The sequence below is a fragment of the Hylobates moloch genome, unplaced genomic scaffold, assembly GCF_009828535.3.
Source record: "Hylobates moloch isolate HMO894 unplaced genomic scaffold, HMol_V3 SCAFFOLD_9, whole genome shotgun sequence".
NCBI lineage: Eukaryota > Metazoa > Chordata > Mammalia > Primates > Hylobatidae > Hylobates > Hylobates moloch.
Window position 1 is genome coordinate 24,120,356 of NW_026652284.1, and position 62,621 is coordinate 24,182,976.

General features: G+C 47.6%; 1 protein-coding gene and 2 non-coding genes across 6 annotated transcripts; 2 read left to right on the forward strand and 1 right to left on the reverse strand.

Moving 5' to 3' along the window:
• Nucleotides 1-2,394: 2,394 nt before the first annotated feature.
• PAFAH2 (platelet activating factor acetylhydrolase 2) lies at nucleotides 2,395-38,732 on the reverse strand. Of its 4 annotated transcripts, XR_009214987.1 has the most exons (12): nucleotides 38,574-38,732; nucleotides 30,941-31,077; nucleotides 29,637-29,790; nucleotides 28,421-28,517; nucleotides 25,043-25,111; nucleotides 24,530-24,671; nucleotides 22,961-23,074; nucleotides 18,616-18,707; nucleotides 16,403-16,573; nucleotides 14,276-14,430; nucleotides 4,489-4,731; nucleotides 2,400-3,158 (listed from the first exon to the last, which is right to left on the reverse strand). XR_009214987.1 is itself a non-coding variant. In XM_032759385.2 (11 exons), exons 2-11 carry the CDS (start codon nucleotides 31,028-31,030, stop codon nucleotides 4,637-4,639), a joined length of 1,179 nt encoding a protein of 392 aa, XP_032615276.1. In that variant the 5' UTR covers nucleotides 31,031-31,077; nucleotides 38,574-38,732; the 3' UTR covers nucleotides 2,395-4,636. The 4 variants fall into 4 exon arrangements, 3 of the variants coding, with proteins under 3 accessions (XP_032615276.1, XP_058300506.1, XP_032615277.1); XM_032759385.2 differs by having other exon boundaries at nucleotides 2,395-4,731; XM_058444523.1 differs by lacking the exon at nucleotides 38,574-38,732 and adding an exon at nucleotides 38,019-38,031 and having other exon boundaries at nucleotides 2,400-4,731.
• On the forward strand, nucleotides 6,831-6,934 carry LOC116813935 (U6 spliceosomal RNA). The gene has a single exon (XR_004371062.1). It is a non-coding gene; the product is annotated as a U6 spliceosomal RNA (small nuclear RNA).
• Nucleotides 38,733-47,444: 8,712 nt separating the features above from the next.
• On the forward strand, nucleotides 47,445-47,527 carry LOC116813990 (small Cajal body-specific RNA 18). The gene has a single exon (XR_004371097.1). It is a non-coding gene; the product is annotated as a small Cajal body-specific RNA 18 (non-coding RNA).
• The last annotated feature ends 15,094 nt before the right edge of the window (nucleotides 47,528-62,621 follow it).

A 62,621-nucleotide genomic window follows, 5' to 3' on the forward strand; every position in this document is an offset into this window, starting at 1 on the left:
GACAATCATCCTCAGCACCCTCATTGTCACTGTGCCCTGCAGCTATGGCCAGGGACAGCTGCCCTCTGCACCTGGCTATGATGGGATAGAAAGTGAGCTTCCTAATGAGGATGAGTCCCAAACATACAGTATGGCCTCTCCTGTTGCTCTGTCACTTTGTGAGCCTAGGGATAAGTGGTGCTCCAGAAAAAAGGGGGGTAGATGAAGGTCCCCACAAGGTCAAGACGGAGTTGGAATCCATCATTTGACATTTCAAGAGCCCAATAGAATTTCTAAGGAAGGACAAGAGGGGGAGCTGTGTCAGAATGCACAGTGGAAAGGGGCTCAGGGATTGCATTAGGGACACAGCAAGAATCCAACCAGCCTTAGTCTGACAAGTTCAGGAAGTGCAAGGGATATTTACTTACCTTCCTTCCTAACTGGCTTACCATCCTATGCACAGAAACGTCACATTATAGCACTAGGAGGCCTCCATAGGCACAGAGTCCTGCAGTGGGATGGGGAACGAGAAGATGCCAAAGAAATCCAAGACAGGCCGGGCGCAGTGGCTCATGCCTGTAATCCCAGCACTTTGGGAGGCCGAGGCGGGTGGATCACGAGGTCAGGAGATCGAGACCATCCTGGCTAACATGGTGAAACCCCGTCTCTACTAAAAAATACAAAAAAAAAAAAAAAAAAAGAAACCCAAGACATCCTCTTTCTGGAAAAGATTCACTAGGATGCGATTTATCAGCACATGTCAGTTACCATCAGGATTTCCTTGCTTATCTAAAGGCCATTTATGAAGTGTCCTTCAGTCCCCTGGAAGCTAACCAAAAACCAGAACGAGGGACCAAAGGCCTTGTGATACCCCTTCTGGAGCAGTCAGAGGATTACAAAGCCCATGCACTAAAGGTGACATACTTTAGCTGCAAGAGAGTCCCTAAAACCCTTGCTCACTGACTGCCTTGTTTTCCCTTAGACAGAGTTTTAAATAATGTGGCTGATTTATCAGTCCACTGCACATCGAAAATCATAAACTTGAAGTGGCCAGGGAGGGCTGCTAGGGGCTGGTGCATTGAAGAGTGATGATTGCAGCCTGACCACAAATGAGACAACACCAACTCTGAACAGCAATGCAGCACAGGGGGCAATCCCATGCAAGTCAAACAGCTTTCTGCACCTTCCTAGATCAGAGGGCACCACTTCTCTGACATGAGACTTGGTCACAAATATTTTGGCTCTCTTGGGATGGCATGGGATGTTAGGAATGGCCACAGGATGTGCTTTGGCTTATGACACATGAACAGAAATAACGAGAGTCACTCCCAGGCAGAAGCTCTCAGAGCTAGCAGGTGATTCATCAGGCTTTCTTCCTGCTCCACCATGTTGAACAGTAACACTTCCTGATAATGGCAGCTCTACCAGCCTGGATCCTAGAGTGAGGATAAAAATGATGCAGAGCGGAGCCTGCAGCTGATCAAAGAGCACAAGTGGCATGGGCAAGAAATAAACTTTTGTTGCTTTTGGGGTTGCCTGTTACCACCATACAACCTGGTCTATCCTGACTGGAACATCCTAAAAGGTTGAATGAGGTCAGCTCACTTTGATTAAAAAGTGCGTGTGTTATCTTTTTGGTAGATTACCATTCAAAATAATCAATATTATATTTTGCTGCCTCTAGGATAATTTTCAATTATATGGAAAATTCACCTACTCCAGTGTTTGCTGGATAAATGAGTGATTACCAGAACATGAATTGAATGAAGGAAAGGGATCTAGTTTCTGAAACACTCCCTTCACTAGGGAGGCTCCAGGTCTCTTGTTCATGGTTTTGTAAAATTTACCTGCGTTATTTATGGAGCTAAGGTAGAAGCTGGGTGTCACGTGCTACTACTGCCAGAACCGGCCTCTCAGCATTTGTGGAACCAGCACAAGGGTGGCGTATGCTCAGGATTGACCTACGGCTGGTTCTGCAAGTGCTGAGGGGCTCTGGTGCCCATGTGGTCGTTGGAAAGCCCCATTATATATCTGTCTGTGCTCTCATAGAAGGAAATCTATGGGCTCAGCACGGTGGCTCATGCCTGTAATCCCAGCCCTTTGGGAGGCCGAGGCAGGTGGGTCATCTGAGGTCAGGAGTTTGCGACCAGCCTGACCAATATGGTGAAACCCCATCTCTACTAAAAAAAAAACAAAAATTAGCTGGGCGTGGTGGCATGCACTTGTAGTCCCAGCTTCTCAGAAGGCTGAGAGAGAAGAATTGCTTGAACCCAGGAGGCGAAGGTTGCAGTAAGCCGAGATCATGCTACTGCACTCCAGCCTGGGTGACAGAGTGAGACTGCATCTCAAAAAAAAAAAAAAAAAAGACAGAAATCTATGATGTGTTCTTGAGTAAAAGAGCAAGCCAACAACTTCTTCGGAATATATAGTCTTTTTTTAAGCATACATGGCACATTACAACATTGATCTCACGCTAGGCCAACAACCAAGTTTCCACAAATTTTGAAGGATGGAAACCATATGGGTCATTTTCTCTGACCACAAAGCAATCAAGCTAGAAAAGAAAAACTATAACTAGAAAAATCTCATGTTTGGAAGGTAGGAAATATACTTTTAAGTAACCCATAGTTTATACATCCTCTCACTTAATCCTCCTAACTATTCATAATGCAGACCCTCATTTTAGAAACGCAGAAGCTGAGATAAGAAAGAGAATGCCATTTGCTCAAATTTACCCAGTTGGCAGTGGTGGAGCCAGGACTCAAAACCAGGCTCTGTAACTCTAGAGCCCAGGGCTTTAATGATACCCTTCTCAAGCTATGTCTCATGGGAATTCACAGATCCTCCTCCACAACCTCAAAGATCTGCTGTTTCACCTCTTAGAATGGCCAGCCGTTGACAGGTAGAGACCTAGGCCCAGCTTGCTCTGGTGGCCCTGACCATGGGCCATTGTGTAGAGATCCATTTCCCTTTTGCTCTTACCTACTTGGACTGAGGCATGAAGTCTTGAGTAGTGGAGAGGAGAGTTTCAGTTTGATGCCCCCAAATAGCTTTGAACTGGATCCCTAAGAAGACTTCCTTCCTTTTAAAGTTTTTTTCCCACATGGGCCCAAGTAGTAAGCGAACACAGAAGAAAGACAGAAGGAAGTCAATTCCAGATGGCTCTCCATCTTGCTCTACTGCAGATTAAACAGAAAATTCCAACATAACATTAAGCAAACAAGAGTATTAATATCATTCACATTATAAATGGAACAGAATGGAAATTCAGTCTGTATCTGACTTAAATTTGGGGCGAGGGCCTCAGAGCCAGAAAACAGACAATAAAAGCACCCTGATTCTGAGCAAGTTGGAGGTTTATAATATTTGGGGCAAGAAAAGTGACCAAGGTACTCCTAGGCCTCTCTGGGAGTGGCCTTCTGGGTTTTTAGATTTTATTTATTTTAAATTTTTCTTTTTCTTTCTTTCTTTTTTTTTTTTTTTTTTTGTGTGACAGAGTCTTGCTCTGTCATCCAGGCTGGAGTGCAGTGGCACAATCTTGACTCACTGCAACTTCCGCCTCCTGGGTTCAAGTGATTCTTCTGCTTCAGCCTCACGAGTAGCTGGGATTACAGGCGCCTGCCATCACGCCAGGCTAATTTTTTGTATTTTTAGTAGAGACGGGGTTTCACCATATTGGCCAGGTGGTCTCGAACTCCTGGCCTTAAGTGATCTGCCTGCCTTGGCCTCCCAAAGTGCTGGGATTATAGGCATAAGCCACCACGCCCAGCCTTCTTTATTTTTAAGATGGGGTCTCGCTCTACTGTCCAGGCTGCAGCTGAGTTTTAACTGACCAAACTACTTCTCTGTTGTGGCAAAGGCCTGTGCAAATGGCCATTTAACACTGTTGTTCTGTCATCTTTCCCATCTCAACCTGCTTGTGTTGTTTCCTATCAAGATACACTTAGCAGAACCCCCAAAGACAACCAGAGCTTCTGAGGTACCTCTTTGTACCTCAGTTTTTCTCCCTGTGCTGTGAGAGCCATGCTGTCTGCCACTCTGTGGGCTCACAAGTATAACTTACTACTGTAAGTATAAGTAGTACTATGTTCCATACAATGAGGAGACTTGGAAATAAATAGAAAATGTGATCATGGCTCATACCTAGAAATTTACATAAAGTGCTCAGACTTCAACAAGTGGCCCTGGGGAGGGAGAAGGCTGAGAAGTAGGAAGAGATGGTGTTGGGCTGGGCTAGAGTCTCTGAAGGTAGGGATTTTCACTCTATCCTTTGGCTTCATCTCTTCCACTGAAGCAGCAGCACTGGCCGGGGGTGAGGGAATGAGCTCGCTGGGCTGAGTCTTCACATCCAGGCCTCACAGTGCTCAGCCCGGGGCCTGGGTCTCCCCCAGTCCCACTCTACTGCTTGTTCCCCACTCCATGAAGGCCCCAGAAAGTCTGTTTGTCAATCAGCAAGGGATCCCAGTCCCAAAGTGATTTTAAGACCAAATCTAAGATAGATCAAAGTACCCAGTTATCCAAGCAGCAGTGTGATTACACCTTTCAATCTGTGACAAGGAGTCACGTTGATCACTTCCTGATAGGAACTCATGGGTGCCCTTGGGTAGCTCCCAAATGAAAACTTGGCTGAAGTGACTTTACAAATGGCCAGTTGTGCCTACAGGCTGGACAGATGGTGGGGGGCCCCTGGGGTGAGCGACGGTCCAATGCCTTCAATAAGGTTGTTCCATTGATTATAGTCTTCTTTCAGGTCTGAAAAGGAAAAAAAACAGGAGCGTTAGGCAAATCATTGTGAGGTTTGGTCAAAGAGTAGCTGACATGCATTGAGGGGGTCATCCTAGAGAGAGGAGCGCCTGGGATACCAAAAGGACTGGTTTTGGTGGGGTTGTGTGGTGGTGGCAGTAATGATAACTATGATTTATTCAGTGCCTTTATAAATGACTTACATAATCCATAACAATTCAATAACAATAATAATAACAGAGGGTAACATTTATTGATGGAGAATTCATTCTAAGGATTGTACTAAATGCTTTACATTCATGGTTTCATTTAATTTTCACCATATCCCTATGAACTAAGTATTACTACTAGTCTTATTATGTAATTCAGGAAACTGAGGATCAGGGAAGCTACCTGAGTTGCCCAAGGTCATTAGAGCTGTTAAGTGGTAGAGACAGAATTCAAACCCAGGTCAGAAAGGCAGAGACTGCTGGGCATGGTGGCTCATGCCTGTAACCCTAGTGCTTTGGGAGGCTGAGGCAGGAGGATCACTTGAGGCTAGGAGTTCCTAGACCAGCCTGGGCAACGTAGCAAGACCTCAACTCTACAAAAAAATAAAGAAATTAGCTAGGTGTGGTGGTGTGTGCCTGAAGTCCTACCTACTCAGGAGGCCAAGACTGGAGCATTGCTTGAGGCAAGGAGTTGGAGGCGGCAGTGACTCCAACCTGTGCAACAGCAAGACCATGTCTCAGAAAAAAAAAAAAAAAAGGCTGAGAAAACGAAAAGTCTAGTTCCAGGCTCAAGGAGGTTACTAGGTAAAAAGCAGTGTCTGACAGCTCAGCCTGTGGGTGCAAATCCAGGACCGCTTCAGTGAAGGGCAGGAGCAAGAGGACAGCAACCTCATGGAGCAGTGTAACTCCAGGAATGACTCAAGAGGGGGCCCTGAGCTCACAGCCAGGAGGGGTAACTACACGGCAAGAACAGGCACAAAGGGTCTAAGCCCTAAGGCTGAGGGAGCAGGGCAAGCTGAGCAGGTGAATGGTGTCCTTCCTCAAAACAAACAGACTCTGGGACAGAAGGCAGGGACCACTCCTATGCATTTCTGGATTCCCAGTGTCCTGCCAGGAACCTGGCATGGAATAGGTCCTCAATGTATAAGCACTACATAGTCATTAATTCAAAAAACAATAAGCACATCCACTATGTGCCACACTGTGTTCTTTGAGCTAAAAATATATCCACAAACAAAACAGATGGAAACTGCTGTCCTCACAGAGCTCATCAACTAGTGGGCAGAGATAAACAATAAACATAATAATTATATACGATGTGAAAAGGCGAGAGGTGCCATGGAAAAAAATAGAACCCGTTAAGGGAAGCGCTGGTGGTGGCCAGGGGTTGGGGTGAAGGCAGGAAGGAAAGGCCCAATGTTTTTTGTTTGTTTGTTTTTCTTTGAGATGGAGTCTTGCTCTGTCACCAGGCTGGAGTGCAGTGGCTCAATCTCGGCTCACCACAACCTCTGCCTCCCAGGTTCAAGTGATTCTCCTGCCTCAGCCTCCTGAGTAGCTGGGATTACAGGCACGTGCCACCACACCCAGCTAATTTTGTATTTTTAGTAGAGATGAGGTTTCACCATGTTGGCCAGGATGGTCTCGATCTCTTTGACCTTGTGATCCGCCCACCTCAGCCTCCCAAAGTGTTGGGATTACAGGCGTGAGCCACAGTGCCTGGCCAGCCCGATGTTTTAAAAAGAGTGGTCAGGGTGGGCCTCACTGAGGTGGTGAGATTTGAGGCAAGGCTTGAAGGAAGTGGGAGTGTGCCACGAGATTATCTGAGAGGAATGTTCTAGACAGAGTGAGCAGCAGTGCAAAGGCCCTGAGGCAGCAGGGTGCCTGGCATGTTCGAGGCTCATGTGGTGAGAGTGAAGTGAGCCAAGGGAAGAGCAGCAGGGGAGGAGGCCAGGAGGAAATGATGGGCCACATGACATATACCCGGCAGGATAATCAAGTCTGGCTTTGGCTCTTAGGGAGACTGGGAGCCACTGGAGAATTCGGAGCAGAAGAGTGAGAAGATCTCACTAAATTCCTAAAAGGATCACTCTGGCTGCTCTATGAAGAAAAGACTCTTCAGTGCTCGCTTTGGCAGCACATATACTAAAACTGGAACAATACAGAGATGAGCACGGCCCTTGCACAAGGATGACATGCAAATTCGTTAAGCATTCCATATTTATAAATAAATAATAATACCACGATTGAGGAAGCCAAAATAATAAATAAATAAATAAGATGACTCTTCAGTAAAGTTTCAGGACACAAAGTTGGTGTACGAAAATCAGTGGTGGTGATTTTTTCTGGGTGCACTGGCTCATGCCTATAATACCAGTACTTTGGGAGGTTGAGGCAGGAGGATCGCCTGAGCCCAGGAGTTTGAGACCAGCCCAGTCAATAAAGTGAGACACTGTCTCTATAAAAAACAAATGAAGAAACAAACAAAAATATTAGTAGCATTTCTATACACCAATAACAATCAAGCTGAGAACCCAATCATAAACTCAATCCCATTTGTAATGGCCACCAAAAAGAAAAAAAAAAAAAAACAAAACCTAGGAATACATTTAACCAAGGAGGTGAAAGATCTCTACAAAGAGAGCTACAAAATACTGATGAAAGAAATTGTAGATGACAAAAACAAATGGAAAAAACATCCCACACTCATGGAATGGAAGAATCAATGTTGTTAAAAATGACCATAATGCTCAAAGCAATTTACAGATTCAATGCAATTACTATTAAACTACCAACGTCATTTTTTACAGAATTAGAAAAAAAGTCCTCAAATTCATATGGAACCAAAAAAGAGCCTGTCAAAGCAATCCTAAGCAAAAAGAAGAAAACTGGAGGCATCACATGACCCAACTTCAAATTATACTACAAGGTTATAGTAACCAAAACAGCATGGTACTTGTATAAACACAGAAAAATAGATAAATGAAACAGAATAGAGAACCCAGAAATAAAGCCCCCATACCTACAACCAACTGATCTTTGTCAAAGTCAACAAAAATATATACATGGGGAAAAGACACCCTATTCAACAAATGGTGCTGGAAAAATTGGATAGCCATATGAAGAAGAATGAAACAGGACCCATATCTCCCAGCATATATAAAAATTAACTCAAGATGGATTAAAGACTTAAACATAAGACTTGAAACTATAAAAATCCTACAAGAAAAACTCTTCTGGACATTAGCTCAGGCAAATATTTTGTCCTTAAAAGCAAATGCAACAAAACCAAAAAGAGACAAATGAGACTTAATTAAACTAAAAAGCTTCTGTACCACGAAAGAAACAATCAACAGAGTAAACAGACAACCTACAGAGTGGAAGAAAATATTTGCGAACTATATATCCAACAAAGGGCTAATATCCAGAATCTGTAAGGAAAGGCTGGGCACGGTGGCTCACGCCTGTTAACCCCAGCACTTTGGGAGGCCAAGGCTGGTAGATCACTTGAGGTCAGGAGTTTGAGACCAGTCTGGCTAACATTGTGAAACCCTGTCTCTATTAAAAATACAAAAAAATCAGCCAGGAATGGTGGCGGGCACCTGTAATCCCAGCTACTCAGGAGGCTGAGGTAGGAGAATCACTTGAATCTGGGGGGCGGAGGTCACAGTAAGCCGAGATCACACCACTGCTCCAGCCTAGGTGACAGAGCAAGACTTTGTCTCAAAAAAAAAAAAAGACTGTGAGGGGGAGGGACTGGCAAGGGTGGTAGTGAGGAGACCATTTAGGAAACCACTGCATAATTTGGATGAGAGATGATTTGGACAGGATGGTAGCTGTGGGGTGGTGACAAGTGATTCGATTCCATGTGTATTATGAAGGTAGAGGCAATAGGATTGTTTGAGGGACTGGGTAGGAGGCATGAGAGAGGACATAAGGATGAAGACTTTGACCTGAGTAACTGGAAGGATGGAGCTACGATTAACAAAGAAGGGAAAGAGTGCAGTTGAAATTGGTTTTGTTTGTTACTTCTATGAGATGACTAAGTAGAGGTGGGGAGCAGTGGCAGAGGGAGTCCCCAGCATGGAGGTGGCACGGAAAGCCATGAGAAGAGGTCCAGGCACTGGGCCCTGCAAGCAGCACAGCAGATGGAAGAGGCCCAAACATGGAGATAGGGGGAAGTCCACAGTGTGGATCTCCAAAGTGAAGGTGGGGGTTTCCCAGAGGAGGGGGCCATCAACTTCATCAGAAGCTGCAGAGAGTTCCAGAAGATGGGGAATAAGAACTATTAGAGCTAGCATTGTGAAGGTCATTGGGGACCCTGACAATGGCGGTTTTGATGGAGTACTGTAATGCAAAAGCCTGGAGTGGGTTAAGAGGGAATGGGAAGAGAGGAGTTAGAAAAAGCGAAGGGAGACATTCTTTTGAGTTTTGCTGTGATGGGGAACAGGGAGATGGGTGGCAACTGCAGGGGATATTGAGGTCAAGAGAAAATTATTTTTTTCTATGAGAAACTTCAGCATGAAATGAACCAGTAGAGAGGGAAAAATTGATGATCTAAAGTAAAGAGGGGCTGGGCATGGTGGCTCACGCCTGTAATCCCAGCACTTTGGGTGGCCAAGGTGGGCGGATGACTTGAGGTCAGGAGTTTAAGTCCAGCCTGGCCAACATGGCAAAATTCCATCTCCACTAAAAATGCAAAAATTAGCTGGGCGTGGTGGCGGGTGCCTGTAATCCCAGCTACTCGGGAGGCTAAGGCAGGAAAATCGCTTGAACCTGGGAGCAGAGGTTGCGGTGAGGTGAAATGGTGACTACTGCCTTCCAGCCTGGGCGACAGAGTGAGACTCTGTCCTAAATAAATAAATAAATAAATAAAATAAAGCGGGAAAAATCACTGGCGCAATCATGTTGAGCAGACAGAAGAGGATGGAATCTCGTGTTGGGGGTTGGCCTTAATTAGGCGACTGAGGCAGGACTCTAGTAACCAAAAGGAAAGCTGATTATACACAGGAAGGTAGGGAGAGGTGGTGTTGGGAGTCTGAGGAAGTGCTGGTTGCTTCCATTTTCTTTGTGAAGTGGGAGGCAAAGTTAACTGAGAGACAGGATAAGGGAAGAGGTGTGAGAGGTTTGAGGAGAAAGAAGGTGTGAAATAGTCTTCCAGGAGAGTGGGAGAGGAGAGTAGGTGGAGACAGGAGCTGCATGGAGTTAGTATGAAGGAAGCACCAGTCTTCATAGAAGATCATATCCCCAGAGCAGCCAAACAAGTGCTCTCAGAAGGATTGTTTTTCAGAGTGAGAGGTTCAGCTGAGCCACTTACAGCCTATTTTAGTTTCCCATGTGACAACCTACTGTGTGCCTACTAAAAGCTTTTCTCTCTTTGTAAAGCTAATTAGCCCAAGCCAAGACCCTTGACCTTTTTTCTTTTCTTTTGAGACAGGGTCTCACTGTGTTACCCAGGGTGGAGTGCAGTGGCACAATCACAGCTCACTGCAACTTCAACCTTCTAGGCTCAAGCAATCCTCCTGCCTCAGCCTCCTAAAATGCTGGGATTATAGACGTGAGCCACTGTGCCCGACTTTTTCAGACTGTCTTATCTCTTACCACCCGGATTGCTGCAAGAGCCTCCTACCTAAGAGCTCCCTGCCTCTCACCTTGCTCCATCCTCCACAATGCACCAGACTGTCAGCACAAGTCTAATCACAACATTCACCTGCATAGAACCCACCAGGGGCTCCTGACAGCCTGTGAAATAACATTCAAACTCACTTCAGCAAATCCACAGGCTTCTTCGTCAGGCTTCTGCCCACTTCTATATCTTCGTCTTTCAACGATTCACTCTCCTGAGCTCCAGATACACTAAACACAGTTTCCCAATCCTGACCAGGCCCACTCAAGCATTTATGCCTTCTGTCCAGAAGACCCTTGCCCTTTCCTGCCTGTGAACCCTCCACTAAGATTAAAAGCAAGCATTGGGTTGTCAAGGAAGCCTCCTTTCCTAGCTGTTCTTCCTCTCCTGTCAAAGGTAGGAGACTGTCCTCTGTGTGGACAGTCTAAAGACTGAGTGCCTATTGTGGCCATGGAACTTATCACTCTGAATTGTCACCAGAGTCACCGCCAGCATAGTGAAGTGACTAAGGGCATGGGCCTTAGAACTGGCCAGTCTAGGTTACATATTGGCTTTGCCACTTGATAACCAGATAACCTTAAAGAAATTACTTAAATTTCCTATGCTTCGGTATCCTCCCCTGTAAAATGCAGTTAATAATAAAGGTATCTACTGGAAAGGGCTGTCTCTAGAATTACACACGACAAAGCAGGAGCAGAAGGCCTGGCATAAAGTAAGCCCTCAAAAATCTTCCTTCAGTCTAAGTGCCCCCTACCTCCCATTTCCATGTCTGCTGGTTTCCAACAGTGAGTATCTTAGCTCAATGGGTATTGCTTTTAAAGGGAGCCCAATCGTGCCATGGTGGGCTTCCTATCATCTTTCATCTTAAGCTTTTATAATGACATGGTGCCTATGAGGAGACAGGGAAAGGGGGCTGAGGACCAGGCAGTCAGGTGCCATTAAAGTCTTGAGACATGGGTCCATTCCCTGCTTGCCAGGTGATAAGAATGATGCCCTAAAATCTCTTATTGACCCTAAGGTCTCCAAACACAGGCTGGAATCAAGGCTCATGATGTGCAAGATGAAACGAACAGGCAGAAATAGAAAAATGAAAATTTACTTCCAAAAAGTCAATAAATGAGTAAGACAGATGTGTTTTTGTTTGTTTGTTTGTTTGTTTGTTTGTTTGTTTGTTTTGAGACAGAATCTCACTCTTTTGCCCAGGCTGGAGTGCAGTGGCGCTATCTTGGCTCACTGCAAGCTCCGCCTCCCGGGTTCACGCCATTTTCCTGCCTCAGCCTCCCGAGTAGCTGGGACTACAGGCGCCCGCCACCACGCCCGGCTAATTTTTTGTATTTTTTTAGTAGAGATGGGGTTTCACCGTGTTAGCCAGGATGGTCTCGATCTCCTGACCTCGTGATCCGCCTGCCTCGGCCTCCCAAAGTGCTGGGATTACAGGCGTGAGCCACCGCGCCCGGCCGACAGATGTGTTTTAAATGCAAACTTAATGCAGGCTGTTTGTTGTGCACTTGTGAGGAATGTGAATGCACTCAGGTCATCCAACTAAAAGACTAGTGTCCAGAGCACAGAGACAGCCAGGTGTGATGGCTCACACCTATAATCCCAGCACTTTGGGAGGCCAAGGCAGGTGGATCACTGGAGGTCAGGAGTTCAAGACCAGCCTGGCCAACATGGCGAAACCCTGTCTCTACTAAAAATACAAAAAGTAGCTGGGCGTGGTGGCACATGCCTGTAGCCCCAGCTACTTGGGAGGCTGTGGCAGGAGAACTCCTGGAGAATCGCTTGAACCCAGGAGGTTGAGGTTGCAGTGAGCTGAGATCACACCACTGCACTGCAGCCTGAGCAACAGACTGAGACTCCGTCTCAAACAAAACAAAAACACAGCACAGAAGTGACTGTCCAGGACGGCACCGGTCAGACCACATCTAACACATTATAGTCAAGTCAGGGCACCACAGTTTATCTATTTATTTTATTTTTTGGAGATGGTATCACTCTGTTGCCCAGGCTGGAGTGCAATGGCACGATCTTGGCTCACTGCAGTCTTGACCTCCCAGGCTCAAGTGATCTTTCCACCCCAGCCTCCCGAGTAGCTGGGACTATAGGCATATGCCACTATACCTGGCTAATTTTATTTATTTTTTTGTTGAGATGGGGTCTCACTATGTTGCACAGGCTGGTCTCAAACCCATGGCCTCAAGCTATCCTCCCATCTCAGCCTCCCAAAGTAGCTGGGATTACAGATATGAACTACCACGCCTGGCCAGGGCACCACACTTTAGAAGGGGCACCAAAAAACAGTGACTCCAAAGGAAGGGGATAACAAATAGCAACATGGGAAATTGAACAGGGACAGGTGGAGGTACCATGAACATTTAGCTTAATAAACAGAACACTCAGAGAAGACCAGCATAGGTGACTTCAAATATCTAAGGAACTGCCAGGTGCCGTCTGAGGCTTCTCTGGGTAGCTCTTGAGGGGTTAACCTGGGCAAGTAGAGGAGGGCTACAAAGTAGATCTTGCTCTTAGGTTAGAGTTAAGTCAAATCTTCGAAATTCAGGCAAGCCTGGCTCCTTTCTCACGGAAACTGCCCTGCACACAGCACCTGCTGAGGGATCAGAAAGGGACCTCTGATGCAGAGAGCTCGGAGCCTAGCTGGGACAGGGCTACAGTGTGTTCTGGCGGGCAAAGAGGAGCTGATACAATCAAATTGCCTCTCTTGGGAATCTGTTCAAAGAAATCCAAAAAAATACGGCAGTGAGCAGTGGGAGCTGAAGATGAAAGGATGCCACAAGCTAGAGGGAACACACTCTGAGTGGTTCAAGCCGAGCGAAGTTATGAGGAAGCAGAAACGGAATAAACAGCTGCTATCAGTGAGAGAAAAACCACAGAGCAGAAAAAAAAATGCATAATGGAACAAAGAAAAAGAGATGTCGTGGGAGGAAGACACAGAGAGACTGAACCCATGAGACAGACGGAAAGAAAAGTCAGTCCTGCCAGCCGCCCTGATTTCTATAACTGCACTCGCACCCAGTCCAGGTGCACTCTCATAAACAAACTCCCCTTTTTTTTCTCAAGCTAAGTTTGTGAACCTCTAGTCTTTGTAACCAATAAAGCTTAATAAGAGGATGCCTCCTCTGGGTGGAAGCTGGACCATGGACCTCTGCAGGCCTCGCCCTTTAGCTGCTCTGTGACTGATGACATTATTCATAGTCCTTCCATGCTTTGTTTCTTTAAAACACTTCCATAAGTTTAGCCTGTTATCGTCATAAGCTCCCCTACAATGCAGATAAGGTGGGCAATAATGAGTCTGGGTAAGGAGAGAGGTGGTGCAGTACAGAGAGGTGAATACTCCATTTACAGGGAGGAAACCAAGGTTCAGAGAGGTTAAATGCCTAGGCCAAGGTCATTCTGCAAGTAAGATAGTCAGGATCTCCAAACTGACAGTTAAGCGTTTTTTCTTATTTATTTGTTTAATTAATTATTTATTTAGAGACAGGGTCTTGCTCTGTTGCTCAGACTGGAGTTCAGTGGTGCGATCACGGCTCACTGCAGCCTAGACCTCCTAGGCTTAACTGATCCTCCCACCGTAGCCTCTCGGGTAGCTGGGACTATAGGTGTGTGCCACTACACCCAGCTATTTTTTTTTTTTTTTTTTTTGGTAAAGATAGAGTCTCACTATGTTGCTCAGACTGGTCTTGAACTCGTGGCCCCAGGTCATCCTCCGACCTCAACCCCCCAAAGTGCTAGGATTACAGGCATGAGCCACTGCACCTGGCCTTGTTTTTTCTGTAATTCTAAGTAAGTCTCTCCTTCACTCAGGTTTTCCATTTGCCATTAATCTCCTTCCCAGATCCCAGACATGTCAGAGATTTCACTCTGCTGCAAGGACATCTAAGGGACCCCACAGCTGCCTCAAGAGCCCCAGTTTTCTCCTTACCGAGGTGCTTCTGCAGGAAGGCCAACATGGCCCGTACCATGACCTCCTGCCCTTCATAGGGGTCCAGGCTCCCACGGGTTTCAGTGGAGAAGAATTTACCAATCAAGTTGCCAGTCACAAAAGCAAAGTCAGTTTGACTCCGATGAACAGAACCACTAGGGGAAAAGAGAAACAACTGGCAGGGGTCTGGCGGCTAGGGCATACAGGTGTGTGTTAGGTACCTACTATGTGCAAGGTGCTTTTCATGCATTATCACACTTTATTTTCACAGCAACCTTGTAAGGGAAGTATTTTCCCCCTTGACAGAATCCAAGGAGAGAAATGATCTGCTTAGGGTCAGGTCATACAAGTAGTTGGGGATGGAGTTAGGATTTGAAGCCAGATGTGCTTGGCTTCAAAGGTAGCTTGACCCCTAGACTACAATGCCTGGCAGTGCAGGGAAAAGGTTGAGTTAGCGGGAGCGGAGACAGGAGCAAGGAGGTGGGATCTGTGGCACATGGTATTTCTATGTTACTACAATCTATTAGCTGTGGCTTTTGCCTGGTGAATTTCAAACATTCACAAAACAAATTAAGTTATTCTTTTTTTTTTTTTTTTTTTTGAGACGGGCTGGAGCATTGGCAATCTCGGTCATGTCCGCCTCCGGTTCAGCCATTTTCTGCCGCCTCTCCGGTAGGGGACTACAGACCTGACCTCGTGATCTGCCCGTCTCGGCCTCCCAAAGTGCTGGGATTACAGGCGTGAGCCACAGCACCCGGCCAAGTTATTCTTCAGAACTGTACCACAGAGTGAAGAGGGAAAGGGAATTACTTGCCTTTATTTAAACAATCAGAAAAGTAAGAGTGAGTGCTTTGTAAAAGGGGGTTTCTGAGTTGGAACTTAAGTCCTTTGGCACGAAATATATTTAATTTGCAGGTGAAATCCTCACTAGGTTAATTTTGGGCTAAATTATTCATAACTGAATTTACTAGTCAATTCAGTGAGAGAAAGAGAATCTAAATGCTAAAGTATTTGTCTGATATCACAGAAAAACTGACTTTAAAAAATGCATTAGGTAAGGCACACAAAAAGGTGTATAGAATAATATATGGGATACTTGAGTATCCAGCACTCAGTTGAATAAATGATACATTGCCAGGCGTTAAGTCCCCTGAGTGTACCCCTTCCCAACTGGCCTCACCTCCTTTCCCTCCTGGTTACAATTATCTTGCATCTGACCTGGGGAAGCATTCAGGCAGTGTCTACTGCCATGAAACCTAACTGAAGGAGGAGGGGTGGCCCTAGGAAAGAAGGCCAGGACCAAGATGAGCTAGGGAAGAAGCCACTGGCCAGGCTGCCGGCCCCAGTGCTCAAGGGCTCTGGATTTGGCATTTCGACTACCCAGTGACTCCAAAGGTCCACGGTATGCAGTCACTTGTCATTCTGCTGAAAATAGGAACCAGATGGATCCTTGAATCCTGTGCGCCACTGGGCTCGACTGCAGGGCAGGAGCAGTCCATGAGATCTCAGCCCGACATCTGTGGCTCAATATCACCTCCCACATGTGGAACATTTCTTAAAGTCACTAAAAATGTTTTTTTCCCTGTGAAAAATGGCTCCCAAAAGAAAACCAACTGATAGTGCTGATGATGGAAGTGAAGAAAATGTGGCTTCTCTTGACCAGAAAATAGATGGTTTATGGAAGACAACATATGTTAACAGTGATCTGTGATTCTGGTATTCATGAAGGTCTCTAGAAATGTGTCTGGTGAATATCAAAGGTCTACCATATTCACACTCTTCCAAAGACCCAATAAAATTCCCAAATGAGGCTAGCAATCTCTGAAACTCACCCAAACCCACACCACTTCCTTTCCAACACACAATCCCATAATGCCCTTTTTCAGAAAGCACTAGGTAAATCCTGTCATAAAGTCAGATAAACTATGGAATAAATCACTGTAGATGGAGCTCAGTGGAGAAGAAGGACAGATAGAAAATTCTAAAAGAATTTAGACTTTGCAATTCAGGGAGTATTCAGGTATCCTACTAATGGGTAGAAAGTTCTGGGTAATCCAGAAGTTGAGGGCGCCACAGCAAGTGGCAAATGGAGAGGGCACTGGGATCACGACCTTGTGGTTTACTCACAGAACGGTTATGATCCTAGACTGTTCATGCTGGGCACATATCTTCTTCATCAAATTGACACTCTCCATTGTCTGGAATTTCTCAGTATTGATAAAGAACACAGGTCCTCGGGCCTTGGGGTAAAAGTCACGTTCCAGAGGAAACATCCAAGCATCCAGAGCCACCGCACACCTGGAATAGGACCAGACATTTGGAATTGCCATGCAGAATCCCAGGCAAGAATAGTTAGAGTGGTGGAGGGAAGGGCAGAGTTCCTCCCTCTGGTGGGGTAAAGGCTCAGAAAGCCAGGAAGGGGGTACCAGGGCCCACGGCCTTCAGTCAGGATCTTAGATAGGGATCACTTTTACTTTACACCAAAGATCCTTCTAGATATCAAACTCCCCGAGAACAAGGATCAGATCTCCCTCTTCTCCTGGATCTACTCTCTCAGGTGACTGACCTGAGTTCCACAGAATGGCGCTTCATTCATTTAATTATTCATTCATTCAGCATTCATTGAGTGTCTACTATGTGCTTCGGATATAGACATAAATGAGTGTTCTTGCTCTCAAGGAGCTCCTAGTCTAGCAGGGAAGACAGAACAGACAAGGTGGCAAAACAATATAACTTAGTGCCCCGATTGCACAAGGTTCTATGTGAGGTCAGGAAAAGCCTCCTTGGTGCCAACAGCAAAACTGTGTCACCAAGGGCAATATTACGGCCTTAAGATTTAGCCATTTCCCTCCTCAGACCCCTGAAATGCTCCTCTATTCTTCTCCATCTCAATAAAGGACAATCATCTTCCACTCAAATAATAGATACACAAATGAAAAACCTTGGGCTGGGCATGGTGGCTCATCCCTGTAATCCCGGCACTTTGGGAGGCTGAGGCAGGAGGATCACTTGAGCCCAGGAGTTCAAGACCAGCCTGGGCAACATAGCAAGACATCATCTCTTAAAAAGATATTAAAAAATTAGCAGGGCATGGCAGCATGTACCTGTAGTCCCAGCTATTTGAGAGGCTGAGGCAGGAGAATCACTTGAGCCCAGGAGGTTAAGGCTGCAGTGAGCTGATTGCACCACTGCACTCCAGCATAGGGCAACAGAGCAAGACCCTGTCTCAAAAGGAAAAAAATAAAAAGAAAAACCTGGATTTCCTCTCTTTACTTCACCTCCCACATGACCGAATCCTGAAAACTCTAAAACATATCCTGACTCCAATCACTTCTCTCCATCCCACTATCTCAATCCTGATGTAAATTTATCATCTCTCACATTGACTCTGAAACAGCATCTCTCTAATGAGCCTCTAGGCTTTCAGTCTTGTCCTGCTACAATCATTCTTCACATAGTAGCCAGAAGGATCTTTTAAAATGTAAGACCGGTATTTCTCTGTTGAAAATCTTCAACAGTTTCCCATCATACTTAGAATAAAGTCTACACCTCCTTACCCTGGCCAAATGACCCTGTGATCTGGCCCCTGCTTCTCTCTCTGATCACAGCTTAAATTGCCTCCCCTTCACTCGCTACGCTCCTCCCACCCTAACACAGCAAGCTTCTTTCCACTGCAGGGCCTTTGCATTAGCTATTCCTGCTGGCTGGAAAGATCTTCCTCTAGATCTTCACACAGCTGGCTTCTTTGCCTTTCCAGTCTTGGTTTCACTTTCTCAGAGACATATCAGCCTGTTTTCTTTTTTCTGTTTTTTTGAGACAGGGTCTTGCTCTATTGCCCAGGCTGAAGTGGTGCAGTCAGAGCTCACTGTAACCTCGAACTCCTGGGCTCAAGTGATCCTCCTGCCTCAGCCTTCAAAGTAGCTGGGACTACAGGCATGCACTATCACACGTGGCTAAGTTTTGTTTTTTTTTTTCAATTTTTTTGTAGAGATGGGGTCTTGTGATGTTTCCTAGGCTGTTCTCAAACTCCTGGCTTCAAGCAATCCTCCTGCCTCAGCCTCCCAAAGAGCTGGGGTTACAGGAGTAAGCCAACATGCTCAGCCTTATTTTTCTTCATTGCACTTGGTCATGGGGATTTAATTATCTGTTGGCTTTTTCACTAGTCTGTCTCCTCCCACAATAATATAATCCCATGAAATCAGAGATCTTGTTTTCTTGTTTAACCACTGAATCCTCAGTACCTAAACAGTGCCAAGAATATAGTACTTGTGTAACAAATACTTGCTAAATGAATAAATGGTGTATGGAGCTAAGCACAGCAACACTACTAGGAAACTCACCGAAATTGGGTCTCCTTGGCCAAAGCCAGAATAGCTGTGGCCCCTCCAAATGAATGTCCCATCACAGCCACACGGCTCATGTCAATGTTGCCCTGAGGAAAGTGGAGAACTTAGCCAAGTCAGAAACTCAGGACTGCTTCTTTAGGAATTCATCAGGAGCAAGAGGAAGAAATAGTGAGGCAATGAGGCCAAAGGCACAATACAGCAAGTGAGTCCACCAACACCACACTGTCAAGAATCTCTTGCCTATGGAAGGGGCAACAGTCAAACAATCCTTAGACTGAATAGCCTTGTGTAGGCAGGAATTGTGAGAATCACACTTTTCATGTTTACTTTTGTAATCTCACCACCTAACAATAGTGGACCAGGGTAGACATTCAAATATCTATGAATAGGCCAGGTGTGGTGGCTCACGCCTATAATCCCAACACTCTGGGAGGCCAAGGTGGGTGGACTGCTTGAGCTTAGGAGTTTGAGACCAGCCAGGGCTCAAACATGGCAAAACCTCGTCTTTACAAAAAAGTACAAAACTTAGCTGGGCTTGGTGGTATGCATGCATGGTCCCAGCTACTCAGGAGGCTGAGGTGGGAGGATCGCTTGAGCTCAGGAGGTTGAGGCTGCAGTGAGCCATGATTGCACCACTGCATTCCAGCCTGGGTGACAGAGTGAGACCCTGTCTCAAAAAAATTAAAAATCTATGAAGAAATGAATGGCTCGAAATGGTCAGATTCCACACTGACCCATCGGTTTATGAGCATGTTAAGAATAAGAGCCACCTCCATCTTCTAGAATCTCTGCCTTATAAACTGGTCCAAGGGTCCATGAGACATGGACTGAGCTGAGGGTGAAACGGGGATGCTCCTGCTGCCCATCCATTGTACTCTGGAGCAAAGACTGCCAGTGCAGGTTCTACTTCCTCTTTGGATATATGTCGTGATTTTTATCCAAAGCCAAGGGGAAGAGAGAGTCTGTGCACTCTAACACGCTCCACATGTATCTATTTCTAGTCGTCCCCAGAAGCCTTCAGGGTATGGTTATATAAAAAGCCACTGCAGCTGCTTGCTAAGGGGCTCTAGAGGCCTCTCCAGGCTCTACGGCCCAGCCTCTGCTCTGAACTTTTGCTCTGCTCTCCCCAGTGTCTATTCCAAGGTTTTGTACCTACATCCTCCCCCTTCACTCAGTACCCTCAGATCAGCATCTTGCTTGGATGGCCTCTTCAGCATTTAAAAAAAACCAGGTTAATATATTCATATACCTCTAAAATCAGAGGTATACAAAGAAGTCTCCTACCTACCCCGTCTTTTTCTACATGGTTGCCTGCCACCTACCTCCAAACAGGTAACAGTTTCTTATGTGTCCCTGAGGAGATTGCTTATATTCATAAGTCAACGTGAATATATACACTTTCCCTCTTTTCATGCAGCTAGGGCTGTATCTTTTTGTACATAACAACATTAGTACATAAAGTGTTTCCACATCCTTTTTCACAGCGACTTGGCCATGGTACGGACAGCCAGCCGATCACCAAATCTTTTCCTCTTCTTCCTGGTCTCACAGCTAAACTATTTCCCAGCAGTTAGATAAGGACTTGTGATTGTTCTAGCCAACAGAATGTGAGCAAAAGTGATATCTCTACTTCCAGACCTGGTCCATAAATTGTCTCATACAAACCTCTATGCCCTTTCCCATTCTGTTGGCTTAATACAAACAACAAATTTGGGATTCACAAATTTTGTGAGAGGGTAGAGCCATAAGAGATTATAAAAGGAGCAGGGATCCCTGAGTTGCCTCTTACACAGGAGCACCCATATTGAACTTTATGTAGGAGAAAAATATATTTCTACTGTGTTAAGCCACTAAAATGTGGGGTTTACACACTCTAGCAATAAGCATTAACCAAGCAAATACATCCATTGTCCTATAATTAAACCAGTTCCCTCACTGGTGAATGTTTAGGTTACTATCAAACTTTTGCCATAACAAACAACACTGGAATGAATAACATTGTCCATCTATCATGCTGCATGTGTGCGGGTATTTATTTGTAGGATAAATTCCCCAAACTGGAAATTACTGGGTCAAAGAAACATATGCATTTGTACTGTTGATGATATCAATTGCCAAATGCCCTCCATGGGACGAATTGTATTCTCACCAGCAATGTAGGAGAATATCTGCTTCCCCACAACTTTGTTAACAGAGTGAGTAATCAATTTCTGGATCTTACTCAATTTGATAGACGAAAATGTACTTAGCTTTTTTTATATGCTGTATTTCCCCTAAAAGGCTGCCTCTTAACTAATCTAACTGGACTGTAGCCTGCCATTTCCCAATGCCTTTTTTTTTTTTTTTTGAGATGGTCTTGCTTTGTCACCGAGGCTGGAGTGCAGTGGCACAATCATGGCTCACTGCAACCTCCACCTCCTAGGATCAGGGTCAAGCGATTCTCATGCTTTAGCTTCCCGAGTACCTGGAACTATAGGCACACGTCACCACGCCCAGCTAAATTTTGCATTTTTAGTAGAGATGGGGTTTTGCCATGTTGGCCAGGATGGTCTCAATCTCTTGACCTTGTGATCCGCCCACCTCAGCCTCCCAAAATGCTGGAGTTACAGGCGTGAGCCACCACGCTGGGCTGTATTTATATATATTTATATATACATACACATACGCACATACACACACCATTCTTATTCATACAATACAATATGATATGGCTATTAAAAATCATGCAGTTGGGTGCAGTGGCTCACATCTGTAATCCCAACACTTTGTGAGGCCAAGGCAGGTGGATTGCCTGGGCCCAGGAGTTTGAGATCAGCCTGGGAAACATGGTGAAACCCCATGTCTACAAAATACAAAAAATTAGCTGGGCATGGTGGCGCACATCTGGAGTCCCAGCTACTTGGGAGGCTGAGGTAGCTACAGTGAGTGGTGATCACACCACTGTACCTCAGCCTGGGTGACAGAGTGAGGCCCTGTCTCAAAAAAAATGAATAAATAAAAATAAATAATAAAAGTCAAGCTATACAGGAGGATTGCTTAAGCCTAAGAGTTTGAGTGCAGCCTGGGCAGATAGCAAGACCCTGTCTCTAAAAAAGTTTTTTTTAAATCATGCCATAGGAAAATATTAATTGACATAAGAAGATACTCATACTGTCTTGCTAAATGAAAATAAGGCCACAAAACAGCTTGTATTAAATGACAACATAATTGTGTAAAAAAAATACATATATTAATACATGTAAAAATAACTGGAAGGACAAATATCAAAATATCGAAAAACGTTTTTCATTTTTCTTCATGCTTTCGTGAAATTTCTTGGTTTTCTGAATAGAGCCTGAATGACTTTTGAAATTATGGAGAAAAAAAGATTGGGTGGGGGTGGGGCATGAAGAATGTATCTTCATAAGCACCAAATTCCATGACCAGGATGGTATTATACCCTCCCGGGAGGGTTCTTGGGATCCCCTCAAAAGAAGGACTGAGCCTGCAGTGGACACAGGTTGTTTGCTGCTCAGTAGCCTCAATCTTCTCCCCGCCATCCATCTGGCCCTGTGGGTGGTCAATCACCTGACCCAGAAATGGGAACGTAATTGGAATACCCTCTCCCTCTGACACAGGGACTGGCCCAGAGGGACATGAGACCCACGTAGGGTCACAGCTTTCCCAGATTAGTGGAAGCTAAGACAGTCTCTTTTCTTTGTAAACCTGGAGCTGGCCGGGCGTGGTGGTTCACGCTTGTAATCCCAGCACTTAGGGAGGCCCAGACGGGCGGATCACCTGAGATCAGGAGTTCGAGACCAGCCTGGCCAACATGGTGAAACCCCGTCTCTAGTAAAAATACAAAAACTAGCCAGGCATAGTGGCAGGTACCTGTAATCCCAGCGACTCAGGAGGCTGAGGCAGGAGAATCGCTTGAACCCGGGAGGTGGAGGTTGCAGTAAGCCAAGATTGTGCCATCGCACTCCAGCCTGGCGACAAGAGTGAGACTTTGTCTCAAAAAAAAAAAAAAAGCAAAAAAAACTGGAGCTGTAAGTTGGTGTGCAGGCTTGAACTGCTAGCGACCACCTTTCTTGCCTAAAGGAGAGAGTCTGGTGAGAAAACCACATATATACAGAGAAACCAAACCAGGAGAGGGGAGAGAAGAGTGCCAGGGCTTTGAAGAGAATGTCTGAGACCGTGGGTCTAACTACACTGGCCTAAAGTTGGCCTTTAGTCTTCTTGATAGTTATATGAGCCAATCAATTCTCTTTTGGTTTATACCAGTTAGTTAGGTTTCTGTTACTTGTAACCGAGAAAGCCCTGAATACTGGGCTCTAGGTCATACCAATTGCTTCCATACCTTCAAAGTCATCAGATCCAAGCCACCAGGCAAGATGTTGAAGACAGTCTGCCCAGCAGTGACCTCTTGCAGGATCTTCAACACCCGTAAACACTCGCTTACCCGCTGATGCACCTGCAACAGAGACAGTCCCAGTGGGACTGGAACACTCCACAACTGTCCAGTGAGAATCTCCCTCACGTATAGAGCCAAGGAAGAATGCACAGATAGTCTACCCACCCATGCCTCAGCAAGCACCTTGGGCGCCACGTCCCGAGAAAGGCTCAGCTACCTTGCAGCTCACATAAGCATTGTCTAACAGCATAACAGACTCAGCCCTGTTGTTCTGACTCTAACTACCTAACCACAGGGCTGTCAGAAGGATCCAACGAGATGATGTACATGAAAGCATTTTAAAAACAAAAGGAATTAAGAGTGCTGTTATTAGCAAACCAGTACTGGATTCCACTGCCCATTTACATCAGACATCTATTGTTTTTGTCTCCCAAGCACTTACCCCCTTTCCTTCTCCTGTTAACCCTGCCTTTTGAGGATGGCCTTCCCACCCCCATTCTAACAATGTATTTCTGGTGGGAACTTCCCATTTTGTTACTTCTCCCCAGGCCTGGAATCCCTCTCTAGGATTTTTCAAACTGCAGTTTGGCACGAGGGTAGGGGACTCGCGGAGCAACTCAAACACAGTCCTATTCTCATAGGTGACAAGGCTGAACACAGACAAGGTCAGAGCTGTCAAGAGCTGTAGTTCTGACTGGGTGCCGTGGCTCACACCTATATCCCCAGCACTTTGGGAGGCCACAGTGGGAGGATCGCTTGAGCTCAGGAGTTTGAGACCAGCCTGGGCAACATAGCAAGACCCTGTCTCTACTAAAAAAAAAAAATTGTGTGGTGGTGTGTGCCTGTAGTCCCAGCTACTCAGGAGGCTGAGGTAGGAGGGTCACTTGAGCCTAGGAGATTGAGGTTGCCATTGAGCCATGTTGGTGCCACTGCACTCTAGCCTGGGTGATAGAGTGAGACTCTGTCTCAAAAAAATAAAAAATAAAAAAAAAGTAGCTGGGCATAGTGGTGCATGCCTGTAGTCCCAGCTACTCAGGACGCTGAGGTAGGAAGATCTCTTGAGCCCAGAAGATTGAGACTGTAGTGAGCTGTGATCATGCCACCGCACTCCAATCTCGGTGACAGAGCAAGATCCTGTCTCAAAAACTTATAGTTCTAACCTTGGAAAGTAGGCCAGTTTGACGATGAGACCCACCAACCAAGAGAGAGACAGAAATGAGGATGAAGAACAAATCCTGACGGCATTTAAGTCTGGTTCCAATTGTCCTGCTCTTCCTACAGTCTACTTATATGAGCCCATCATTCCCTTTCTTGCCTAAGTAAGCCTAAGTTGGATTTCTGTCACAGCAATTGCAAGAGTCCTGATTAATAGCCTATGTATTTCCACTGATGTGGCAAACTCAGACCCGCTACGACTGACATTTCAAGAGAGGGTTAACTAAAAGTCTTGCTATCAAACATAGTAGGGGGAGGACAGGCTCATTAACTCTCCCTCCCCAACTGGCACAAACTTACCTGCGGATTCCGAACATGAAATTCCTTCTCCCCTTCCTCAACTCGACGGAAAGGGATCCATTCCTCCTCCAGGAATTCATTGGTGGGCCGGTTCTCTTCTGGGGCCTGCTTGCAGAAATAGGTGGTTGCCGCTGACCGGTCCCTGAAACACACACATCATCAGAGAGAAACCAGAAAACATCCTTGAGTTTATTTTTCCCCTTTACCAAAGCCTCCCTTTCATCCAGGAGGCTCTAGATCACCCTTTGGCTAGTAGTGAAGGAGATCTGGGGCATGCATAGGAAGTGGAAAAAATACAGATTTTAGAGACAGATCTGGGTTTGAATTCCAACTCAGCTATGTCACTTTTGGGAAATTATTTAACATCTTTAAACCTTGGTTTTCTCTTCTTTAAAAGGGGTATAATGCTGGCTTGCATGGTTGTCAAGAGGGTTAGAAATAGTACATTGACAGGGGACTAGCCTATATCCTGGCTCACTGCAGGCACCCAATCCATGGCAGCTCATCCCTCACCTGTGCTCTGGCACAGCAACCACAAAGCCACGTGAGGCCAGCTCCATGCAGAAGGCTGAATACAAAGTCCTGGAGATTCAAAAGGGAACAAGGAAAAGGGATCAAAAGAACAGCCCAGCCTTCACCCTCATTCCAACAATGCTCTGCTAGCAGCCATCTTGTGGAATTACCATATCAACCTTAACTGTCTACCTCTGGCTTCCTTTCACTTGAGAGAGAAATAAACATTACCATATTTAAGTCACTATTATTTGGAAGTTTTCTGTTAAATACAACTTGTCCAATTTCTAAGTGATACAGGGAGATCAGGTTCTTAAGTTCCTTTTCACCTTCTCCCACTTTTCTAGGGAAGGCAGTGAACTGGACTTCAGAGCCAGAGAGATTTCTGATCCCTTCCCAGTTCAAACTGTGTCACCTTGGGCAAGTCTGCCTTCCAGAGCCTGTTTGCCCAGCTGAAAAATATGCATTCCTGCCTGTGTACCTCACGGGGATATGTGGGAATCAAATGAGACAGTGGCACACTGAGAATGGTTAGGTATTTAACTGCACACATTCCAACTTAGGATAGGAAACCATAGGTCCATGACCCATGGGAAGGATTTCAGAGCCTGAATTAACCACAGATGCAATGAGAGGAAACAATGTTCCTTATCCTCCCTTCCTTTTTCCTTGGAATTTCACTCTGGTTAATGAGAGTATTTATAACGGACTCGCCCAGGTCTAATGAATTGTGAAGTCTCAATACAGATTCTTAGACCAAAAGGACCACCTCCAAAGTGCTCACCTGGTCTCTCCATAAATACTTGTTGGCCTAGGAGGAAAAGGTTTCTTTGCTTCTTTTCCCTGCTAGACTATAATCTTCCTGAAGGAAGGAACTCTCTCGTCTTCACTACCGAATGCCCAGCCCTGGCACACAGCAGGTACTCAATTTATTGAACAAGAAAGCAGCATCAAAAATCACCTACTTGCCTTTCTAACTTCATCTCCATGTTTACTCTCCACTTCCTGCCATGGGCTACAGTTACAGGAGTCTATGTTCCTGCTACTCTAGCAGATGCGATTTCCTCGATTTGTTAATCTTGGTATGTCCCACCTTCCTCTCATGCCAAGGGGCTGGCACAGAGCAGGTGCTCCACAGATGTCTGCTGAATGAATGAGAACCTAGCAGAGCACAGCCCTTGTATTCATTCAGTAAATACTTATGGGTAAACAACTACTTTCCAGGCACTGTCCTAGAAACCAGAGCAATAGAAGACAGATGTGGTCTCTGCCTTCAGAAGGCTTACAATCTGGTGAAGAAGACAGGCATTAAAGAATAATTACACAAGTAATTAATTCATTACAGTTATGTCAAATGCTGAGAAGTATAGATTGTCTTATGAAAGCACATTCTGGAAAAATTAACCTAATATAATATAGGTGTCAAGATGGGTGTCCCTAGGACAATGACATCCAAACTAAGATCTTAAAGGTAATCTGGAATTAGCAGGAAAAGACGGAGAGGGGGAAGAAGAAGAGAAGAGCAGAACAGTGAATAGTCCAGGCAAAAAGATCAGCCACAAAGCACAGCACAGATGAAGATAGCGAGGCAGGAAATAACCCAGTGCCTTTCAGTAAGTGAAAGAAGGCCATTTTGTCTGGAGAGCTACACTGGAGCAAACAGCAAGGAACAGGCCTGGAAACTTTGTCTTGGACCTGCATCAAGGTAAGACCATGAAAAGAACTGAATTAAGTTCAAAGAGCTATTAAATTTTTTTTATATATATATAGAGTTTTGCTCTTGTTGCCGAGGCTGGAGTGCAATGGCACGATCTTGGCTCACTGCAACCTCCACCTCCCAGGTTCAAGCAAATCTCCTACCTCAGCCTCCCAAGTAGCTGGGATTACAGGCATGCACCACCACACCTGGCTAATTTCTTGTATTTTTAGTAGAGACAGGGTTTCTCCATGTTGGTCAGGCTAGTCTCGAACTCCCAACCTCAGGTGATCCACCCACCTTGGCCTCCTAAAGTGCTGGGATTACAGGAGTGAGCCGCCGTGCCCGGCCAAAAATTTTTAAGAGGGAAAAAACATTCATTTACTCAACAAATATTTATTGAGTACCTATTATATGCTGGGCACTGCTTTGAGTGCTGGAATGACAAGATCATATTTCGTTTTAAAATAGATCTCCCTGACAGGCGCGGTGGCTCATGCCTGTAATCCTAGCACTTTGGGAGGCTGAGGCAGGTGGATTGCCTGAGGTCAGGAGTTTAAGACCAGCCTGGCTAACATGGTGAAGCCCTGTCTCTACAAAAATTAGCTGGACATGGTGGTGGGTGCCTGTAATCCCAGCTACTCGGAGGCTGAGGCAGAAAAATCGCTTGAACCCGGAAGGCAGAGGTTGCAGTGAGCCGAGATCATGCCACCGCACTCCAGCCTGGGCAACCGATCGAGACTCCGTCTCAGAAAAAAAAACATCTCCATGGCTACAGTGTGGACAATGGTTTGGGGGCTGGGAGGCAAAAACAGATGCCTTTGAGATGTGCAACATTCTGGGACCTAAACTAGACATATATGTTGATGAACAGACAGAGAGAACATTCACAAGCTTAAATAAGAACACATGGGGCCGGGCGCAGTGGCTCATGCCTGTAATCCCAGCACTTTGGGAGGCCGAGACTGCTGGCTCCACAAGTGCAGGGAGCAAGTCTGTCTTATTCACTACTACGCCAGTGCCACACACAGAGTGAACCCTCAGGTTAAATAAATGACTCTCGGTGGGGCACAATGGCTCATGCCTATAATCTCAGCACTTTTGGAAGGCTGGAACGGGAGGATGGCTTGAGCTCAGGAACTCGAGATCAGCATGGGCAACACAGTGAGATCTTGTCCCTGAAAAAAAAAAAAAAATTAAAAATAGCCAGGCGTGGTGGTACATGCCAGCTACTTGGTGGCTGAGGCAGGAGCATTGCTTGAGCCCAAGAGGTTGAGGCCGCAGTGAGCTGTGATCACGCCACTGCACTCCAGCCTGGGCAACAGAATGAGACCCTGTCTGAAAAAAAATAAATAAATGATGCTCTGATCACAAAGCTCGTGCTCCTTCTAGCATTTCTGGGCTATCACATAGGAGGAAAGCTAAAAGTGTATATTTATATAAATGCCGGACAATGAGAAGTAAAGCATATGAAGGCTGCCGAAAGGCTCCACAAGGTGAAAAGGACTTGAAAAAGGCCTTCCGGAGAAGGTGAAGCCAATGCTATGGGACGAAGCGGATGGGAGATAAGACAGCTAGCAGGTGGAAATGTCTTTTTTTTTTGCCCTTTGAGAATAAGCTAAGACTCAGCAGCTGTCACCAGGCAAGGAGTATGGCAAGGTCTGGGGGAAAGAAGATCTTACCTGAAGGCTCCTAGGCCATGGGAGAAGATGATCAAGGGGTATCCAGAGTCCTTTGTCTTAAAAGGGCCATTCCAGCTAACAGGCAGGCGACAAGATCCTAGCAGAGACATGGGCTATAGAATATCTGGCTGCCCCAAAGCTGTTATCCCAAGGGCAGCCTGAGTATAGGTGTGGGTGGGGACATGTGTTTCTCCCCTCTGGAGAACCACCATCGGTCCCTGAGCAGCTCAAGGCAGTTAATCACCTATTTCTTCTCCCTTTCTTCCCTAGGAAGAGTGAACACAATAGAAAATGGGAAGCTAAGCCAGGCGCAGTGGCTCACGCCTGTATTCCCAGCACTTTGGGAGGCCAAGGTGGGCGGATCATGAGGTCAAGAGACCAGCCTGGCCAAGTGAAACCCCCTCTCTACTAAAAATACAAAAATTAGCTGGGCGTGGTGGCAGGCTCCTATAATCACAGCTACTCGGGAGGCTGAGGCAGGAGAATCACTTGAACCCAGGAGGCGGAGGTTGCAGTGAGCTGAGATTGTGCCATTGCACTCCAGCCTGGGCAATAAGAGCAAGACTCCGTCTCATCAAAAAAAAAAAAAAAAAGAAAGAAATGAAAAGAAAATGGGAAGCTAAGTCCAAAGTGGCAGTACTGAATTCTGGGGTAAATTGCTGAGATGCCAAGGCACTGGGTGGAATTCCTACGTGTGGGACCTTTGGGGGAAGTGGATGACTCAGTGTTACCCTACTCAGAAGAGGGGTGGCTAGAGGGAAAACTGCAGGAGACTGTATGCTCCTTGATAGTTAAGAAGCTTTCTTTGATACACACAATAGCTGGCACAGAGTAGGAATTAATACATGCTGAATAAATGAGCAATCGGTGCCATTTATGGAACACATTATATGTCCCAAGCACTGCATTAGAGGCTTTACGTACATCCCGTACTACAAACCCCCAAAGGCACGTATTTAGACAGGTTCAGTAACTTGCCCAAACCCCATGGCTAGTAAATTATAAAGTCTGGATTTGAATCCAGGAAAGTCTAACTCAGTCACCAAAGCTCTTTCATATGTAATTCTCTCCCAACTCTCCATACCACACTGGCTAATGGATGCCCCTTACAAAAGCCTGGACGCTGCAGGCTATAAGGTACTGCATCCACCTGGGGATCTCCCAGGAACATAACCAAACAACTGGGAAAGCATGCAGAGGTCAGGCCAGCTCTTACCCACAGCCAGGTTGAACAGCAAGCCCCCCCAGCGCTTATTAAACTGCAGGTACTCGGCCAGGCCAGTGCAGTACTCATAGCGGGGAATCCACAGGGGCTGCTCCATGGTCTCCTCTGCCTTTTGGCAGGGGTAGAAGAGTCGAAAGAAGCTCCCCTGTAGGAAAGAAGAGAGCAGCTGCTCAGAGCAAGGAGCCCAGGCTAGATTTCCCAACAGCCACACTCAGCAGGTGTTTGGGGCACCAGCAAAACAAGACATCAAAACAGGGAAACTGAAGATTCAATTATCATACCTGAATTTTACATTCAGAAATCTGGAAAGAAACAATTTGCTTTTTAGCATATATGTAAAGCTTACGTTATATCAAATAGCCATCTGTATTTTGAATTACATTGTGGGAGGGGGCACCAAAAATATTTGAGTGCTTGGGACAATGAAAGATTTAAATCTGGCCCTGAGCCTAGGCCTGGAGGAGCCCCAGGAGTTGGAGATTAGTTCTCGTGCTGAACAGGGTGGCCTTGGTAGCTCATCCAGGCCACTCTGCTAGGACAGCCCCTAGGAAGCAACAGCAAACTCATTTTACATGGGAGTAGGTGAGGGGTTACTAGGAAGTGTGTGCCTCTCAACGGAGACAGGAGGTCCAAGGGCTAGCAGAGAAAGACCTAGGAACTAAGCCAGGCACAGTGGCTCATGCCTGTAATCCCAGCACTTTGGGAAGCCGAGGTAGGAGAGTCGCTTGAGGCCAGGAGTTAGACATCAGCCTGGGCAACATAGCAAGACCTCGTCTCTACTATATATACATATATATAAGTTAATTAATTAAAAAGTCCTAGGACCTGATAGAGGACCAGTCCAGAAGTCAAAGCAGGAGGAGAAAACAGATCAAGGCAGGAGAGAGAAGAGGAAGCTGTCCCCCTACCCAGGTCAGGGAGTCCAAGGCCAAAGGCACACGTCCATGGCTCTTTCTCTCACACACTTGGATTATGATACGATTAGAACCCTTCCAAGATCAGGCATCTGCCCTCAAAAAAGGTGAGAGGATCTGCGAGCTGCCTCCAAAGCTAGAGTCCCCCCTTTCCTCTTAGGTGGAAAATGAACCCATTATCTCTGTCTATTGGGATGTTTCTAATGTTTGGAAAGAGGAAGAAAAAGCTCACGAAGACAGACCTGGGGGCTTGATAACCAATCCAGACCTGCTCTAATTCATTTTCCCCACCGTGGGAGTGCAGGATCAGACTTGTGATCAGTAAGTCATGGTGCCGGCAGAAGCAGTGCAAACAGAAGAAAGGGAGCTGGGGACACTTACCTGGAGATTCTGACCCTCCATCACATCCCCACAGCCTACGAGGTGAGGTCCTGTGACAGGTGGAAAACCCACAGACTGGTTGACCCCCATTTCATCCCTGGGTGAATCAAATGACTTGCCGGAGCTGAACTTGCTGGCTGGATGGGGGAACACAGAACAGCAGCCGCTTGCTGGTTTCCTCTTGGCTTCCTGTTGCTGAAATGTGTTATCTGTTATCCTGTCCACCCCTCCTTAGCACCTCATCCTCCCTGCCGTCACTCATTAAATCTTGCACCTACTACTTTGCTACATTGCCTTTGCCAAGGTTGGGGGTTGTTTTTTACTTTGGTAGGGTAAGGAGACGGCTGTGAAGAGGAAAGAGAGCCCTCCATAGTCCTCACAGCCCATTAACAAATGTTTATCCAGCAGCTACTATGTGCGCGGCACAGCAGCAACTGCTGCAGAGACTGTCATGCAGACCTTGCTCTCCTGAGGCTAATAGTAACCACTAAGATCCATTATTTATGGTTAGCACTGTACAGACCTCTTTATAGACGTTATATACATTGCATCATTTCATTGTCTCAACCACTCTCTGAGGTAGGTACTTTTTTTTTTTTTTGAGACGGAGTCTCGTTCTGTTGCCAGGCTGGAGTGCAGTGGCATGATCTTGCTCGCTGCAACCTCTGACTCCCTAGTTCAAGCGATTCTCCTGCCTCAGCCTCCTGAGTAGCTGGCATTACAGGTATGTGCCACCATGCCCAGCTAATTTTTTGTTTAATTTTTAGTAGAGTCGGGGTTTTGCCATGTTGGCCAGGATGGTCTCGATCTCCTGACCTCGTGATCTACCCACCTTGGCCTCCAAAAGTGCTGGGATTACAGGCGTGAGCCATCACGCCTGTCCTGAGGTAGGTACTATTAAGACCTTGTTTTGGCCAGGCGTGGTGGCTCACGCCTGTAATCCCAGCATTTTGGAGGCCAAGGCGGGCAGATCACCTGAGGTCAGGAGTTCAAGACCAGCCTGGCCAACATGGCGAAACCCCGTCTCTACTAAAAATACAAAAATTAGCTGGGTGCAGTGGCGGGCACCTATGGTCCCAGCTACTCAGGAAGCTGAGGCAGGAGAATCACTTGAACCTGGGAGGTGGAGGCTGCAGTGAGCCGAGATTGCACCACTGCACTCCAGCCTGGGTGGCAGAGTGAGACCCTGTCTCAAAAAACAAACAAACAAAAGACCCTGTTTTACAGATGAGGAAGCTAAGGCATAAAGAGGTTGAATAACCTTCCCAAGTTACCCAGTGGCAAACCCATCTCTGCCTAATCCGGAAGCCAAGTTCTTAACCATTACTGCTGATCCTGCTCGGGGGAGATTCAGTTATACAGATGCAAAGTCACTGAACTAAGCTTTTTCTTAAAACTGTTTGATTTTTTGAGAGACAGGGTCTTGCTATGTTATCCAGGCTGGTCTCAAACTCCTGGGCTCAAACAATCCTCCTGCCTACGCCTCCCAAGAAGCTGGGATTACAGGTAAGAGCCACCACATCCAGCTTTAAACTACTGAATATGGGGTAGCACTTACGCTGGGCCTTTAAAGATGAGGAAGTTGAGAGGCAGGGGAGGAGGAAGAAAGCACTTATAGAAAAAAACCTAAAAGGAAAAAAAGCAGAGGTAGAGAAAAGTATGATGTGGACAGTAGATCAAAGAGAAGCTTTCAGCGTGACAGGCATGCACACTCCTGACTAGATAACATTCCTACGGCTCAGCTGCTTCCTAAACTGGGGCCAGTGCTCCCCTAACCCTCTTCAGTTTCATCATCTCCAACATCAACATCATCGTCACACTTACTCTGTGCCAGGAACTATGTTTAGTGCTTTTCACATATTATTTTATTTAATTCTTTCAACAGTCCTCTGAGATACGTATTATTATCTCATTTTACAGATGAGGAAACGGATGCTTGACAAAGGCAATTTACCCAGTAACATATGGTAAGCAGAGCCAGAGTTCGATCTTGGGCAGTATGGTTGTAACATGAGAACATCAAACTTCCCAGTATCCCTTGCCTTGTGATTTGGGTGGGGCTGACCCCTCCTTAACCTCCAGAGCTGAGCCTTAATTAACCAGAGCCAGTCAGTCCTTCTTATTCTCTGGTCAGTATTTGGATGAAAAGTGGGCGTATGGCATTAGGTCGGCCCAATAGGAGTAAAGCCTGGGACTTTGGTATGATGGTTGAGGGGAGAAAAGTTATTTCCTGTTTTGAACTAGTGTGATGTGTAGATGTCACCTGTCAAGTGGCCTTGAACCACAGCAGTCACTTCTGCCACCTTGAGGATGAAGATACCCATGGTGGATGGCAAAACCAAAAGAATCACAGAGAAATAGAGACCCATTGGTGAAGACATTAAGAATCCACAGATTAGACCATATCTGAAACCTGACCCACTCCTAGACTTTCTAGTTACATGAGTCAGTAAGTTCCCTTGGTTAAACCAACTGAAGTTAGATTTCTTCTGGTTGCAACCAAAAGCATCTAAATGGATACACACTGAGTCTGGGGTCCACATGTTAATGATTAAATTATTCTGCTTCCTTTAAGATGCTCTGGGAGAGATTCGGGAGTTCCAGTCAAAGCATGTCTGGGTAAGAAGAGACCTAAGAGAGCATTTCTGTCAATCCTCCCCACAGTCGTTTTCCCCTTCTCCGTGTACATACATGTGCTTTCCCAGGGAAGACACCAAGGTCCGGAGAGATTAAGTGAGCTGCTCAGAGTCACAAGCAGAACGATGATAACAACACACAGTCTCCTGGTTGTCAGCTGCCACTTGTCTGGTCTCAACAATCCTAACATCATTCTATTTAACTTTGAAAGATAAGAAATTATTTTCTTTCTACTACAGATAGCGTCTTCATTTTGTTTCTTTTTAGCAAATTTAAAAAACAAACCCAATTCTTTTGAAAAAGAAGCTAAGCTCCTGATGTCAGTGGGTTGTTCAGCCAGAGTGAAGGGGGATGAGCTCTGCTTAGCCTCAGACCCTGACCTTTCCCCATCGCTTGTTGTTGAGGTCTGCACATGGAAGACCTACTGCTGGGGCCACAAGACACATGTCACTCACATGACAATGAAGCAGCTGCAAGTTCAACTGTCATAAAAGAGAGGCAGACAAAAGACCACAGGAGTTCTGAGAAGAAACAGTGTTCCTTTAGCTTGGAAGTAGAGAGCAGGGGAAGATGGGAAAGGCTCTTTCAAGCAGGAGAGAGCGAGCAAAGGCACGGTAAGAAGGAAGCTTGTGTGAGAAACAACACAAGGTGAGAAGAGAAAGTTGTGACCAGATTTGGGGAGGAGCAGTCCCTCGAGTGCTAAGCTAAAAAGTTGGAATCTACTCTGGAAATGAGGTCATGTCCATGAGAGATAGTCTGAAAGAACCACAGTGGAGGCCCGCTCGTTTGGTGCCTAGCTTTTTTTTTTTTTTTTTTTTTTTTTTGAGACAGGGTCTTGCTCTGTCTCCCAGGCTGGAGTGCAGTGGCTCACTGTGGCCTCACCCTCCCAGCTCAAGTGATCCTCCCACCTCAGCCTCCTGGGTGGCTGAGACTATAGGCACTTGCCACCACACCCGGCTAATTTTTATATTTATTTGTAGAGATGGAGTTTCATCATGTTGCCCAGGCTGGTCTCAACCTCTTGGGCTCAAGCAATCCTCCCGCCTTAGCCTCCCAAAGTGCTTGGGATTACAGGAGTGAGCCACTGTGCCAGCCCTGCCTAGCTTTCTTATCTTATGCAAGTTATCTGATCTCTCTAAGCTTGATTCCCCATCTGTACAATGGGAATGCTATCCATCCTCACAGGGTTGCTATGGAAATAAAATGAAATAATGCATTCAAAGCACCTGGTGTGGTACCTGACTCTTAGGAAGCATCCAAGAAATGTGCTGATTGAATGAAAAGTAGAAACACTAGGATTTGGCCACTGAGTGAATCTGGGGAGTCAAGAGCCAATAAGTCAGGTTTTAAGATTGGGGAACCAGGACAATAGTCCTTAAGCTTCTTATGGGAACAGATTTTTGTCTCACTCTGCATAGAGATCAGCACTTAGGACAGGAATCAGGATAAGGGGACTTGGAAATGGCCAAACAGAAGACAGCAGAACTCTCTTGTGCTCCCGGAAAGTTTCTGGGAAGATCATCAACTAAATTGTTTGGAAATAAAAATTACAGAAGCTAATTGGCCAGAGTGAAGCTAACACGCAAATGAATCCTTGTTTCCTAGGCTCACATTGACTGATGTCCAAATAGGATGGAGAGATGGAAAAATCCAATCTGAGTTGCAAATTTTGCCAAAGAGACATTCACACAAAGCATCCAGAGTCATTTCTAATAAAAGTCATGGAATTTTCCAAGGAAATCAGCCTATGTGTCTCTACCTTCTTTTGCTCACTTTGTCTAAATAGTTCATGATGGTACCTGTCCAGAAGCCTCTCCATCCACTGAGGCCCAGTGAAATCTCTAGTCCTCTGTGAAGCTTTCCCAGGTCCTTCCAACCTTTCCTCCTCTCATTTCTGATCACTGTCCACATCCATGATCTGGTAACCAATCTTAGACTACCTTAGGGCAGCTCTTGGATTAACACCTTTTCTAGTAGTTTTCAACCAGTGACTTGCCTGCAACAGTGGTCTATAGAGAATCTAGATCTTAGGTTCCTGAACCTATTGTCACAATCACCTGGGAAGCTTTTCAAAAATGTATATTCTGGGGCCCCTATTTCTAGGGATCAATTCGTTTGTAAAAGCTTCCCAGGTGTTTCTGATCAGCAAAGTTTGAGAACCTCTGGTCTGGACTTCAATTAGAAATGTCTCTGGATGAACTTTTCTTTCATTCAGACATGTATGCATGCAGCAGACACTTACTGAGTGTATACTGTGTCCTGGTCCACCATTTTCACGACTACGATTTCACTTGCTATAATCCCCATGGCCACCCAGAAGCATGTTCCTATCACTAGACTTAATGTAGTGCCCTGCATATAGCTGGTCTCAATAATTAATTTATCCAATGAATACTATTTAATTTTTGGTACACTTATGCCTCATCTCTTCAGATCTACTCCGGGGGTAAAGACTGGGTTTTATATTTTTTTGTAGGCCAAACCGTCTATCTGCACGCTTTCCCCACATAGTTGGGACTCAATAAATGTTCCTTCATTTGGCTTTGATTTAAACCCATCTCAAGTCTTCTTTAATCTTTGTTTTTGATCTAAAAATAAGGCTATATGGAATAATGGGGGAAAAAGGTTTTGATGACTCTGAATTCTACCCGTCACTTATTAGCTGTGTGATCTTGAACAAGTTCCTCAAACTCTAAGCTTCTGATAATTTATTCTCACAACAAAAATAATAACTATGGCCAGACGCGGTGGCTCATGCCTATAATCTCAGCACTTTGGGAGATCAAGTGGGAAAGACTGCTTGAGCCCAGGAGTTCAAGACCAGCCTGGGCAACATGGCAAAATCCTGTCTCTATAAAAAGTTTAAAAATTAGCTGGATGTGGTGGTATGCAACTGCAGTCCCAGTTACTCAGGAGGCTGAGGTAGGAGAATTGCTGGGGCTTGGGAGCCAGAGGCTACAGTGAGCCAAGATTGCGCCACTGCACTTCAGCCTGGGTGACAGAGCGAGGCCTTGTCTCAAAAAGAAATAGTAACTATGGGCCGGGCGCAGTGGCTCATACCTGTAATCCCAGCACCTTGGGAGGCTGAGGCGGGCAGATCAGGAGGTCAGGAGATCGAGACCATCCTGGCTAACACGGTGAAACCCTGTCTCTATTAAAAAAAATACAAAAAATTAGCTGGGCCTGGTGGCGGGTGCCTGTAGTCCCAGCTACTTGGGAGGCTGAAGCAGGAGAATGGCGTGAACCCGGAAGGCAGAGCTTGCAGTGAGCCGAGATCGCGCCACTGCACTCTAGCCGCCTGGGCGACAGAGCAAGACTCCATCTCAAAAAAAAAAAAAAGAAATAGTAACTACTCATGAGATTGTTGATGAGGATTAAATAATGCATGTAAAGCACTTGATGGATAGAAGGTACTACAACCACAGGAGGCAACTATAATTATTTTAACCACATGCCCTCTCAAGTTCCTTATATGTTGTTTTTTTTTTTTTTTTTTGAGACGGAGTCTCGCTCTGTGGCCCAGGCTGGAGTGCAGTGGCGCAATCTCGGCTCACTACAAACTCCGCCTCCCGGGTTCACGCCATTCTCCTGCCTCAGCCTCTCCGAGTAGCTGGTACTACAGGCGCCCGCCACTTGGGCCCGGCTAATTTTTTGTATTTTTAGAAGAGACGAGGTTTCACCGTGGTCTCGATCTCCTGACCTCGTGATCCGCCCGCCTCGGCCTCCCAAAGTGCTGGGATTACAAGCGTGAGCCAACGCAACCGGCCAAGTTCCTTATATGTAAAATGGATACTTCATAAGTGAAAATATTGCCTAGGGCCTGGTGTATTTTGAGTGCTTATAAAATGTTAGGAACGAATTAACAATGCTATGTCTCTCTTTCCTAGCCAAGGTCTCTCATTTTTCCTGGATTAAGCCCTTTGGCAAAACAGATTCTTTCCCAGCAGCCTTTTCAGGCCTCAGACACCCCTACCAAAGCCAGTGTCTACCGAACAGGCCCAGAGGAGCCCAGAGGGAATGGATGGAGCTTAGGTTGCAGCTGTCCTCTCCTGCTGGGACCCTGTTTCTGGTGAGCAGAGGACTGCTGCTCTGCCAGCTGTGTGACCCTTTCATCACCGGATATTTCAAGATACAGTCCAAGATAAGCACTTCTCTTGTGCTTCCTTTCAGACAAAGCTCTCTGAAGACTAAAAGCTCATTGGCCTGACCTTTGGTCTCTGGAGGAAGTGAGGAAATATCATCCAGCTCGTAGACAATGAAGACACCAAGCACTCGAGGGATGAGATTGAGCAACAAGGTGGCAGAGCTAGAGAAGAGGCCTGATAAGAGTGTTCCAGAACATTAATAATTGTGATAAAAATAATCTGTCTCTTGTGAGGGCCTTACAGTTTACAAGGCATCGTCACACATACTAGCTTGTTGGCTCCTCAACACTCCTCACCTGAGACTGATGGGGCAACAGTCATCTCCGTTTTAGAGGAAGAAACTGAGTCCCAGAGTTGTATGATTTGCCCAAGGTCACAGAGGGTGAGGGGCAGAGCTGGCCTAGAACCGGGTCGGCTGACTTCCAGTCCAGGGTAATCGCGGATCGGAAAGAAGGAATGGGGACCCTTCTTCCACCGCCGTGAAAAACAAAATTGAGAGTAAGAGTAAAGTACACAAAGGGTGGAGGAGCATAAAGAAGCCCGGGGTTCAGGGAGGTGAGGCTGCAGGGTGAAGGTAGGGCTGTGGGGACCAAGGTGGGGCTTGCGGGCCCTGGGTCCTGGGACGGGAGCTCAGTGGGGATTCCAGGGGCGCTGCCTGTTAAAAGTGCGAGGCGACCGTGGGAGGGTCAAGGGAGTGGGTGGCTACAGGTGTCTGAATAGGAGACGTAAAGGACGAAGATTAATGTGCAATTCCTACGATTGAGAGACGCCGAGGCCCCAAACCGGGCCAGAATACGAAAGTCTGCAGGGAACTCAATTGAGATATAGGTGTTTTCTCCAATCAAACTTACCCAGTCAAGCAGATTCCTCAGAAGCAGCCCCAGACGTTTAACTCGACGGAAATGAGAAACGGCCCAGGAACCCGTGGCCCTTTGGTCATTGTAGTTTCCAGGGCTCAAAATGGACCCTTGGAAGTACTTCCCGTTCCTCAATCTAGAACTACAACTCCCGATGTGCAGTGCGCGAAATAGCGCATTACAACCCTAAGACTACAATTCCCAGAGTTCTACGCGACCTCCCAGCCCCGCGTGGTCGTGCGAAACCGCCCAAGGCCCGGGATGCGGTGTGATTCCTCCCCCTGGTGGCCTGAAGTGGAGCCGCCGCGATTTCTGCTCTCGAGCGGAGGGTTTTGCTTGTAGTTCCGTGCGTAACCCTCCGCCTCACCCTCCTCAAATAGTCCTCAGGCGTGCCTAGAAATGGCCACCGCTTCGCTTTATTCTCAAGGAGCTGGGAGGAGGTCGGAGTTTGTTTTGTGTCTTCTGCACATTTTGCTTCCTGTAAGAATAACAGACTGATCATTCAAGTTAAGAGGACATTCCCTACCAGCCTGCACCTGTTGACACCTGTGATTTTCTATTGTCCTCAAAAGACTCCCTGGCAGAGAAAGGGGAGGAACCCGAGTAATCTCCTGGGCCGCATCCACCCCGCATTACGGTCTTATGCTGGCTCTTAGCGACGCTGAGGGACAAGATACCGCCCCTAGCCTCAACAGAATCACAGTCTAGCAGAGAATTCAGACAAATGATTAATGACAGCACAGAGCCGTGATCTCATGGGCAGACACAGCAAGCGTGGGAGCCTTGAAAAGGGGCCTCTGGCCAGGCTTGGGGGAAAGGGGCGGTGTCCGCACGGCTTCTTAGAGGGAGTGATGTTTGTTAACATTGAGACCGGGTATAAGGAAAGAACGTAGCCAGGAGCACAGAGACTGTGAAGGACGTTTCAGAGCATGGCATTAAGTTCAGTGCTGGCTGCAGCTGAGTGTGAGGGAGGGAAGGAGACTATTCTCGGGGGAGTGGGGGTTAGGCAGAGCCCATCCTCAGGAGTCCTGTAAACTTCCATAGGAAATGTGGATCGTTCAGGCAGCTCAAAAACGTTCAACGGCCCTCTACTACCTATGAAGTGAAGTCCCAACTGCTTAGCCTGACATTCAAGGTCTTCTCCAACCTGCACGCCCCCAAGCCCCACCCCCCACCCTTCAGCGCCCCTCCTCTGGGAGCTTTGTTCATGCCTCCAAAGTTTCCGCCGACATCTGTGTGTGCCTCGCACATGTGAGTTGACTCACACTGCCTTGGTTATCTCCTGGATTAGAGGTCTTAACTCTCGACACATCGTGAGCTCTTTGAGGTCAGGTACTGAGTCCTGCAGTCGCCCCCTCCACCCACTCTTGCAGCCCACATCCCCCCCGAATCACCAGGGTCCAGAGTCCCTGCTTCAGGCTCTCCTCTCCTGCCGACATACTGTTGCCACCCCCATCCTTCCAGGAGCCAAGATAAAGTCATCAGGAGAGAGTGCTGGCAGACCTGCATTGTGGTAATTAAGCCTCGGATCTCATTACATCTGTGGCTGATGGCGGCGGCCACAGAACCTGAAAAGCTTAGTGCAGATCAGAGAGCGGCTCCCTTTGGCCCATTAATCCGTGCTGTGCAGCTGGCCAGAACACTTAGGACAAGCCAGAGGTCCTGGTCATGAGAGGGACAGATGGAGGTCATTTCTTTCAGTCTCCTACTCCCAGACCAGGCCATGCTGGAGCCATTTGCTGGCCAGCCGAGTTTAAAATTTCCCAGGGATGGGCATGTCACCACCTCCTTTACCTCCTTTGTCACAGGAAGATCTTCCTTGGGCACAATCAGACTCTTCCATGTTGCAAAATAAAACAGTTGAGTTTAACTACACTTCCTTCCAATCCAGTCTTTTCTAGGATAAACAACCCAAATGCCTTTACCTTTTTAAGCAAATGGTTGATTTTCCAGTATTTTCATCATAGAACTCATCCTCCAACAGCCCAAAGATCCCTTCAAATCTGCTGTCAGCTACCATCCCAACTCTGGCCTTTACTTTGTTGCTAAATTGCTTCAAGTTGGTATTTGGGTGACCAGCTTTGGATTTCTTTTTTTTTGGGGGGGGCGGGAGTGGGGGCAGACAGAGTCTCCCTCTGTGGCCCAGTGGCGGGATCTCAGCTCACCACAGCCTCTGCCTCCTGGGTTCAAGCAGTTCTCCTATCTCAGCCTCCCTAGTAGCTGGGATTACAGGCACGTTACCACGCCTGGCTAATTTTTATATTTTTAGTAGAGATGGGTTTTCACCATGTTGGCCAGGCTGATCTTGAACTCCTGGCCTCAAGTAATCTGCCCACCTTGGCCTTCCAAAGTGCTGGGATTACAGGTGTGAGCCACCACGCACCACCAGTGGACAAAACTTTTAAAATAAAGGTAGAATAGGTATACAATAAAGTATGTAATGTGCACTAATCTTAAGTATACAGCTTAACTTCTTAAAAACATTTGCTATAACTACCATTTACTTCAAAATGTAGAACATTTCCAATATCCTGAAAGGTTGGCTTCTCAGTTTGTAATCAATCACCCCCACCCATCCTCCAGAAGGAACAACTACTTTCCTTCTCTTATCATCAACTAGTTTTGAGAAGCAACATTTTTTAACTTTGACAATAACATTTTATGCTCACTGATAGGCGATACTTGTGTTGATGCCATTCCAGTCAAAGACCACCGGAAACACACCTGTATTAAACCAGTTGTATTAATTATTCATTGCAGCAAGGGAGAATGCAGGCAATGGGGAAATAAGGGCACGGGGGGTGCATCTCAGTAGGAAGTTGGAAGAAAGAACTTACAGAATTTGGGCTTTTGTTAGATAATCTGGGGAGAGTTTAAGGAAGCAGGGCTTGGCTTTGGATTGGATGCTGTCAAGAACAAGGGTAATTCTATGACTGAGGGTCTTGATAAAATGTATTTAGAAGGAGGGGAGGCTAGACCAAGGCTAAAGCTGTCATAGGTAGGAAGCAGCAGTCTCTCATTTTAGATGGGGGATGGTTGGTCTTTTTCATGGTTTGGACAATATCCATTTTTTGTTTGTGTTCAGACATGATGACAGAGTGGTCTTGTTTGTGTTTGGATTCATCACAGTCACAGAGTGGCCTTGTCTGCTGTTGATGTTTTATGAAGCTGTTTATGTTCAACAGGACAAGGCCAAGGCCTGGCTGTGAGTGTCAGGCTGGCCTCTGGACTTTGGGAGCTGCTTTCCTCTTCCTTACATCCCAACATATGGTGACGTCTCTTCTGGGCTGCATGCTTGGCATGTAGAAATGATTTGTGTTGGCCGGGTGCAGTGGCTCACACCTGTAACCCCAGCACTTTGGGTGGCCGAGGCAGGCAGATCATGAGGTCAGGAAATCAAGACCATCCTGGACAATATGGTGAAATCCCATCACTACCAAAAATACAAAAATTAGCTGGGTGTGGTGGCGCGCACCTGTAATCCCAGGAGGCCGAGGCAAGAGAATCACTTGAACCTGCGAGGCAGAGATTGCAATGAGCTGAAATCTTGCCACTGCACTCCAGCCTGGCAACAGAGTGAGGCTCCATCTCAAAAAAAAAAAAAAAAAAAGGAAAAAGAAAAAAGAAAAGAAATGATTTGTCTTTGTGTCCTTGGGGACTTCCTAGTTAGTGGGGAAAATGGACAAGAAAACAAATAGACACCATTATCGAGCACTCTAGTGAAGGGAATTAAGGGTCTGGTCTCTGGAGACAGGCTACTGAATTTAAATCCCAGCTCTGCCACTTACTAACTGTGAGAACTTGGGCAATGACTATTCTCTAAGTCTCAGTTTCCTCATCTGTACATTGGAATGACAATAGTATTTATATTATGGAATTGTTTCAAGAGTTCAATGAGCTAAACATGGATTGATGGTTACTTAAGCAGCTTGGACTTGGGAGGTGGCCGAGATGGATCCAGGTTTTGGGGCTTGAAACTTACACAGTTTTGGGGGGCTCTCTTTAAGAAAAAGAATTTTAGGCCAGGCACGGTGGCTCATGCCTGTAATCCCAGCACTTTGGGAGGCCAAGGCGGGTGAATCACCTGAGGTTAGGAGTTCAAGACCAACCTGACCAACATGATGAAACCCCATCTCTACTAAATACACAAAAATTAGCTGGGTGTGGAGGCGCGTACCTGCAGTCCCAGCTACTAGGGAGGTGGAGGCTGCAGTGAGCCAAGATCACGCCACTGCACTCCAGCCTGGGCGACAGAGTAAGATCCACCAAAAAAAAAAAAAAAGAAAGAAAAAGAATTTAAAAATATCTTTTTCAAAATTTGCAAAACGTATGACCTGGGAACACATTGCTAGATCTCTGTCCAGGGCCTGAGAAGAGGTTCTGGAGCTAAAACTTCATTCGTTTCTCAATAATTCTGACTGTGGGAAGAGACAAAGAAGCAAAATTATACAATAGCTTTATTCTTTTCAAATCACTGTCTTCAAACAAGCGCTCCCAAAACGTCCTTGCCCTTAGCTGAAAACTGCTCCAGTACTCTTAGCTCTTTCTTTTTTTTTTTTTTTTTTTTTTTGAGATGGAGTCTTGCTCTGTCGCCCAGGCTGGAGTGCAGTGGCGCGATCTTGGCTCACTGCAAGCTCCGCCTCCCGGGTTCACGCCATTCTCCTGCCTCAGCCTCCCAAGTAGCTGGGACTACAGGCGCCCACCACCACGCCCGGCTAATTTTTTGTATTTTTAGTAGAGACGGGGTTTCACTGTGTTAGCCAGGATGGTCTCGATCTCCTGACCTGGTGATCCGCCCGCCTCGGCCTCCCAAAGTGCTGGGATTACAGGTGAGCCACCGCGCCCGGCCAAGCTCTTTCTTGTATTATAGCCTACAGGTCAGTGGGCAATGCTCTAGTGATGGAGCAACTGACTTAGGTCTGGTTCTGTATATAGCTACACCTAGTCTTTATCCGCATTGGGACCCAGGTGGAGTTCAAATGAATCCTTTTTAACATCTTGTTAACAAGATGTGCTTAACAAAGCTCAAGAACAGGAATTGTCCTTCCTTACTTTGCTACTGTAATCATTCTTCCATTCAAAAAATATGTATTGAGGCCAGGTGCGGTGGTTCATGCCTGTAATCCCAGCACTTTGGGAGGCCGAGGCAGGCAGATCACTTGAGATCAGGATTTCAAGGCCAGCCTGGCCAACATGGCGAAACCCCGTCTCTACTAAAAACACAAAAATTAGCCAGGCACGGTGGTGGGCACCTGTAATCCCAGCTACTAGGGAGGTTAAGGCAGGAGAATTGCTTGAACCTGGGAGGCGGAGGTTGCAGTAAGCCGAGGTCGCATCACTGCACTCCAGCCTGGGCGACAGAGTGAGACCCTGTCTCAAAAAAAAAAAAAAGTATTGAGCACTTAGTATGTCCCAGGTATTATGCTTGGCGCTGCATATAAAGCAGTGAATAAGAGGGACCAATTCCCTGCTCACACCATGCTTTCATTCTAGTGAGGAGAGACAGATTTAAACAAACACAGGTGGAGCGTGGTGGCTCACACCTGTAATCCAAGCGCTTTGAGAAGCTGAGGCAGGTGGATCACTTGAGGCCTGGAGTTTGAGACTGACCTGGGCAACACAGTGAGACCCTGCCTTATAAAAAATTTAAAAATAAAATAGCTGGGCGTGGTAGTGCATGCCTGTAGTCCTAATTACTACAAAGCTGAAGTGGGAGGACAATTTGAGCCTAGAAGTTTGAAGCTGCAGTGAGCTACGATTGCGACACTGCATTGCAGGCTGGGCGACAGTGAGACCTTGTCTCTAAAACAAAAACAAAAATAAAACTCCAAACAAACACATAACCAAGATAATTATATACTATGTTAAATGCTCCACAGGAAGTAGGATACTGCTTTGGTGGAGAATGAAGGGAGTGAGCTAATCTCAATAGGGTGGGAGGGAAGGATTCTCTGAGGAGCTGGCATCTGAGCTGAGCCCAAGCATACCTACCATTTATTGATTATCTCCTATGTGTCAGCCTTGTCATTAGGTAACTTTCACATACTTTACATTTAATCTTCCTGTGAAGTATGTCATATCTTTTCCATTTTTCAGACAAGAAAACAGAGGCTCAAAGAGGTCACAGCAGACAGTGTTGACACCTGCCTCATAGCCCCTCATCCCTTCTCTGAGTTCCCTCGCCAGTTTGGTAGTTTTCAGCACGCTCAGGGCTCCACCACACAAGAGCCTGTTTCTCTTGGCTTCCTCGCCTGAGAGCTTTCTTAGGTATCTATGAACCAGCAGGAACAGGCGTGTTATGTACCCCAAGGGCAACCTTCAACCATCAAGAGAGTTGGTGCCTAAATGCCCCACCTCCTCATCTTCACATAGGAGAGTCTTTCTTTCTCTTTCTTTCTTTCTTTCTTTCTTTCTTTCTCTCTTTCTCTCTTTCTCTCTTTCTCTCTTTCTCTCTCTTTCTTCCTTCCTTCCTTTCTCTCTTTTTTTTTTTTTTTGAGACGGAGTCTCTCTCTTTCACCCAGGCTGGAGTGCAGTGGCGCGATCTCGGCTCACTGCAGGCTCCGCCTCCCGGGTTCACGCCATTCTCCTGCCTCAGCCTCCCACGTAGCTGGGACTACAGGCGCCTGCCACCTCGCTCGGCTAATTTTTTGTATTTTTAGTAGAGACGGGGTTTCACCGTGTTAGCCAGGATGGTCTCGATCTCCTGACCTCGTGATCCGCCCGCCTCGGCCTCCCAAAGTGCTGGGATTACAGGCGTGAGCCACCGCGCCCGGCCTCCTTCCTTTCTCTCTCTCTCTTTCTTTCTTCTTTCTTTCTCTCTCTCTCTTTCCCTTCCCCTTCCTTCCCCTTCCTTCCCCTCCCCTCCCCTCCCCTCCCCTCCCTTCTCCTCCCCACCCTTCCCTTCTCTCTAAATTAAGAAACAGGGTCTGGCTCTGTCACCCAGGCTGGAGTGCATTGGCACAAATACTGCTCACTGCAGCCTCAAACTCCTGGGCTCAAGCGATCTCCCCATCAAATAGGATGATTTCACACTGTCTGTCAGAAAGTCTCCAGCAGAACTGCGCCCAGGTGCTCCTGGCAGCAACCCGCACATTCATGTACCCTTTGTTACCTTTTCTCTTGCCGGTCTTACTTTCTCCATGCCCTACTTCTGCTTCCTGAAATTACCTCCGCAATTTAGTTCCAGCACCTGAGTCTCAGGATCTGCTGATGGGAGAACTCAAGCTAAGACTAAGTGACTTGCCCAAGGCCACCCAACCTGTGGCAGAAATGAAATGTGCAGCCAGGTCTGCCTGGATCACATTCCACAGTCCTCACTGCTGCACCCCATGACAGCAAGACTGAGATGGAGCTAAGCCTTTTATTTATTATATATATATGTATGTGTGTGTGTGTGTGTGTGTGTGTGTGTGTGTGTATGGAAAAACTATATATATATATAGTTTTTTCTTTCCAACTTTTAAGTTTAAGGGGTACCTTTGGAGCCTAAGCTTTTTAGTCTGGTTCAAGGCCCTTCACATCCTGACCCTAGCTGATCTTTTTTGACTTATCTCCCACCTCCTCATTCTTGGTCACCCCTTGCTCCAGGGACAGCAAACTGCTTGGGAACATAACGTTCTCCAGCCCTGCCATGCCCGGTCACCCCTGCATATCTTTGCAAATGCTGTCTTCTCTGCCAAAATATGGGTTGAATCTGTGTGGTCCAGACAATAACCACCCTGGCCCCACTCCACCCAAAGAATGCCAAATGCCAGTGTCCAGCCCTGGGAAGGAACACGTTTGTGCCAAGTGCTTGGTACACCTGAGCTCATTCAGTTGGCACAATGATTCTGGGAGGCCAGTAGCTCCACCCCCAGTTTGCAGGTTCAGAAACCAAGGTACGCAGAGGCCAGGTGACTCACCCAAGGTCTTACAAGTAATGGCTGGCAAAACCAGGATTGACCTCAGATTTCCCTGTTCTGCTACCATACCTTGATGCCTGGCTGGAGGGAAGGGACGGGAATGGTTCTCTGACGCTGCTCTCACATTCCCTGTCTGCCAAGCCTAAGTGTAGAGATGGGGGGCATCCGCCAAGGCAGCTGCCAGAGCCCTAGTGGAGGAGAAGGGACTACGGAGCCCAGAAGGAGGCCAGGCTGAGGGGGCTTTCTGCAAGGAAAGGAGCTGGTCATCCTGCTCACTCCCACCTGGGAGGGGGAAGCATTACCCTTTCTGCTTTCTGGCTCCTTCCAGGCCTTTGGGAGTTTACTTGGCCTCAACAACGTCCTGCTTCCCGGAATCTCTCATCAAAAATGATTCTTGGAAACTGGGCCGGTTCAGGGATGCCTAGAGGCCAAGGCAGGCCTGAATTCCTGCTCTTAATGTTCTCTTCCTGGCTCCCAGCATTGTTATCATCAAGCCTATCAAATGCCTGGTAAAGGCTTGCCAGCCTGCAGAACATGAGCTGATTTGGTGAGCACCAAGTTCTCAGCAGTTTTGGAGAAATTGGATGGGGTTGGAATGGGAGTGGGGGTGGAAACCTTGCCAGCAATATCGTGCCAATCTCTGCTTAAAATTTCTAGGGATATTGCTTAGCCGGACATAGCACTGGTTTTGGGTACAGGGGCAGGGCAGAGAGGTTGGCCGCAGATGGGGTGCAGCATGTGTAGTAGGGTAGGGCGTTCTTAGGTCCCCAGGGGAGTGTTTTCCTTCCATGATCAGATCCCATTGTAGGCGGCAATGCCTGCTGCGAGCCGAAGAAAATTATATAAACATGGCAGGTAAAGTGGGGTCGGGACCCAGGGTGGGGGCAGGAGGGGTGAGGGGCAGTGGGCGAGGCTGGAGGGGAGGGAGGTATAGAGAGGCCTCTGCTGCAATAACTGTGAGCCCTGGCCAGGGATGAAGTCACCATTGTGCAGTCTGAGTTCTGGGAACCAGGTGATGGAGTGTGTTCTAAGAATGGACTGAGGGCCGGGTGCAGTGGCTCATGCCTGTAATCCCAGCACTTTGGGAGGCTGAGGCGAGCAGATCACCTGAGGTCAGGAGTTGGAGACCAGCCTGGCCAACGTGCTGAAACCCCATCTCTACTAAAAATACAAAAAAATTAGTCGGGCGGGTTGGCACCTACCTGTAATCCCAGCTACTCGGGAGGCTGAGGCAGGAGAAATCACTTCAACCCGGGAGGCAGAGGTTGCAGTGAGCCGAGATCGCGCCATTGCACTCTAGCCTGGGCGACAGAGTGAGACTCTGTCTCAAAAATAAATAAATAAATAAATAAATAAATAAATAAATAATAATAAAAAGAACGAACTGAGGCCAGGCAAAATAAGATAAGATAAAATAAAATCCCTCTGGGATTGCTTGCAGCCTCCACAACAGAAGTTGCAGGCCTTATAGAAGCCCTTCAAGATCTGGATCAATTTCCCTCAGCCAGGCAGATTCACACCCCCTTCACATCCAACATGACCAGCCGGTCCCTCAACACACATGCGCTCAGCCACCTCCATGCATTTCATACCCAACGTGACCAGCTGGTCCCTTGACACGTGCGCTCAGCCACCTCCATGCATTTCACACCCAACGTGACCAGCCGGTCCCTAGACACATTTCACACCTAACGTGATCAGCCGGTCCCTAGACACCTGTGCACTCAGCCCCTTTCGTGCATTTTTTTGTGCTGCCCTTCTCCTGTCTGCTTCCTGTCTCGTCCTTCAAACCCAGTGAGATGTCACTTTCTCTGGGATGTCCTCCTTGGCTGATTGCTCTGCGCTCCCAGGTGCTTCTCTAACACTTGTTGGCATCCCCAGGACAGTACACATAACCCTGCAATGAAGTGACCAGGGTGCAGGTCTGCCTCCACATGTGACCGTGGGCTCCTGGAGGGCGAGGGTACCTCCTTATTCATTTCTGTGGGCCTAGCACAGCACCTGGCATGGTGGGTATTGGTTAAAAGATGAGGGGCCAGCCCAGGTAACAAGGCAACACTATGTCTCTACGGAAAATTTTTTTTTGAAACAGAGTCTCACTCTGTTGTCCAGACTGGAGTGCAATGGCCTCCTGGGTTCAAGTGATTCTCCTGCCTCAGCCTCTTGAGTAGCTGGGACTACAGGCATGCACCACCACACCACAGTGGGATAATTTTTGTATTTTTAGTGGAGACAGGGTTTCACCATGTTGGCCAGGCTGGTCTCAAACTTCTGACCTCAAGTGATCCGCCCACGTCAGCCTCCCAAGCGCTGGGATTACAGGCATGAGCCACAAAGCCTGGCTCTACGAAACTGAAAAAAAAAAAATTAGCCAGGTGTGGTGGTGCGCGCCTGTAGTCCCAGCTTCTTGGGAAGCTGAGGTGGGAGGATCGCTTGAGCCCAGAAGGTAGAGGCTGCCGTGAGCCATGATTGCTCCATTGCACTCCAGCCTTAGTGACAGAGCAAAAGTCTGCCTCAAAAACAACAACAACAAAAGAATGAGGGGCTGAGTAAGAGGCATAAATGCCTTCAAGGTTCAACCAAGTCAATTAAATTGGCCTAAGACAATAGGGAGCAGGAGGGACAAACTGGACAGTGAATGACTTGTGTGAAGGGATTCAAACTCAATGAAAGAAAACTGGGGAGAGGGTGGCAGCCTGTGCCTCTAATCCTGGCTACTCAGGAGGCTGAGGTGGGAGGATCGCTTCAGCCCAGGAGGTCAAGGATGAGTGAGCTATGATCACACCTATGAATAGCTATGGTACTCCAGCCTGGGCAACAGAGTGAGACCCAGCCTCTACATTAAAAAATAATGGGGCTGAGAGCAGTGGCTCACGCCTGTAATCCCAGCACTCTGGGAGGCCGAGGTGAGATCACCTGAAGTCAGGAGTTCAAGACCACCCTGACCAACATTGCAAAACTCCATCTCTACTAAAAATACAAAAATTAGCTGGGTGTGGTGGCAAGCACCTGTTGTCCCAGCTACTCGGGAGGCAGAGGTTGCAGTGAGCCAAGATTGTGCCACTGCACTCCAGCCTGGGCAACAGAGTGAGATTCTGTCTCAAAAATAATAATAATAATAATAAAATAAAATAAAAAATAATGTCGGCCACATGTGGCTGGCTTACACCTGTAATCCCAGCACTTTGGGAGGCCAAGGCAGGTGGGTCATCTAAGGTCAGGAGTTCGAGACCAGCCTGGCCAACATGGTGAAACCCCATCTCTACTAAAAATACAAAATTATCTGAGTGTCGTGGTGCATGCCTGTAATCCCAGCTACTTGGGAGGCTGAGGCAGGAGAATCGCTTGAATCCAGGAGGTAGAGGCTGCAGTGAGCCAAGATCGTGCCTCTGCACCCCAGCCTGGGCGACAAGAGTGAAACTCCGTCTCAAAATAAATAAATAAAAAGTCATCAGGCTCCTGCTCTTAGGGTCCTACAGTCAAGATATTATTTTTTTAAAAAGGAGAAAGAAAATTGGTGGCTGAAACGTAGTCTCTGATAAAACAACAATATGCTAGTATTTACTGTATGCTTACTCTGTTAAGAAATACAGCTCAGTTGTTCCAAGCATGGACTCCGGAAACAGGCTGCCGGGTTTGAGTCCCGGCTTTCCTGCCTGTTAGCTGTGACACTTTGGTCTTGTCATTTAACCTCTCTGAGCCTCAGTTTCCTCATCTGCAAAATAGAAAGTGTAACAATGTCTACCTTAGTAGGTTGTGAGGATTCAAAGAGTGAATACTAAACAGAAAGCACATAAAATAGTGTCTGGCCCATGGAAAACCTCCAGGAAGTGTTGGCTGTTATTGTTCCTTGATGGTGAGTGTTCGTGGAAGGCCTGGCTGAGAAGGTGACCATAAACTGAGCCCTGGACATGGGAAAGGAGCCGCCCCTGCTGAGCTCTGGGTGAAGACGTTCCAGGCAGAGGGAACAGCAGAGGAAGGCCCCTGAGGCTCTGCTGGGTGTGAGGGCAGGAAGAAGGCAGTGGGGCTGGAGCCCTGAGCAAGAGAGAGCAGAGGCGAGGGCCTGGAGGGCAGGGAGGGGCCAGCGCTTGGCGGGCCTTCTAGGCCATGGAAAGAAGTCTAGATTTTATTCTAAGTATGATGGAAGGCATGATTATTATTATTATTATGGCTTATTATTGTTTAGGTATGGTGAGGCCAGGAGATCAGGAGATGACTACCATCGAAAAGAAGTTTGTGGCCGGGCGCAGTGGCTCACACCTATAATCCCAGCACTTTGGGAGGCCGAGGTGGGCGGATCATGAGGTCAAGAGATTGAGACCATCCTGGCCAACATGGTGAAACTCTGTCTCTACTAAAAATACAAAAATTAGCTGGGCATGGTGGTGGGCGCCTGTAATCCTAGCTATTCGGGAGGCTGAGGTAGGAGAATTACTTGAACCTGGGAGGCGGAGGTTGCAGTGAGCCAAGATGACACCGCTGCACTCCAGCCTGGGTGAGACAGAGCCAGACTCTGTCTCAAAAAAAAAAAGAAAGAAAGAAAAAAGGAAGTTTGTTACACTCACAGATCCCAAAGGGGGCATGCTGTGCCATGGGAGACACATGAGGAAACACCAGGGTCTGTCAGGTGGCAGAGGGGAAAAGAGTGGGCAAGAGCCCTTAGCGTGGTTTTGATACCAACCACAGGTTCTTGGGCTGCCAATGCAACAGAAATTGACATGAGGCCAAAAGAGTTTAACCAGACAAGGCTTCGTTGGAGCTTATGCCTCAGAATAAGGGAGGCAGCACAAGAAAGCGAGAGAATTCCCTGGCTGACTCTCTGAAAAGAGCTGGCTGGGATTTTTTATTAGGCAAAGCCATGGGAAATGATAGGGGGTAGGTTATGCAGGCTGGGCTGGGCAAAGCATGTGAGAGGTAGGAGATGGAGGTCAGCACATCTGGTTGGATAGTTTTCTTGAGTAATGGGCCACCTGGTGGTGGTCTGGCCAGCAGCAACAAGCCTGTAAATCAGCTATTCTACAACAATATAGAATGGTGACTTTCTTTCTTTTTTTTTTTTTCGAGACGGAGTCTCACTCTGTCGCCCCAGGCTGGAGTGCAGTGGCGTGATCTCGGCTCACTGGAAGCTCCGCCTCCCAGGTTCACACCATTCTCCTGCCTCAGCCTCCCGCGTAGCTGGGACTATAGCGCCCGCCACCACGCCCGGCTAATTTTTTATATTTTTTTAGTAGAGACGGGGTTTCACCGTGTTAGCCAGGATGGTCTCGATCCCCTGACCTTGTGATCTGCCCGCCTCGGCCTCCCAAAGTGCTGGGATTACAGGCGTGAGCCACCGCGCCCGGCCGAATGGTGACTTTGTTTGGCTAAAGCCTCGGCGTTAGTGGGTATGGTGTCAGCGAGGTAATGGTGTGGGTTTTATGATCAGTGAGAATGTGTGAAAGAATGCTCTCGTGGGGGTGAGCTGAAGCCAAACCCCATTCCCACTCTGTCTAGTTTCCTTGGAAAGGAACGGGCAACGCAGGGTAAGCAGGCTTAGCATTTTCTAGTTTGAACACTGTCAGCTCAGGGGATGGGGCTTTCCCTAGTAGTCTGGTACCTGGCTCTGGGGTGATGAAGGCAGGAGAATCGTGGCCCTGAGTGTGAGAGCCCAGTAGAGGAGGTGGCATGGAGTGTGGGCTCTTGATTGGTTGGTTTGCACTTGAAAGGCATATTCAAAGGCCCTTCGCTTGCTCTCTCTAGGAACTGGCTAGCTCTGGGAGGGGCAGTCTTTCCAGGGCAGGCCCCAGTGAGACAGAGCATTAAAATACAGGCAATAAAAAGACATGGTCAATACAGTGTCAAAGCCAAGGAGAGAGTGGGCTTATATTTTACCAAGATCCTCTGGCTGCTGGGAGGAGAAAGTACTTTAGTGAGACGAGAGGAAAGCAGAGACCAGAGGCCAGTGCAATGATCCCGGGTGAGCAAGGCGGCTTAGCTTAGGGTGAGAGCAGGGGAGGTGGGAGGGAGGCTGGTTTCAGGGTTTGTTTGGAGATGAGGCTGATGACCATCCAACAAGGAGCCTTTCAGATTACAAGAAGCAACTTGAGGCTCATTCTATTCTTATTTCTGAGATTTACATTTATGCTTCCTCCCCTAGTTATGAACTGTACTATCTTACTCTTCTGTTTTTTTTTTTTTTAGCTCTGTCACCCATGCTGGAGTGCAAGGGTACAGTCACAGCTCACTGCAGCCTCAACTTCCCTGGCTCAAGTGATCCTGCCACCTCAGCCTCCCAAGTAGCTGGGACCACAGGCAGGTGCCACCATGCCAGGCTAGGTTTTTTTTTTTTTCTTTTTAAGAAATGGGGGGGTCTCGCAGCCGGGCGCGGTGGCTCACGCCTGTAATCCCAACACTTTGGGAGGCCGAGGTGGGTGGATGACTTAGGGTCAGGAGTTCGAGACCAGCCTCAACATGGAGAAACCCCACCTCTACTAAAAATACAAAATTAGCCGGGTGTGGTGGTGCATGCCTGTAATCCCAGCTACTCGGGAGGCTGAGGCAGGAGAATTGCTTGAACCTGGGAGGCAGAGGCTGCAGTGAGCCGAGATCGCACCACCGCACTCTAGCCTGGGCAACAAGAGAGAAACTCCGTCTAAAAAAAAAAAAGAGAGAAAAAGAAATGGGGGGTCTCACTATGTTGCCCCAGTTGGTCTTGAACTCCTGAGCTCAAATGACTATCTCACTTTTCTGATGCTAATGGCTTATTAAAGCAATTTAAGGAAATGACACCTCCAGGATTAGAGGTAAACATCCAACATAGTGTCCAGTATACAGTAGGTACTGAACAAATCCACTGCTTTTTCTTCCATAAGGGAAAGTAGACCGTGGTTCAAGTACGGGCTTTACCCCACACTGGTTGGGTGACCCTAGACAAGTGATTTCTTTCTTTCTTTTTTTTTTTTTTTTTGAGATGGAGTCTCACTCTTGTCGCCCAGGCTGGAATGCAGTGGCGTGATCTTTGCTCACTGCAACCTCCACCTCCTGGGTTCAAGCGATTCTCCTGCCTCTGCCTCCTAAGTAGCCAGGATTACAGGTGCCCCCCACCACGCCCGGTTAATTCTTTTTTGTATTTTTAGTAGAGACGGGGTTTCACCATGTTAGCCAGGCTGGTCTCGAACTCCTGACCTCGTGATTCACCCGCCTTGGCCTCCCAAAGTGCTGGGATTACAGGCGTGAGCCATTGCCCCCAGCCTAGACAAGTGATTTCATCGCCCTGCATCTCCCTTCCTTAATCTGAAAGCAGAGATAAGAGGGCCTCGCTCTTCTAGTAATTGTGAAAGTTAAGTGAGGCAAAGTATGTAAGCCCCTTGCGGGGGCTCCACCAATTATAGCAGTAATTATCACATATTCAAGAATGGCAGTCTGGGACCAGTTTCCCAAGATGGGGCCAAGACTCAGAGAGAAATGGGACAAAGCCCCCTCCATCTCCTCCTTGGTGCCCACCTCTGGGCCTGCTTCCCTCCAGGCCTGATCCTTGCCCTCAGCTCCCACCTCTGCTGGGCGTCTTCTCAAAGAGCCAACAGAAAGCTGTGTTCACTCTGCCAAGAGGCATCCCTGGGAAAGGAGGAGAGGAGACAGAAATCTTCCTGTCTGGGCTTTGGAAAGCAGACTGTTAATTACCTGGGGTTCCCAGCAGCCTGCCTGTTAGGTAAACATTTGCCAAGCTGGCTCCATGCATTAACCCCTTGGTACCCAGGGGTGGGCTGCTCTAGAAGCTTCCAGAAACTAACTTGAGGGAGGCTGGGCACGGCTTCTGTAGCCTTCAAACGGGTCCAATTCAGGTGAGACATTCAGGAGGATGGCACAGAATGACTTCAGGATCAGGGTTTGAAATTTACTTCACTTGGCTTGTCCCCAGACCCCTGTCCCAGGAATATGGGATGTTCCTCAGACCCCTGTCCCAGGAATACAGCCCCCAAAGAGGTGGCCAGGACTAAAAGCTCAACCTGCAGCTTGAGGTATGAACGAGGTCCTGTGTGTGAGGGGATGGACCAGGGATGCCTGGTCACCTTAATCCCCCCTGGCTTTCTCTGGATAACAGAAACTCACTCTAGAGGAAGCAGAGACCCACCTTCCAGAGGGAGAGACCCTGGGTGGTGTTTAGGGGTGGCTGGTGTATGGTAGATGCACTTGACAGCAATAACTGAAGAAACAAGAGCTGCCACATGAAGGATGCTGAGGGAGGGTGCTACGTGAGGATGCTATATATATATATTTGTTTGTTTTGAGACAGAGTCTTGCCCTGTCACCCAGGCTGGAGTACAGTGGCGCCATCTCGGCTCACTGCAACCTCTGCCTCCCGGGTTCAAACGATTCTCCTACCTCAGCCTCCAGAGTAGCTGGGATTATAGGCGCCCACCACCCGCCCAGCTAATTTTTGTATTTTTAGTAGAGATGGGGTTTCACCATTTTGGTCAGGCTGGTCTCGAACTCCTGACCTCGTGATCCACCCACCTCAGCCTCCCAAAATGCTGGGATTACAGGCATGAGCCGCTGTGCCTGGCCGAGGGTACTGTATAAACTGCATTTTTTTTTGCAAGTGGTTGTGGTTCTCCCGTCCAGCTTGCCACCATGGGACCATCCTGTATGTAAGTCTCCTCAAATAAATCCTACGTCTCATTTTCTGGCTTCAGTTTTCTTCTGTAGCCTCTTGAAGCTGGTCCATCCCAGTGGAAGTCCATATGGGTCTGGGACAACATCAGTTAGAGTTAGACTTGTTCTTAGGCAAGGTGGCATGAGGGGAAAGGTAAGGCAAGGTAGGCTCGGATTGACTATAATGGTCAGTTGTGTATCTACCTGTACAGTTTGCCAAGCACTTTTCCACCTTTATCTCACCCAACAAGTCCCACTATAAGCCTGTGAGGAGGAAATTAGCCCCCTGTGATGCAGTGGCTCAAATCCAGGCTGTTACTCACTGGCTGTGTGGCCTTGGGGCAATCACTTCACCTCTCTGAACCTCATCTGTAAAATCAGGGGAATAGCCATCTGCCCTGGCAGTTTTGTTGTGAGGCTTAAATGAAATTCTGGATCTAAAGAGCTCAGTAGTGCCTGACACATATTCAACTTCTCCCTTGAATTCCCTATTTTACAGAAGAGGAAAATGAGGCTCAGTGAGCTCCCAAATTATAATCCTCTAAATGTAAAAAAAAAAAAAAAAAAAAAAATACAAATACGCAGTAAGCACATGTCTCTGTTGTTTCACTTATTCATGAGGCAACTCTCAGGATGACAGAGCTGGTTCAGAGAACCCACTGATGGGAGTCGAGGAAGCACAGGGAATGCCGGAACAAGATTGCTAGTTAGATTCCAAATTGGGGAATGCTCTATAGTGCATGAACTAGAACCTTTAGGGGTGAGCCCTATTGGTCAGAAGTCATTTGTATCGCTATTGGACAAAAATCTGTTTTCTATACATTAGCACCATAGTTCTCAGACTTATTAAATATTTGGGCCAGGCTGGGCGCTGTGGCTGACGTGTGTAATCCCAGCATTTGGGAGGCCGAGGTGGGTGGATCACTTGAGGTCAGGAGTTCAAGACCAGCCTGGCCAATGTGGTGAAACCCCGTCTCTACTAAAAATACAAAAATTAGCCGGGTATAATGGTGGGCACCTGTAATCCCAGCTACTTGGGAGGCTGAGGCAGGAGAATTGCTTGAATCTGGGAGGCAGAGGTTGCAGTGAGCCGAGATCGCGCCATTGCACTCCAGCCTGGGCGACAAGAGCAAAACTCCATCTAAAACAAAAACAAAACAAAACAAAACAAAAAAAGTTTGTGTCCCAATACACAGGGAGTAAAAAGTCAAACAAGGCCAGGCACAGTGGCTCATGCCTGTAATCCCAACACTTTGGGAGGGTGAGGCAGGACTATGGCTTGGGCCCAGAAGTTAGAGACCAGTCTGGGCAACAGAGAAATAACTCATCTCTAAAAAAAAAAAAAAATTAGCCAGGTGTGGTGGTGTGGGCCTGTAGTCCTGGCTACTCAGGAGGTTGAGGTGGGAGGATCACTTGAGCCTGGAAGGTCAAGGCTGCAGTGAGCCACGATCGCACAACTACACTCCAGCCTGGGCGACAGAGCGAGACCCTGTCTCCAAAAAAAAAAAAAGGTCAAACAAAGTTACTTCCCTTTAGGGAGTCCTACAACACTTGAGGGCTTGTTACGCAATGCCCCAGTGGGAGGTTTAAGGCCACATCGGCTCCTCATTGCTTCACTTCCAAGCTTTACAAAATTTTCCTTAACAAAGTCGTGTTGACAGGGTGGGAAATGGAAGGATTGACCGTCCAAGCTGTGTCAGGATTACTTCTGAGTAAGAATTTCAGATCTTTTTGCTCTGAAAGCCTAGTTCTGCTACCACTTTAGGTTGACGACAAGAAAATGAAAGCCCGAGGCTGGGTGCGGTGGCTCATGCCTGTAATCCCAACACTTTGGGAGGCTGAGGTGGGTAGATCACCTGAGGTCGAGAGTTCAAGACCAGCCGGGTCAACATGGCAAAACCCCATCTCTACTAAAAATACAAAAATTAGCCAGGGGTGGTGGTGGCTGCCTGTAATCCCAGCCACTCAGGAGGCTGAGCTGGGAGAATCATTTGAACCTGGGAGGCAGAGGTTGCAGTGAGTGGAGATCACGCCACTGCACCCCAGCCTGGGCGACACAGTGAGACTTTGTCTCAAAAAAAAAAAAAAAAAAGAAAGAAAGAAAAGAAACACCCGGGACCAGTTCTGGTGACTCACATCCGTAGTCCCGGTGTAAGAGGCTGAGGTGAGAGGATCACTTGAGCCCAGGAGTTTGAGGCTGCTGTGAGCTGTGACTGACTGTACCTCTGCGCTCCAGCCTGGGTGACAGAGTAAGACCCAGTTTCTAAAACAAATTTTAAAATAAAAAATTAATTTAAAAAATAAATAAAAAAGAAAATGAAGGCCCAGGAAAAGGGTGTGACTCGTCCAAGATCACACAGCCATGCCTAGAAGAGAAGCAGAGGCTAGAACCCACCTTCTCCAACCCCCGTCCCCAGGTCCCCCCGGGGGCGTTGCCTGGCCCTGCACCCTGTGGGGTCCAGGAACTGCTGTGCATCCTGGCGGGGGTTAGGGGGTGGTCTACAGGGCCAGACCGAAGTGTCTGCTGGAGTTGACTGATATTGCAGAGTCTTGGGATTCACCATGGCTTATGGTTATCTGCACTCAAGCAGGTGAGAGCTGTGACATCAGGGCCTCTAGAAACCTTCAGCCTCCGCACTTGCTAATTCTGCTGTGAGACACCCAGGCAGCCCAGAGCTGGAGGAACAAACAGCCGTAGACAAGAAGCAGCAGATGGGTTTCCACGGTGATCATTTCCTGGAGTCCAAGTGTCTTCTTTCTTCCTGAATGGAGGTGGAGGTGCGGCAAGAGAAACAGGGAGGGGGAAGCCCAAGTCTTGGTCCCAGATGGATACCTTGGCGCTCCTTGGGCAAGTCACCTCACCTCCCTGGGTCTGAGGAGGGACAGAAGGATGCCATTTGCTAGGCGCCTGCTCCACACCAGGCGTGGTGTGCTGAATGCTGCACACTCACTACCTCATTTCTTTAATCTCCTTCCCAGCAAGCCTTTAGGGAAGGAGCTGTTATTAGCATCCCCATTTTACTGATGGGAAACAGAAGCACAGAGAGGTGAAGTAACTTCACGGGAACACACAGCTTGCTAAGAGCACTTGAGCTGTGCTCTTAACCACAGCACTCTATAGTGCTGGGTCCCTTCCTCTGAGGACCAGAGCCATTCCTTCTGGAGATTTCAGGCCCAGCCTGAAGCGGGAGGGAGGGAAGGAAGGCCAAGCAGGGTGCAGAGAGGAAACACTTCAGGTGAAACATGGTATTGTTAGCCCCCATTTTCTGCCTGGGCATCCTAGCCAATATGACACCTGGTGCTTCAGGCAAGAAGCACCCCCATGCCCAGGCAGCCCCCAGGCAGCTGTGACACCACCACAGCTATGACACACGCTGCAGTGCTCAGAGCTCCGCGATGCCTCCAGAGGCATCTGGGTCCTCAAATTCACACAAAGGCCTGCTTCAATCCTGCCCTGTAAGAAACAAGTCCTCTGCCTCCTCCAGGAAGCCTCCTCCATTGCACCTGAGGCCAGCCCACTCCTCCCCCTCAGTGCTGTCCTCTCCTTCCTGCTCTGGCTCATTCCCGTCGCCCAAAGTGTTTGTTTCTGTCCCACTGATCAGAGCCCAGGTATAGGATGGGGGCTCCTGGTGGCTTTGTTGAGCACTGAAAAGCCCGATGGAGGCCCCTGGCAGATCCCTGACCTCAGTCCTGCCTGCCGGGATGCGTCTGCCTTCTCTTCCTCCATCCAAGCCCCAGGGCAACCATGTGAATCGCAGGCTAGACAAGCCCAGGTTCCAGCTGGCCTGAGAGCCTCCTCCACAGGGATGAAGGTAGGAGAAGGCTTATGTGTGTGCACAAATATGGGCATGGGCAGGAGCCAGCCAGGGTCCCCAGGGCTGGGGTGGGGGACACATAGAGCTATTAATAGAACAGGATTAGGTATTCCTCCAAACCCCAAACCAGCTGGGCTTGGCTTCCTAGCCATCTCAACTTTGTCCATCCCTCCATTCCTTCACTCACTCAACAAGTATTTGTTGGATACATATATCTTAAAAATAAATAAATAAAGACAGCCTTGCTATGTTGCCTAGGCTGATCTCAAACTCCTGGGCTCAAGAGATCCTCCCGCTGACCTTCCAACCTTAGCCTCCTGAGTAGCTGGGACTACAGGTACATGCCACCATGCCTGGCTTATTCATTTATTTATATTTGTTTTATATTTTTAAAGATGGGGTCTTCCTCTTGTGCCCAGGATAGAATGCAGTGGCACCCATAGCTCACTGCAGCCTAAAATTCCTGGGATCAAGCAATCCTCCTACCTCCACCTCCCAAGTAGCTGGGATTACAGGCATGAGCCACCAGCTCCAATTAAAACAATTTTTTTTTTTTTTTTTGTAGAGACAAAGACTTGCTATGTTGCCCAGGCTGGTCTCAAACTCCTGGGCTCAAGGGATCCTCCTGCCTAAGCCTCCCAAAATGCTAGGATCACAGTTGTGAACCACTGTGCCCAACCTGGACATTTATTTTATCATTGCTGGGGATGAGAAGGATGTATGAGAACCAGACTCCTGATCTTCTTCCCCAAAACTGTTCCTCTCAGTTTTCCCCATTTCAGTTAATGACAACTCCACCCTGTCTGTGGTGCAGGCCGGACCTCACATCTAATCTATCAGCAAATCTGTCAATTTGCCCTGGCTTAAAATATACCCAGAATCCAACTACTTCTATTCATCCCACCCCTGCTGTCCTGGTCCCAGCCACCACGGTGGCTCACTTGCACTACAGCCTGGCCCAGCAGGGCTCCCTGCCGCTGTCCCTGATCCTACAGCCAGCCTCTTCCCTGGAGCCTGAGTCATGCTGTGAAAACAAGGTCGGAGCGTACCCATCACGCGGCAGGCACACTCCTGCCTCAGAACCTGTGGCCCGGCTATTCCTCTTGCCTGGAGCGATTTTCCCCTACAAATATACTTCTTCACTCACTCCCTCACTTTCTCAGAAAATTACACAAATGCCAGATGTTTTTGTTTGTTTGTTTGTTTGTTTTTTTCAGGCAGACTCGCTCTGTCACCCAGGCTGGAGTATAGTGGCATGATCTCGGCTCACTGCAACCTCCACCTCCCAGCTTCAAGCAATTCTCATGTCTCAGCCTCCCAAGTAGTTGGGATTACAGGCGTGCGCCACCATGCCGGGCTAATTTTTGTATTTTTAGTAGAGATGGGGTCTTGCTTTGTTGGCCAGGCTGGTCTCGAACTCTTGGCCTCAAGTGATCTGCACACCTCGGCCTCCCAAAGTGCTGAGATTACAGATGTGAGCCACCACACCAGGCCACAAATGCCAGCTTTTTTTTTTTTTTTTTTTTTGAGACGGAGTCTCGCTCTGTCCCCCAGGCTGGAGTGCAGTGGCACGATCTCAGCTCACTGCAAGCTCCGCCTCCCGGGTTCAGACCATTCTCCCGCCTCAGCCTTCCGAGTAGCTGGGACTACAGGCGCCCACCACCACGCCCGGCTAATTTTTTGTATTTTTAGTAGAGACGGGGTTTCACCGTGTTAGCCAGGACGGTCTCAATCTCCTGACCTCGTAATCCGCCCGCCTCGGCCTCCCAAATGCCAGCTTTTTTATGAGGCCTCCTGTATTTCTGTCTAACATTGCAACCCATCCCATCTCCCCAGCAGTTATTGTCAAATAGTATGAGATATTTATTCATTTTGTTTCTTGCCTATTTCCCCTCCCTGGAGGGTAAGTTCCAGGAGGGCAAGATTTTTTCTGCTTTGCTCACTGCCCTTAAGACGTGCCTGGCCCCACAGTAGGGGTTCATTAAATAGCTGTTGAATGAATGAGAGACTTGTGGGGTGACAGACCAGTCAAAAGGCTGTCCCTGCCTCCAGTCCTGCCATTTCTTGTCTGATCCCACACAGACAGCCACAGCGATTTTTCTAAAAACCACATTGCTGTCTTTCAGGTCTTAGGGTAGGTATCACTTCCTCGGAAGGCTTCTCTCGCCCCCTGGGCTAGGCAGCCCCTCTGTGTACGCTCAGGGTCCCCTCCCCTCATCTGTAATTGCCTGCAATTGCCTAGTTCTGTAATTGTCTTCTCCAGGACAGCAAGCTCTGGAGGGTGGGGACGCGTCTGTCTCCCTCCCTGTTGGGAGCTGGAATGGTCCAGTGGCTATAGGAGTGCACTACCTGGGTCCAAGTCCTGGCTAAGCCGTGAGAATTTTGGCAAATTACTTAAGCTCCCTCGGCCTCAGTTTTCTCAACTGTAAAATGTGGATCATCACAGTTTCTTCCTCCTAGGGTTGGGGCAAGGAATGAAACGAGCTGATACAAAAGAGAGATGCTTGGCACACAGTAAGTGCAATACGAGTGTCAGCTATGATTACTCTTACTCAGGGTTGTGGCCCCTAGCCTAGCTCAGAACCTGGGCCATATTCAACACTCATAAGTGTTTGTTAGATGAATGGATGACTGTGTATGGGGATAGAGGGATGAAGGAATGACATGAGGACCTAGAGGGGGCTCTAACCCAGCCTGCGGAGCATTGGAGAAGCTTCCTGTGGGGAGGGAGCTTTCAGCTGACTCCTGCAGGATGAGTTGGCTGGGCACGGTGAAAGGGGGGGCGTTCGAAGCAGCCAGTGGCCTTTGTGGGTGCCTCTCAGCGTGGGAGGACTGAGGTGTGCAGGAACTGCAGTTCATCACTGAGTGACTGAGCCATTAGTGCCAAGAGGCAGTGTCCCCTTTGTTGGCCATTTTTAGGACAGTCTCACACTGACTGCTCACCGAGGGCAAAACATCCCATGGAGGCTCCCTGGTCTGATCGGCAGCCCTCCAAGATCAAGGCACGCAGGGGAAAGGAGGCCACCACTTGTTGAGGGACCCCAGCGGACAGGCCTGCGTCGACCTGGTAACCCATTCCTGGCTGACATTATGCCCATCCCAGAGATAAGGGGACAGAGGCCCAACACCCCCGAGGCAGTCAGGGGAAGAGGCAGAACCCACTCAAGTCTGCCCACTCCCTGTGCCTTCCCTCATCAGCCCAGAACTCCTCATGGCCAGAGTGTGTCTCCCCTGTCACCCCAGAGATTCCTCAGTGGCTGACATCACCCACTCCTGACTCCCCTCACAGGGCACTGACCGGGGAAGTCCCTCCATGGGGCCTGGACTATGGAAGAGTCAAGTGCAGGAAGAACTTTCCATAAGGACTGGAGCAAAAGGCTGGGAATTGGAGGAGATTGGGGGTGGGGCTGCTGAAGGAAGAGGGACCAATCTTGGGGACAGTTGGGGGCACCTTACCCAATTCCTCCACCCCCACCCCTTAACTCCTCACTCGTCTCATCTGTTGACCTTCTCATCTGCCGATTCGGAGATTCCTCACACTCAGGCTCTGACCTCCACTGACTCTGATGGCCCACAGCAGGTGCAGGGTCTAGTTTTTGCTCCAGCCACGGGGCCCACAGCTGGGGTGACCAACGATCAGGAGCTCAGGATTGAAATCCCCACCCTGTCACTTCTTAGCTGGGTCACCTTAGGAA

Excerpts from the sequence above, each read along its gene's own strand:
- PAFAH2 (XM_032759385.2), bottom strand. The coding sequence starts at position 31,030 with ATGGGGGTCAACCAGTCTGTGGGTTTTCCACCTGTCACAGGACCTCAC. Across the intron at positions 29,791-30,940 it reads TGGAGGGTCAGAATCTCCAG|GGGAGCTTCTTTCGACTCTT; the intron begins GTAAGTGTCCCC and ends TCTTTCCTACAG. Across the intron at positions 16,574-18,615 it reads GCCAAGGAGACCCAATTTCG|GTGTGCGGTGGCTCTGGATG; the intron begins GTGAGTTTCCTA and ends GTCCTATTCCAG.